The 72,089-nt window shown below is 44.0% G+C and overlaps 1 long non-coding RNA gene across 1 annotated transcript; it reads right to left on the minus strand.

Annotated features, from left to right (window-relative positions):
- Positions 1-23,029: 23,029 nt before the first annotated feature.
- Positions 23,030-46,287, minus strand: LOC143988243 (uncharacterized). Its single transcript, XR_013276804.1, has 3 exons — positions 46,154-46,287; positions 27,908-27,964; positions 23,030-24,895 (listed from the first exon to the last, which is right to left on the minus strand). It is a non-coding gene; the product is annotated as an uncharacterized LOC143988243 (long non-coding RNA).
- Positions 46,288-72,089: the final 25,802 nt, after the last annotated feature.

Raw genomic sequence — 72,089 nt, forward strand, 5'->3', positions numbered from 1 at the left:
CCTGACCAACAATGTAGCATAGATAGTTAAGACCTTGTAAATGTTCCATTGGATCTTGAAGGTTTAGAAGTCGGCGTTGGAGCCTACTCATCACTTGGAGTATCTCTGTCTGATTCTGGATGCAGCTCAGGTGGATTTTTTCTAATGCTCTTCAGTCTAAAAGTTAACCAACTCTTCACTTTTGTATGAGTCGTGGGGTTGAAAGTAGCCTCTTTTAAGACAGTCTTTTTTGCCCACTTTCACTCCAGACTCCTACCACTCAACATCATGTTATCGTGGAAAAAGTAGGTTCAGTGTCTGGACAAACAAAATCACCTGATTGTGGGTCTTCTGATCAGGATTCAGCCAGACAATGCCACTGCAGTAATGTGCATTAATCATCAGGGGGGAACCAGAAGTAGAAAGGATTCCATCCTTGGTAGAGCTTCCAGTTCTAGCTTTGTACACCTTTAACATCCCAAAAGTAGACAATTGGCAGGTAGACTACCTCAGCTGGCAGCCAGTACAAAAGGGAATGGTCCCCTCTTTCAGAAATGTTCCAGAGCCTGTGCCACATGTGAAGGACCCAAAACCTGGCCTTCAGCTATAACAGCAAATGTGCAGGTGATGTACAGAGATCTTAAGGGAAGCATTGAATGCACTGGTAGCTCCATGGGATCAATATAACCTGATCTATGCATTCCCCCCCTCCCCCCATAAAACACCTTCAACTTCTGCTTTGCACATGGAGATGGAGGGCTTTCTGGAGATCCTCATAACTTTGGAATGACCCAGGCGGATGTGAGACTCTGACTTGATCAGGCTCCTGGGAGACTATCTCTGGACTCTTCCAGATTGACTAAATGTTCTATCCCAAGAAAGTATTTTTCATCCTGCTTCACAGTCATTGGCTGTAATGGCGTGGCAGTTGAGAACCAGATTTTGAGTATCAGAGGCCTCTTCAACATTGTTACCCCCATAATGCTAAATGCTAGCATCAATTTCTGGCCCACATACAGTACTCTGCAATGTATTTCAGGGGTTCATCCCCTCCTTGCCAAGGTGTACTAAAATGAGAGTCACAGCCCTTATTTGTTAAAAATATAAAGCAAATATTGAGGGGAGGGGGGGTGTTAGTGTTGTAGGGTCTATTTTTAGGGAGGGGTAATTTTTTTGCTAGGGCTTTTTTTTTTTCAGGGTGCATAATGTACACCTGACACAAGCAAAGCTGCCCTTTGTGTGGTTTGCAGCAAATCACTGCATACACATAGTGTGTAAAACAAAGCCGTACATATTTATTTCCTCTATAGCCATTCAGCCATTAAAGCATTTCTAAAGGCATTTTTTTATTATACAAACATGTTATACTTACCTGCTCTGTGCAATAGTATTGTCCAGAGTGGTCACAAATGTCCCCATTTTCAGAGACTACCAAACACCCACTGCAGATGTTACAGATAAAATCAATACATGTATTTTTTTATAAGTTAGGGTAAGGAAAAATCAAAACTTTTTCTTGCCATTTTTTGCTGTTGCTGACATTCCTGGCTTCTGGCAGTTCTCCTCTATCTTCTTTTTTCCCTTCCTCTTCTTTGCCAAAAAAATTAACTGACCTCTCAAGCTAAAAAAAAAAAAAGCTCTTATTTTTAGAGAGAACTTGCTGTGACTTTTGTCTCAACATTTGGCCCTGTTCTCACTGTGTTGTGTCTGTACATTTAGGCCTGTACTTGAAAATATGGTACCAGTGGTTCATTTACCCAAGACCAAAGATGAAGAAAATAAGGAGCCATCAATAAGGAGCCTCCCCCAAAATGTGATGGACTGCTGCCGAAATGATCCCAGCTTGCGGTCCTCGGTTACTGTACATTGTGTCACTGTACAGTGAGGTGATGCAATTAAAGGTTCCTTTTGAAAGGACTGTCAGCAACAACTACCTGATGAGTTCTAATCATCCAAAGCTAAAGGTTTTAGTCTTATACTCTAACAAAAACAAAATGAAAAGATCATATGCAATGTAAAAAGTAGCCAATGTGTTGACAATTGAAGAACTAGCAATCAGTCAGTTGTTGCAGACAGATATTGGCCCTTAAAGAGGAAGTACATTTCCTTTATTGCCTTTTACCTATAGGTAAGCCTATAATAAGGCTTACCTATAGGTAGTGTAAATATCTCCTAAATGTACACTGTTTAGGAGATATTTACATTACATGCAACCATGACATCACTGATGCACTCTGAAGGAATGGCCACCAGTTCCGGTGTCCAGTCAAATACTGTCCCCCGTTGGATAGTGTACGCTGTGTACTGCGCATGTGCAGTACCCATGACAAGCAGATTCCGAAAATAGCCGAAGATGAACGGCGCCTGCGCCGAGAGTCCAGGTTCAAGCCCCACCATTCAGCGAGGGGCCCTCTATGTGCAGCCCTATATCCACTTGGATGGTGGGGCTTGCACCTGGACTAACGACGCAGGCGCCGTTCATCTTCGGAGATTTTCAGAATCTCCTTGTGCTCCATACTGCGCAAGCGCTGCTCAGTACACAGAGGACACTATTCGATAGGCGGACATTTTTTCACAGAACACCGTTCCTTCTGTGCCCTGTGCCGTTAATAGCGGCTCCCGCATGCATGGTAGGGAGAGACATCTTCGTGGCTCTGGCTAACCCAGAAGCAATATGGGGGAAGATGGGAGTGGCTGAAGCGCTGACATTGCGGCGCTGGAACAGCTATGTTTTAAAGAGGTTCTAAACCCTTGAGGTTTTTCACCTTAATGTGCAAAACCCTTGCACAGAGGAGGTAAGTATAACATGTTTGTTATTTTTTTATTTTTTTTAAAACAAAAAAAAAAAACAACAAACCTAGGTAAGTTTCACATAATGAATGCATACTGGCACATTATGACTTTACCTTGCAGGTAAAAAAAAAAAAAGTCAGTCGGTATAAAACCACATTAAAAGGATGTACAGCTCTGTGCTCACAGGCAGGGCACAAAATGTACCTCAGCACTGCAATTCAAAGACGTCAACATAGTTTGTAAAATAACTTCAACCAAAAATAACAAAATTAAAACAAATAGTAACAGATAAAGTATTAAAACCAGATTTTGTTGCAATATTTACATTCTATCCATTGATTTTCCCTGCAGTATTTTTCTGTTTTTTTTTTTTTTTTTGTTTGTTTGTTTGCACGTTAATGCATTCTATTGTCCAGAATATTCATTTATTCCAGCCATTGGAATGCATTAATGCTGTCCAGCTTCTCTCCTCTCCTGCTTTTTGTAGGTTATTTTTTTGACTGTAAATGCTCCTCTCCTAATATGCCTATAAACACCTATGTGGGTATGGACACATACTTACAAAGAGGTGCTTTTACAGGCTGAAAGAAAAAAAGCTCTGTGGCATTTGTTAAGCTCTGTGTGCATAAGCCCTTAATGATATTACTTGGAAAGCCTATTTTTCTTTGATCACTGTCATGAAAATAACAGATGGTTATACTGATATAAAGTTCCTTGTCTGTGCACTTTGGGGGTTATTTAATAAAGGCAAATCAATCAATTGTGCACTACAAGTGCAATTGGAAGTGCAGTTGCTGTAGATCCAAGGGAAAAATCTGAAATTAGGGGGATCTCTGCTGAATTTATCATCCAATCATGTGCAAGCAAAAATGTTGTTTTTTATTTTCCTTGCATGGCCCCCTCAGATTACACAGACTGCACTTGGAAGTGCACAGTGGATTTGTCTTTAGTAAATAACCCCCCCCCCCCCCATGTGTTATGGGGTGGCAGTGCTCTGCTCCTATTATAAATGATGGTGTGCTCAAATCAATTTCCTATTGATTCACTGCTGTAAAGAGGTATAGGTACTCCTCATGCATCTAAAGTACTTAAGTGCAATAAAACATTCTCCAAACATATGCCAGGTGGTGTTAATTACTGTGCAAAATAATTGTACCAAATAATTACTGTGCAAAAATTGCTCAATAAGTGCAAACATACATCAAAAGTGCTTCATAATGTGCAAAATATGCAAAAATGATGTGCAAAAAAGTGCTCTGCTCCTGTTTTCCACAATCTCTTGAATGTAAATCACCATGTCAAATGCTCTATCAAAGAAAAGTGTAAGATGCAGTGCTAATGCATTTTGCCCAGGAAAATTCCACTTTTGTCACCATTGCCACAAAAAAAAAAGCATGCATACCTTCCACATTTTGAAATTGAGAATGAAGGACACTTGTACCCAAACTAAATTTGCGTACTTTTCTTCCCACAAATAGAGCTTTCTTTTGATGGTATTTGATTGCCTCTGTGATATTTATTTTTTACGATATAAAAGGAAAAAGACTGAAAATTATAAAAAATATATATATTTTCTACTTTTTGTTATAAGAAAAATCGAATGAACTAAATTTTAGTCATACATTTAGGCCAAAATGTATTCAGCCACATGTCTTTAGTAAAAAAAAATGTCAATAAGCGTATATTTATTGGTTTGCGCAAAAGTTATAGCGTCTACAAACTAGAGTACATTTTCTGGAAATTACACAGCTTTTAATTTATGACTGCCTATCTAATTTCTTGAGGTGCTAAAATGGCAGGGCAGTACAACCCCCCCCCCCCCTCAAATGACCCCATTATGGAAAGTGGACACCCCAAGGAAATTGCTGAGGGGCATGTTGAGCCCATTGAATATATTTTTTTTTTTGTCCCAAGTGATTGAATAATGACACAAAAAAAAAAAAGTTTACAAAAAGTTGTCACTAAATGATATATTGCTCACACATGCCATAGTTATATGTGGAATTGCACCCCAAAATATATTCTGCTGCTTCTCCTGAGTACGGGGATACCACATATGTGGGACTTTTTGGGAGTCTAGCTGCGTACAGGACCCCGAAAACCAATCACTGCCTTCAGGATTTCTAAGGGTGCAAATTTTTGATTTCACTCCTCACTACCTATCACAGTTTCGAAGGCCATAAAATGCAAAAATAACACAAAACCCCCCCAAATGACCCCATTTTGGAAAGTAGACACCCCAAGCTATTTACTGAGAGGCATGTTGAGTCCATGAAATATTTTATATTTTGTCACAAGTTGCAGGAATATTACAATTTTATTTTTTATTTTTTGCACAAAGTTGTCACTAAATGATATATTGCTCACACATGCTATGGGCATAAGTGAAATTACACCCAAAAATAAATTCTGCTGCTTCTCTCGAGTACGGGGATACCACATGTGGGGGACTTTTTGGGAGCCTAGTCACGTACGGGACCCCGAAAACCAAGCACTGCCTTCAGGATTTAAATATAAAATGCTACCAAAAAAAACTGTTAGCGATCGCAGGGATCAGGCCTGACTCTGCGAACGCTGCAGTTATGTGTTTAGTGTTTTGTAAGTGACAGTGATCGATCGATACTGCACTTGGGTGGGCTGGGCGGAGGGGCAAAACGCAGGTGCTACCAGGTATCTGGGCTGATCCTACTAACAATGCGTTTTTTTGGAACCCTAAACTGCTGGGGACGCTAGTATAGATCTGATCAGATCAGATATTGATCTGTTCAGATACTATACCACTACAGGAGGTGTATGCTTTGAGCGTGGGTGTTAGCGGTACTGGCACTAACCTAGCGCTGCCTGGGGCGACACAGACCCTGACCCTAAAACCTAATCAGGGGGTTAAACCTTTATTGGGTAATAAATGGTGGGTGCCCTGATGCTATAAAAAGCAAACGAACTAACCACAGTCACCCGTAACATTTATACAGTGATCACTGGTGAAAGGGGCAATCAGGGGGTTAAAATCTTTATTAGGTAGTATATGGGGGTCCCTGACGCTATATAAAAACCTGACGGGAAACCTAAATAACTAACTGGCTAACCAGCGTCACCAGTGGCACTTATACGATGATGGCTGGTGAAAGGGTTAACTAGGGGCAATCAGGGGGTTAAAATCATTATTGGGTAGTATATGGGGGTACCTAGCGCTATAAAAACCTGTTGGTGATCCTAAAAAAATAACTAGCTACCTAGCGACACCAGTGACACTAATGCAGCGATCAGAAAAACGATTGCTTAGTGACACTGGCAAAAGGGGGTGAAAGGGTAAACTAGGGGCAATCAGGGGGTTAAAACCATTATTGGGTAGTATATGGGGGTACCTAGCGCTATAAAAACCTGGCGGTGAACCTAAAATAATAACTAGCTACATAGTGGCACCAGTGACACTAATGCAGCGATCAGAAAAACGATTGCTTAGTGACACTGGGAAAAGGGGGTGAAAGGGTTAACTCTAGGGGCAATCAGGGGGTTAAATCTTTATTGGGGGGGTAGGGGGCTACCCTGGACCTAACACTAACTGCCCTGACAGTTTTTACTGTCACAACTGACACTAAATGCAGTGATCAGTAAATAAATGATCACTGCAATCAGTGACACTGTGACTGGGAGGGGCGGGGTGATCGGGGGGGATTTGTGTGCCTATGTGTCACCTACATGTCAGTGTAGTGTTGGTGCACTTACTTTCTCTGTTCTCCTCGCAGTCCGGTCAAAAAGACCGCCCCGAGGAGAATGACATCACTTCCTCCCTGCTGTTTACACTACACAGGCAGGGGAAGCTTCTCATTCGCCAGGAGCGATCGAGAGAGGATGGCCAGAAACCAACGGCCATCCCCTCATCCTGGATCGCTCCTGAAGCGAAATGGACCGCCGCATCTAGCGGGAGGGGGTCCGATCGGACCCCCCACCCACTGGAAGGCAAGCACGTACATGTACGTGCTTATGCCTGTCGATGCCATTCTGCCAGCGTACATTGCCATGCGGCGGTCCTTAAGTGGTTAAAGAGACATAGACAAGCTGTGCCCTGTGCAAAAACTTGGGTGTGGTTCAATTGTGCTAAATATTAGGTGTGGCCTAACAGTTTGTCTACAATCAAGAAATAAATAATACCTGTGAATGATCCCAAATTAAATGTAACCACCATACACACTGTCCAGCCTCTGTGCTTGGAGATCAGTGCTGATGTGGATTGGCTTGCAGAGTGATGGTTTGATATTGGCATTGCTGGATATTGCTGGAACAAGCATTCTAGCGCCTGGTGCTGGGACATGCCAGTGTCTACAAACCCTACACCACTCTCTCCCTATGCATTTTTTCAGCAGTACTCCCTGTGTGTTTCACTATCTCAGCTAAAACACAGTGAGGTCACATTTAGTATGACTGCTGTGACCTCACCCCTTTACAGTGAGGAGACTGGCCTATCCAAAAGTTCCCTAATGGCCTCTGACCTAAGTTCAAAGGCCCATCAGTGCATTATGGTCACAAAAGAATTTGGTCTGGCAAATTTCTGCATTTATTTGCCTGGAATACCAACCCCGAAACCATGGTGGTGGTGAACTCAAACCTCATGCCTACTAGCAAAAATTCATAAATCCTTCAGCAAGTTTAAGTCAGCTACAAAACTGGCATATGGCTGGCATAACTAGAACCTTTAGAGCAGGAATGTCCAAACTTTTTTCAAAGAGGGCCAGATTTGATGAACTGAACATGCGTGAGGGCCGTCCATTTTGCCTGACATTCTTTGAACCATTAAAATTTGGTCTAAGTGTGTTAAATACACTAATACACTGCCCAACAAGAATTCTCTTGCCTTTGTGGCTGTGTGTGGTGAAGAGATGAATTCAAGCGTATATTATTTGGATACACCGTATTTATTGGCATATAACACGCACCTTCACTTTAAGAGGGAAGCTTCAGGAAAAAAAAAATTAAAATTTTAAATAAAGAACTGTGAAGCAAAAAAAGGGTCAGTGCCCATCTGCAGACCCACAATTGCCAGGAACGCAGCGCCCACCATTGCCAGGAATGCAGCGGCCACCATTTCTAGGAATGCAGCGCCCACCATTGCCAGGAATGCAGCCCCATCATTGCCGGGAATGCACTCACCATTGCTAGAAATTCACTCACCATTGGCAGGAATGCAACCACCATTGCCAGAAATGCAGCCCCACCATTGCCGGGAATGCACTCAGCATTGCCAGGAATGCACCCACCATTGCCAGGAATGCAGCCCCACCATTGCCAGGAATGCAACCACCGCTGCCAGGAATTCACCCACCATTGCTAGGAATGCACCCTCCATTGCTAGGAATGCAGGCCCACAATTGCAATTGCCAGGAATGCTCCACCATTGCCAGGAATGCACCCACCATTGCTAGGAATTCACTCACCGTTGCCAGGAATGCAGCCACCATTACCATCAGTGCAGCCATGGTGGGCAGGACGAGCGCCAAAGACATCCTACAGGAGAATTTCCTGTTTACACAACGGCCTCTTTAAGAGAAAGTCCCGCCTCCTCTGATGGACAGAACGGTCGTCCAATGGCAGAGATGGGACTTCCTATTACAGCTGCCGTGTAAGGAAATTCAGGAAATTCTCCTCCTGTGTGCATGGCACTCGTCCCGCCTCCTCCCTCCGAGGCAGCCGGACTATATATCTTTTGTGACCCCGGCGCTGGGATATCACCGGGGGCCACAAAAGATGTATATGTTTAAATAACCAGACGGACCGCTCAAAACCAGACCGCGGGCTGCGATTGGCCTGCGGGCCGGACTTTGGACATGCCTGCTTTAGAGCCCTGATGTAAGGAACCATGTAGGACCCCCTGACCTCTGGTCCCAGGCCCTTTCTAATAATCCTAGTGTCCTTTTCTCCCATTGCGGGGACCCTGATTATGGTCCTGCAGCAGGATCCCTTTCTGGCGTCTTTTACACATTTGAACCGATCGGACCACCCATAGTTTTGTATGGAAAGGCAGATGTAAACAGACGTGTCCATTTAAACCTACCTACGTCTGCTCCAATGATAACAGATGGATGGATATTCATTCCCCATCCGTCTAGCAGATTGGATGACAGTCGGACTGGTCCATAGAGAACAGCAGTCTGCACAAGTGGAGCAGACACGGACCTGTCATCCACCTGCTCAGCGGGGATCAGCAGAGAGATCCCCCACTGAGCAGGTGAATTTGCTTGGCAGAGCCCGCCTATGTGAAAGGGCCCTAAGGGGGAGCTCTGTGGACTGTTATGTAAAGGGAAATGGATGTAAGAGGTGCTCTGGGAATTCTGATGCAAGGAGGTCTCTGCTCACCAAGGCCCCCCACGTACATCAGAGTCCTCCTTTACATTACAGTCCACAGAGCTCTCACATAAATGTGCTCACTGGCTGGTGAGATAAGGGGGGGGGGGGGGCACTTCCCTTACCATAGATGGAGGCTTGGACCCTGGATTGGTCAGCAAACAAGGCCTACTAGCCTGTGATATACATACACATAGGTTGGCAGAGCATGCTGGGGCTTGTAGCGCACCACACTAGGGAACCCCAGTGGGCTGCTGTGTTGGTTGAGGGACTCTGAAGTTGAAAACACACTTTCTTCAGTCCATCAGTGACTGACCCACCTGTGTGCTGCTTAGGGATGAGCTTTGTGTTCGAGTCGAACATACGTTCGACTCGAACATACGTTCGACTCGAACATCGGCTGTTCGCCCGTTCGGCGAATTCCGAACGTTATGGGCCGTTCGCACCAAATTCGTGTGGCGCTCACGGCCCACAATGCACTGCGATGGCGCAGTGCATTGCTGGCTCATGATTGGCCAAGCATGCACTGTGACCCCGCATGCTTGGCCAATCACAGCGCCGGCAGCGAGGAGAGCCATGATTGGCCACAGGCAGGATGCCTGTGGCCAATCATAGCTCAGGCTGTGTAGTACACGCCCCACACTATATAAGGCTGCCAGCGCGGTGGCCTTGTGTAGTGTGTTGGCATCTGTAGCAGTTAATGGGTGTTCTGTGTACCTTCAACACAGTATACACCGATCGTTATCGGCCAATTTTTCGTTCTTGCTCTTCTGTAGTGGTTGTTGTCTGCGTGCCCTGACCGCAGTATACACCGCTATATTCACCTATATATCTAGCGATATATCTTTTATAATAGAGCTGTCAGTCAGTGTTAGGAGATTGTGCGTGCTGTCTGCATGCTCTGAACGCAGTATACACCGCTATATCCACCTATCTAGCTAAATATCTTGCTCGTTTTAAATAGAGCTCTCAGTCAGTGTTAGGAGATTGTGCATGCTGTCTGCGTGCTCTGAACGCAGTATACACCGATATATCCACCTATCTAGCTAAATATCTTGCTTGTTTTAAATAGAGCTCTCAGTCAGTGTTAGGAGATTGTGCATGCTGTCTGCGTGCTCTGAACGCAGTATACACCGCTATATCCACCTATATAGCTAAATATCTTGCTCGTTTTAAATAGAGCTCTCAGTCAGTGTTAGGAGATTGTGCGTGCTGTCTGCGTGCTCTGAAAAAGACGGACGGCAAAACAAATTATACAGTGGTGATAACCCTTCCCTATGTTTTCCAAAAAGCTTAAAAATAGTTTTTTTGACTGGAGCGACACTTTAAAAATGTACCAGTTGAAAATTACAAACCGATTCAACTTAACACAACAAACCTACACAGTCCCTGTCTTGTTTGCACCGCCTGTATACTGCTGTTCTGAGTATATAGGGCCTGGGGGCCACACGTATTTCCTTTTTTTAATATGGGTACGGGGTTCCCCTTAATATGCGTACAAGACCCAGAGGGGCTGGTAATGGGCAGGGAGGGCTGCCCATGCCATTTTTCTCAATGATTTTCAACCATATTGCAGGAACCAGATATAACATTAAAACCGCAAGCAGCTTTAAATTACGTTATTTCCGTTAAATGTAATTTTGTGCAGGGACTGTTCTAAACACCGGAAACACGTGGCACTTCACAGGCATACTACAGACACCCCCCAGGCACCATATTTAAAGGAATATTTCACTTTTTTTTTTTTTCATTTTAATCGTCATTCAAATCAGTGCTCCCGCCAAAACGGCCGTTTTTAAAAGTTTTTTTTGCAGTGACCCATGTCCCCTGGGGCAGGAGCCAGGTCCCCAAACCCTTTTTAGGACAGTATCTTGCATATTAGCCGTTAAAATTAACACTTTTAATTTCGAACGTTTGAGTCCCATAGACTTCAATGGGGTTCTAACGTTCGTACGAATTTGGGGTCCGTTCGAAAGTTCTGGTGCGGGGTGTTCGGCTCATCCCTAGTGCTGCTTTCTTTTCAATCACTGAGAAACTTCATTAGGAAGCAAGGCAATTGGCTGACTTGGAGAGCTGTGGATCCTCTGTGGAGGGTTGCAGCACCCATAGTACAAGCTGGCCTTTCCTCCACTATCTACCTGTTGGCAGCTGGAGTTTCTGTTTGCGAAGCACGGAGCTGCCAAAATCTTTGGAATGTGGGCGGGGCCATGGGGGACACACAGGAGCAGGATGGGAGGAGAAGGTCCTGCTCTCTGTATCTCTCTCCTATTTGAAGTCTGTGCGGGGGGGGGGTCGGGGGCTGTCAGTGCGGGGTTCGAGCAGTGTGACAGAGAGCGGGCTTTAGAGCCCCCCCACCACATGGGCAGATCTCCAGGGCCCAGTCACAAGCGCAACTGTTGCAACCCTGGTAATTCCGCCATTGGAAGGAGGTTTAAGTGACATTACATGTCAATGAATGTCAGCTCAAGTGACATTAACAACTTCGACCCTGGAAGGATTTGCCCCCTTAATGACCAGGCCATTTTTTGCGATACGGAACTGCGTCACTTTAACTGACAATTGCGTGGTCGTGCTATGCTGTGCCCGAACAAAATTGACATCCTTTTTTCCTACAAATAAAGCTTTCTTTTGGTGGAATTTGATCATCTTTGCATTTTTTTTTGCGCTATAAACAAAAAAAGCGTCAATTTTAAAAAAATATATGTTTTTTTGACATAATAAATATCCCATTTTTTTTTTATTAAAAACAAATTTATTCATCAGTTTAGACCAATGTGTATTCTTCTACATATTTTTGTATTTTTGGTAAATAAAAGCGCAATAAGTGTGTAGCGGCCATAACCCTCGATAGGGCGGCCTTGACTTTTGGGCTTACCGGTTACCTCCGCTTGGCTTGTTCTTCCACGTCTAGGGGTTCCCAGGGTTAGTACCCAACAACTTTGGACGCTGACACCATAAAATTCCTTTAGAAAGGTTTTTATTTGCAGGGGTAACATCCAACAAACACAGTCTCATATGGAAACAGAAGGCAAGGGTGAAGAAACTCAGGCACCTTGAACTGCTAATCACCAGAAAGTCTCTAATACAACCCAGAGAGTAGCCACTCGCAGCTGGGCGCTTCAAGGCTGAACAAATCTCTAGCCAGAGATTATGGCAGTCAGCACTTTGATCCAGAACTTACAAAGTCTTTGACCTTGAATAAAGCTTTCAAACGAAAATGAACAGGAACCTTTCCTCAGTACCTGGAATGTTCTCTGTCTCCTTGGCAGTACTGGAAAAGTGTGGATTCGTTAGTGTTCCTGACAACCCAGCAACCAGGCACTTCTTGGGATGCCAGCTTGTTGGCCCTCCTCCGAAGAGTCCTCCCCTGATCGCTTACACGGGCTGCGGTGCCCCTCCAATTTGAGAGCACACCTGGACGCCTTGAATCCTCCTTCAGTTACAGCGCCTCGGACCAGCTGGTTCCAAGACTTGGGAACAGATGGATCCTTACCCCAGACAATGTGGGTCTAATGGGACTAGTCAAACCGACCATGTTGTGGAGCGGCACACGCTCCCGTGACCGGGAACCCCTCGTGGGGCTACCCCGGTCCAGATCCAGGAACAGGCAGCTATGGCCTGACAAACGAACCCTGAACACGTGAGTTCAACATCTTAAGTACCCTTCCTCAGACTACTCAACGGGACCAGACGCACCCACTGATTGGCTCCGGGGAACGTGGATACCTAAAGCGTCCAACCAGGCCTGGTTCTGGGCCTGTCATGTGCACCTAACTGTACACATGACCAGGCAGAACTCTAACACAGCCCAGCCAAACTGATGCCAAAGTTAAACCTACACAATCAGCCCTCAGAACCCCTACTGTTCTGAGGAAAAAACGTAATTTGTACATAGCAGACACCTTGTCCAAAGTGTCGCCGCTACACATCCCCCCCCCAGTCATTTAGACAATGTCCCCATCATCTAGGCAACAACTAGGGCAAAAATCCTATCCTACTTTAGAAAAAAAAAAACCTGAAGCGGTGCCTGAGTTTTTTAAATGGGTATTGAGAAAAGGAAGAAAAAGGAAACATATTTAAAACATTTAACCTTTTCACAACAACACATTCAAATGCTGTACATGTACCACCCAGCTAAACTGACTAACCCACCCAATCGCCGATGAACTTGACAGTCGATATCGGGGCATCCTGAAAAAGAAAAACACAACATACAAGGCAATACTGTACACTATACATTTTGTTTTAAAGAGTGAAATTCCACTGCTGCTTCAATGGAATTTCCTTCTTCAAAGACACATAAAATTATTTTTCCTAGCATTTTCTAACGACTACAAAAGAAAGATTTTGCTATTTCTGGTCCTTTCCTGCTGACTCACGGCACCTAGTGGTCAGAGCCGCTGTAACTGCAAGTCTTTTAGAAACCAGAAGGCTGTGGGCTAAGAGCCTGTAAAACTTGACATGTAGTTTCTTGTAGCAACCACCTGCCTATCTACCCCACAGTCCTTGTAACTGGCAGAAAGATATTACAAAAACTGGAGACACAAAGAAGTTCTTTTTGTGAAAATTCAGACTTGACTCCAGGAACAGTTCACCAATAAAACCATGGGTCTGGCAAAATTTGGTATTTTCCTTGTGCATCTATGGTAGTGATAAAGTATATAGCACTTTCTTTATCCGGTCTGCATATCACAACTTTGTCACGATAGATATGCCGACCATAGCTCCAATGTAATAGACATCCCTGGAATCAGTCATAAAGCTCCTGTGAAAAGGCCTTTTTTCGGAGCGGCTTTGGAACTTTTAAGTAGCTCCAAACATCGTCCTCGTACCAAGGTTCACGGTTCTCTTCGATAATAGTCATAATGTCTCTTGGAACATAGGGAAACTCCAACCCATACTCGTTAGCCACTCTCTTATGAAGAAGCCTTTGCGATCTTGCAAGTCTCGGTAATGCATGGGCACTTCCTTCCCCAGGCGGTATGCAGGAGCTTGGGGACCGCTGCACCAACGTGGCAGAATCCCTTTTCAGTGTGGGCAAATTCACGGGTTTAGGAAGAGTCACATTTACCGTGGTGGGATTTTCTGCACCCGTTGTTCCATCCCCTGAGGTTAGATCCAGCCAATCCGAAACATCTGTACAAGTAGCGGCTTCAGCATCCCCTCCAGCCCACAACAACTCCTCTGACAATACCCCCAGAATATCCTCATCTTCCATATCCGACAGGATCTCTAGCTCTGAATCTCTGTATTCCTCTGCCGGTAAATAGTTAGTCAAGAGTGTACTCACGGTCAGACTCTTTTCCGAAGCAACCCTCTTCTGCCGATTGGATCTGGCCGGACTTGGTGGTGGAGCTTTGCGTTGCCTCCAAGAAGACTTTTTACTCCTCACTCTTTCTAGTGAAGACATAGTGACCTTCGTAATGGTGGTAGAAACAGTGTCCATCTGCTCCAGAGTGGTTTCCTCAGCAGTCTCAGTCTCAGACGTAGCAGCATCTCTCTCTGGGATGTCAACAATGACAGGTGTCACCGCGGTGGAAGGCTTTACCAAAGGGGGAGCGAAAATGGCTGGCTCCTCGGTTATCATGCACGTGGCCCAGTCCATGCGGTACGCCCTTGGCTGCGCGACTGACTGCTCCACTTTGAAAGTGTACTCTCCGCATTTCCTGCACCTGGAAAACGGCCGAGGGTTGGCGACCAGACCATCACACTTCTCGCACAACATACCCAGGCCTTCGATGTCTCCAGTAGTGTAGAGTATGAACCGCCTCTGCGGCAGCAAGCGAATGCCCGTGTCTGTGAACACGGAACCAAGTGGCTGTACTCCTGCGGGACCTCTTCCAAGAGGCATCCTGGGTCCTGGCACAGGCTGCACACCTGGAACACAGTACATCCTCAAAACTTTTTCTCCAAGCTTCCCCAAAGATCAGCATGGACTCCTCCCACTGGGTGCTGGCTCCTGTGTAGTTTTGCAGGCTTTTAGTACAGGCTCCTCCCACGCTTACGCACCTCAGTGAAAGTCTCTCCAAAATGGCGCTGATCTTTATGGCGCAGTTCAAAATACTTCACCCTCTGTTCCAAGGCCCTGCAAGGTAACTGTAAATCCTGGTCTGGGAGCCCCCACATGTAGCGGCCATAACCTTCTATAGGGCGGCCTTGACTTTTGGGCTTACCGGTTACCTCCGCTTGGCTTGTTCTTGGAAACAGAAGGCAAGGGTGAAGAAACTCAGGCACCTTGAACTGCTAATCACCAGAAAGTCTCTAATACAACCCAGAGAGTAGCCAATCGCAGCTGGGCACTTCAAGGCTGAACAAATCTCTAGCCAGAGATTATGGTAGTCAGCACTTTGATCCAGAACTTACAAAGTCTTTGACCTTGAATAAAGCTTGCAAATGAAAATGAACAGGAACCTTTCCTCAGTACCTGGAACATTCTCTGTCTCCTTGGCAGTACTGGAAAAGCATGGATTCGTTAGTGTCCTTGACAACCCAGCAACCAGGCACTTCTTGGGATGCCAGCTTGTTGGCCTTCCTCCGAAGAGTCCTCCCCCAATCGCTTACATGGGCTGCGGTGCCCCTCCAAGTTGAGAGCACACCTGGACACCTTGAATCCTCCTTCAGTTACTGCGCCTCAGACCAGCCGATTCCGAGACTCGGGAACAGATGGATCCTTACCCCAGACCATGCAGGTCTAATGGGGCTAGTCAAACTGACCATGTTGCGGGGCGGCACACGCTCCTGTGACCGGGACCCCTCCCTGGGCTACCCCGGTCCAGATCCAGGAACAGGCAGCTATGGCCTCACGAACGAACCCTGAACATGTGACTTCAACATCTTAAGTATCCTTCCCCAGACTCCTCAGCGGGACCAGACGCACCCACTGATTGGCTCCGGGGAACGCAGATACCTAAAGCGTCCAACCAGGACTGGTTCTGGGCCTGTCATGTGCACCTAACTGTACCCATGATCAGGCAGAACTCTAACACAGCCCAGCCAAACTGATGCCAAAGTTAAACCTACACAATCAGCCCTCAGAACCCCTTTACTGTTCTGAGGAAAAAATTAAATTTGTACATAGCAGACACCTTGTCCAAAGTGTCACCGCTACAAGTGTATATTAGTTTGCACAAAAGATATTGCATCTACAAAATTAGGGAAAGATTAATGGCATTTTTATTCTTTATAAAAATGAGCCCTCGCGCCACTAAGTGATAAAGTGACTAAAGTGAAAATATATCTAAATTAGTGTACAACGAAAAAATAGAAAATATGCAAAAAATAGTAAATAGCATATAAACAATAAAGTGATTAAATGTGCAGGTGCTACTTAATAATGCAAAAAAATGCAGCGGGACAAAATAGTAAACACAAACTATCAAGTGAAATGAATAAAACAAAGAGTCCTGCGCAAATCGTGCCACTCTATAAAATACAAAAAAAAAATATATATATATATATATATATATATATATATATATATATAAAAATGAAAACGTGAAAAGTCAATGTGTAAATAAAAAATATATTCCAAGAATCGCACCCAAATGAGTGAGGATAAAATATGGAAAAAATATGGAAAAAAGCGGGACCAGATATTCCAAAATCCACTAATCCAGGCTCTCAGAACTCTCACCTTAAAGCGGGAGTCCACCGGGACTCCGCGTTTTTTTTTTTTTTTTAAAAGCCAGCAGCTACAAATACTGCAGCTGCTGACTTTTAAAATAGTGACACTTACCTGTCCAGCGCGCCCGCGATGTCGGCACCCGAAGCCGATCTCTAGGTCGTCTGTCGGGTCCTGCCGCCGCCATCTTGGGTATGGGAATCAGGAAATGGAGCCTTTCGGCTTCATTTCCCGGTTCCCTACTGCGCATGCGCGAATCGCGCTGCGCAATAAGGACGCTCCCCGCTGCCTCTGGGATCTGTGTGTTTCCCAGCAGGCAGCGGGGCACTTGCGGGAAGGGGCGGGCACTTGCGGAAAGGGGCGTAAGTTACGCCCCTTTCCGCAGAGAGCTATCCCGGAAGTGGGTGTAGTTACCTGGATTATCCAGGTAACTGCACCCCCCTCCCCCCTGAAAGGTGCCGATTGTGGCACCGGAGGGGGGGAGGGTTCCGATGAGCGGAAGGTCCACTTTAGGGTGGACCTCCGCTTTAAGATGAAATATGCAAGCACATCCAATAAAGCCCCAGAAACTTCTCCTTTGATTCACTGTGTTAGGCCATTAAGGAAATGCAGGTGAAGGATGTAATAAAAAATTCCGCCACTAGAGGGCCAATCCCAGCTTATAAGTATTGCACTGTAGATATAGACATCTATTCCGTAGTATATGGCTTGAAAAAAACACAAGGGAGAGGGGAGGAGAGAGAGAGAGAGGGGACTCCAATCGTGTAGTAATTTAGATAAGCAGATCAATTTATTAAAAAACGCCAAGATTCTCACATTTTAAACTGTAAAAAATCACAGTAAAAATTCACAGAGAGAGGAAGATGGTGATTTGGCGTCTTCATGAAGAAGTCACGTGGTATGACGTAACGCGTAGGGAGTGGCCGTAGGACAAACCGGAAGTAGCGTAAGACTGGCGGAAGACGCCAGATCACCATCTTCCTCTCTCTGTGAATTTTTACTGTGATTTTTTACTGTTTAAAATGTGAGAATCTTGGCGTTTTTTAATAAATTTATCTGCTTATCTAAATTACTACACGATTGGAGTCCCCTCTCTCTCTCTCCTCCCTTCTCCCTTGTGTTTTTTTCGAGCCATATACTACGGAATAGATGTCTATATCTACAGTGCAATACTTATAAGCTGGGATTGGCCCTCTAGTGGCGGAATTTTTTATTACATCCTTCACCTGCATTTCCTTAATGGCCTAACACAGTGAATCAAAGGAGAAGTTTCTGGGGCTTTATTGGATGTGCTTGCATATTTCATCTTAAGGTGAGAGTTCTGAGAGCCTGGATTAGTGGACTTTGGAATATCTGGTCCCGCTTTTTTTAAATATTTTTTCTATATTTTATCCTCACTCATTTGGGTGCAATTCTTGGAATATATTTTTTATTTACACATTGACTTTTCACGTTTTCATTTTTATATATATATATATATATATATATATATATATATATATTTTTTTTTTTGTATTTTATAGAGTGGCACGATTTGCGCAGGACTCTTTGTTTTATTCATTTTTATTCTTTATTTCTTTTTTTACTAGTAATGGTGGCGATCTGCGATTTTTAATGGGACTGCGACATTGCGGCAGACAGATCGGAACCTTTAGACATGTTTTTGCAGCCACTGTCATTTATACAGTGCTAAAAAATGCACTGATTATTGTGCAAATGTCATTGGCAGGAAAGGGATTGACATTAGGGAGCAATCAATGGGGTTAAATGTGTTCCCTCGTGTGTGTTTCTAACTGTGGGGGCAGTGTACTGACTGGAGGAGACAGGTCGCTGTTCCTAATGACTAGGAACAGCAGATCTGTCTCTCTTCTCTGTCAGAATGGGGATTTTATGTGTTTACATACACAAACATTAGGGAGCAATCAATGGGGTTAAATGTGTTCCCTTGTGTGTGTTTCTAACTGTGGGGGCAGTGTACTGACTGGAGGAGACAGGTCGATGTTCCTAATGACTAGGAATAGCAGATCTGTCTCTCCTCTCCTGTCAGAATGAGGATTTTATGTGTTTACATCGCACCCACTGGCCACGCGCATCTGGCCCCCTGCCATGCAGCAGGAACACACGTGGCTGCTATGGCTTTTAATGGAGCTGATGTACAGTTACGGTGATTCGTGCAAGGAAGCCAACCTGCCTCCATAAATGTACGTGAGCCGATCGGGAAGTGGTTAAAGGAGTTGTAAACCCTCACGGTTTTTCACCTTAATGCATTATGCATTAAGGTGAAAAACCTTTTGTGAGCTTTTGAGCTTTTGTGAGTTTTTTTTTCTGCTGTGTCTGCGGCTACTGGTGTAGCACCTGCCACACAGCTCACATACTTCAAAGTCTTGCAGGATATAGCTGCTAACGGGAACTGAGTTCCTGTTGTGGAAAAAGTACAGGAAATCCATTCCCATGCGTTCCCGCAGGACTTGAGCTCTGGGTAGGCCTACATACTACATAGTTCTTAGTAAATTGTTTAGTTATTTTGTAACAATTGTGGGCAGTTTACAGGGTCATGTTACACTAGCAACTTTGTAACAGTGATTATCGTTATGTTTTCTGCCAATTTGTAACTAGGTGCAGAAATACTGATGCTGGTGCTTGTTTATGCAGCTAAAAATCAGTGGTGCACCATGGTCACTATCAGCTGCAATGGATAACATGAGCAGTTATTGAACCAAGAATTCTGTAGCTAACCTTCAAGCTAAATTTTAGACATTTGTTTTTTGGGGATACAGCACCAAACACATGTGTTAAAGTGTTACTAAACCCAGGACCCTGCATTCACTATATCTGATCTCCCACAGTACACAGAACATGGAAATTTAATTATTTAGCTAAATACCTTTTCTCATCAGCAGTATATAGCAGTCTAGTGAGTTCTATCAGTGTCCGGCCGAGCACTGGTTAAAGGTTGTAGCAGAAGTTTTCATTCCCCTATGACTGTCCTATGAGGCTGCATGACCCCGACCCTCTGTCTGGACAGTGCTGATTGGCTGATGAACATGCACCCTCCCAAAAAAAACTCTCTAGCAATACACACCAAACGGAGCATGCCTTTGCCCAATGCTATCAGGAGATGGATTGGGGACAGTAAAAGAGGAGAATCAGAGAAGATAGGATCTAACCGCCTATTTACACAATGTGGAGGATTACCCCTTAGGTCCCACAGTGAGTAGAACAAGCATGCTTTACTGCATAAAAAATGATTTTACTGTTGTGGGTTTAGTAACACGTTAAGTTTTGCTAACCAGGTCCTAACCTGTGACCCAGGGGTGAAAGCATATCACTTCTGAGCAGGGGCGGATCGGGGGGGGGGGGGGGCGGTTCTGCGGATGACTCCTCTGCCGGTTCTGTGGGTGCCTGTGCGGCCGGTTCAGTGGCCGGTTCCAGTGTTGGTGAATAGACGGGTGAGGGGGGGCAGGGGCAGCTGGGCGGCTTAGTGTCTGAGGGCTGCTAGCCAATCAGGAAGCCAGCGGGCAGGAGAGCAGGGAGATGACATCATCTCTCACTGCCCTGCATCCCTCCAGTTCCGCCCTCACTGTGCGGGAAGCTGTGTGCAGCAGAGAGATTACATCATCTGCTGTCTAACCTCACTCTGGGACACAGCAAAAGACCACCTTAGCTGAAAAGTGACACATTAGGTGACAATCTGAAATGTGTGGCAGGCGACGTGGCAAGTAACAACCTGCAATGTGTGACAGGTGACGTGGCAAGTAACAATCCGCAGTGTGTGGCAGGCGATGTGGCAAGTAACAATCCGCAATGTGTGGCAGGCAACGTGGTAAGTGCCAATCTTCAATGTGTGGCAGGTGACGTGGGAAGTGACAATTCACAATGTGTGGCAGGCAACATGGCAGGTAACAATCCGCAATGTGTGGCAGGTGATGTGGCAAGTGACATTCTGTAATGTTTGGCAAGTGGCAATCCGCAATGTGTGCCAAGTGACAATCCGTAATATGTGGCAGGCGTTGTGGCAAGTGACAATCCACAATGTGTGGCAGGGGATGTGGCAAGTGACAATCTGTAATGTGTGGCAGGCTACGTGGAAATCCACAATGTGTGGCAGGTGATGTGGCAAGTGACAATCCACAATGTGTGGCAAGTGACAATTTGCAATGTGTGGCAGGTGACGTGGCAAGTGACAATCCTTAATATGTGGCAGGTGACGTGGCAAGTGACAATCCGTAATATGTGGCAGGTGACGTGGCAAGTGACAATCCACAATGTGTGGCAGGTGACCTGGCAAGTGACAATCCACAATGTGTGGCAGGTGACGTGGCAAGTGACAATCCGTAATATGTGGCAGTGAACTTAGCAAGTGACAATCCACAATGTGTGGCAGATGACGTGGCAAGTGACAATCTGCAATGTGTGGCAGGTGACATGGCAAGTGACAATCCGTAATATGTGGCAGGCGACGTGGCAAGTGACAATCCACAATGTGTGGCAGGTGACCTGGCAAGTGACAATCCACAATGTGTGGCAAGTGACAATTTGCAATATGTGGCAGGTGACGTGGCAAGTGACAATCCATAATATGTGGCAGGTGACGTGGCAAGTGACAATCCGTAATATGTGGCAGTGAACGTGGCAAGTGAAAATCCACAATGTGTGGCAGGTGAGGTGGCAAGTGACAATCCACAATGTGTGGCAGGTGACTTGGCAAGTGACAATCTGTAATATGTGGCAGGTGACTTGGCAAGTGACAATCCACAATGTGTGGCAGGTGACGGGGCAAGTGACAATCTGTAATGTGTGGCAGGCTACGTGGCAAGTGGCAATCAGCAATGTGTGGCAGGTGACGTGGCAAGTGACAATCTGTAATATGTGGCAGGCGACATGGCAAGTGACACCCTCAGGGCTCCCACTGATTCTGCATTATGGTGAGTTGAACCATTTAATTTTATATTACAATGTAATAATAGAAATTATGCGCTTCAATCATCCTGACACCACAACAACCATGGTGCCGTAATGATTGAAGCGCCAATACCAGCCATTTCCCATATAAATTGCCCCAAAAAAAAACATTTTATAGAAGTGCCCCTCCCCAAGCTAGACTCTGGATCCACCCCTGCTTCTGAGTTGGGGTTTCCAGCGATGCCAGCGTAATGAGTGAATGAGATCTTATTGCATTGCCAGAAGAAGAGGATCATTACTGTATGTGGCTGTCATTAGACAATACAGACACTCTTAAGGCTGTGCTGGGAGGTGCAGCTATGGTGTACAGACAATTTCTGTCATAAAAAAGCCCTGATACTATAGATGGTTAATGAGAGGTAGTATGAAGTTGAGCTCTGACTGCCTAGTAATGAAAATTCCTGGTAAATCTGGGTATGGGTCAACTTGTAGCTAACTCCTCTTCTTCAGTGACATCTATGATTGTTGGTGAATGGCCCAGTGCAGTCAAATAGGCCACCTGTCCAGGTTAACTTGGATTCCTTGCTCCTGGTGGTGGAGAAGAACAGAGGTGGATTCAGGAAAAGGTATGTATGGTACTTTTGTTGGTGAAGAATGTTAATTAAACATGTTGCTTCTTCCTGCATGGACAAAGCACAGATTTTCTTTAAAAAAACACTTTACTATCATTCACGATTGTCTTATGCCTCGTACACATGGATTTTATGACAGAAATGTGTGATGACAGACTGTTGGCGGAAAATCTGACAGCGTGTATGCTCCATTGGACAATTGTCAGATTTTCCACGGACAAATGTTGGCTAGTAGGTTTTAAAATTTTCCACGGACAAATGTCTGTTATCAGATTTTCTGATCATGTGTGCACAAGTCAGTCAGACAAAATTCCAAAGTACAAACATGCATGCTCGGAAGCAAGAACAAGTCAGAAGCGGTCGGTCTTGTAAACTAGCGTTCAGAATGGAGAATTAACATTCGTGACGTGGCAAATTATGAAATCTCGAAATGCAGCGCATATTCTCTTCTTTAATGGGATAATAATGGAGCTTCTTTGCTGGTGACACTGATGGACTTATTGCAAATGAATTTTCAAAGGCTTTTTTTTTCTAGTGATATCAAGAATAATATTATTATGCTATTTTTAATTTTTTTTGGCAAGTTACCACAACACCATTATCCTATAGTTTTTAAGACCAAAGATACAACTATGTTGGTGTCCCTTGTCAATTTTACGTTGTATTTTTTTTTTGATGTAACTGTCTACTCCCAAACTGCCATTTGAAGTAAAACACATAGCCAAGTATTATTCTCCACAATTTTTTATTGTGTATTAAAAAAAGGAAACTAATAAAATTAGACATGCTATCTGCCAATAGACCTTAACCAAAAAGTGCATTCTATGCATCCAAAAATATAGAAAACCAAATAAAATCATTATTCAACCAAAACAATTATGTAAAAACAATAATAAATAACACGTTATCTCCTCTGATTCTGCAACATGTCTGGTTGATGAACGGCCGTTCAGAAATGAACTGAAAAGCATGAAATGAAAAGTGCAAAATGAAAAGTGCGAATCAACACTTGCCAAACTTCCACTAACACAAAATCAGCGTAGTACATCAGTACGTTTGTGTTTGTTGGCCGACAATTCCTTGCCATTTGTATGCAAGACAAGTTTGGACCAACGCCCTTTGAACAAAAGTCCACGATTTTGTTGTCCAACAATCCAATCGTGTGTATGAGGCTTTAAACCGTATGATAAACCCCCACATTTCATGGTTTGGCTGTATAAACATAAGCAAATGGTCCAAACTCTTATATATGTTTCAAGCTGTACCCCTTCCTCCACACCCAGCGTTTTTTTGCTCTATTCACAAAACCATTCGTTCATATATCTGGCAAAATAATAAACCAAGGATTAGCCAGTCCACCTTCTCTTTACCCAAGTGCTGAGGAGGAGTGGCTTTGCCTCACATCTCCTGGAATTCTCATGTGGCGTCCCTACTTCGCATTCTGGACTGGTACCATAGTAAATCATCTAAACTGTGAACATGTTGAGGATGCCTTACTTTCCCCTGAGATCACTTCTTTACTATGGACAGAACCCAGTCATGGGCCTCCAAGGGACCTTTTACTGACCCTTACTAGTGCCACCTTACATATCTGCGACAGGTATTTGCATAGGGGACTGCTCTCATCGAGATTGAGCCCCTTGACCCTCTTGTTTGGCAATGCTTCTTTTACCCCAGCCCTGTCTAGATCTGTATTTATTTCTTGGAGGAAAATGATAACCCTCTACTCTGCCGTGTCTTATCTGCTGGAAAACAGGTACCGCTTTCACAAATCTTTCCTGATTGCCATAATCCACAGAGTGCACACCTGGAATATACTCAGCTAAAACATTTCCTTAAACAGTACTCCTCCCTGGATACCCTGACTAGACCAACTACAGAATTTGAGTCATTGATCCTCCAGACATGACCACCCGCTTTTCCTGCTACATTAAATCTTAATACAGGAGTCCTATCCAAATTCACCTTTATATCAATCCAAATGGGAATAGGAATTAAATATACTGGCAGAGGAATTGAATTGGCCTAAAATATTTGCGCTTTCTTATAAGTTTTCAGCATCTTCTATTGCGCAATTACCATATACTTTCCAGGTGGTATTGCTGCCCTTCCAGTCTCCATAAAATTTACCCTACCATCCCTGACTTATGCTGGTGCTGTTTGCAAGCTCCTGGTACTAGGACTCATATTTGGGGCACTTGCCCAAGTCTTACCCATTTTTAGGAAAATATTTTGCAAATGTATGCTGACCTGGTTGGTGATACCCTCCCCAACCAACCCCAAATCACAGTATTATCCTTAATTCCGGGGTCCTATAAACAGATCAAAAAGAGTCTGATTAGATTAGCTCATTCTGTTATTGCCAGATATTGGCGCCAACACGACCCACCTTAGCCACTTGGGCTTGTGAAATGAACCAAATTGAATACTTGGAGAATATGGTAGCATGGAATGAAGACAAATACGACTCTCATAAAGTAAGTTGGTCTGTCTGGAATGATTTCCGTTATTCCTCTACCTTTGATGAGTTTACCTCTACCCTGCTGTAGAATGTTGGGTCATCCCGGGATCCTCTCATCAGCCTATGTTATCTTCTTGTCAGGAGAGCTAGTTGACCAGACTGTGTGGACTGCACAGAGACAACCAAAAACGCATATAAGGTGAACAGTAATGATATTTATTAGGACAGGTAATAAAATAAGAAAATACAAGCAGTGCACAACTAACCCAACAAACCTACCAACAACAACAATATATACAGTGAGGGACAGTACCAGAAACACTGATGTCAGCCAGGCCAGGGTCATACACAGCAGATCAGCAGAAGGACAAGGGATATTCCAGAAACATAAACGTTTAGCCAGGCCAAGGTCATACACAGGGAGATCAGTAGTAAGGGACAGGAAACCAACAGGACAGGGAGGGGATGAATAGAACTGAAGGGTCAGGGTACGGGTACAGGAACACAGTAAGGACCAGGCCAGGGTACGCTCTGGAACAAGTCTGATGCAGGCTCGGGTAACAGGCAGCGCTGTCAGAGCCCAAGGAGAGAGATACCAAGGCAAGCATATGAGGGCCTGCCGGGTATTTATAAGACTGCCAGTGATTAACCTCACGTAACAGCTGAGCACAGAAGGTGCTGTCTGCTGCACACTGCCGGAGTACACCCACTGGTAGACACCGGTACTATGGCCCAAGGATCCAACAGTGCCACCAACAGGTAAGTCCTCTTATTACAGGCCCTGGGTGTTAGAAGACACCCATTGGTGGACACTGGTACTGCGATCCAAGAGAACGACAGCGCCACCAACAGGCGAACCTTTTCATGACACTTCTGTTGCTTCTTTAGATATTCATGGCCTTTCTTCTCTTTCCCGTATTTTTAATTACTCATATATCAGTTTTGTTTTATTTTTTCTTCCCCTTCCCTCTCCCTATCCCCCCTCCCCTTTGTTTTTGTTCCTTGTTTTTTGCTGCTCCTGAATATACCCATTTTGCTGATCTGTCAAAATACTTACTTCCAGTGGTGCCACCACTATTAAAACCCTTGTCTCTGTATCTTGTTTGATCTTAAATATATTATGGAAATGTGGGATGCTTCCTAATCCATATGTAGTTGGCCTTCGTATTCTTGATATTTGTATTCTTGCTATTCACTACCTACAATTGCGAGCACTGCTATGATCAAGCTCCTCTGACCCATTTGTATTTACTGACATGCTATTGTTTTTGTAGATTTGTCTTGTTTTATTGTAATACCAATAAAAAAAAAGATATAAAAAAAAAAAGAAATCCTTTACTTTGCCCGTGTCCAAAGTTGCAAGTTTACTTTAGGGCACAGAGGATAATCCACAAAATCAATTAACTAGTTTGCGGCCTCATTTTTGGCATATTTTTTGTAATGATAAATAAAGTTACGATTTAAAGTGAAACTCCAGTTTTGTTGGAAGTAAGCATTCCCTTTACTGAGACAGGTAGACCACAATACTCTACTCGTCTGCCTCACAGAAGTAGCAGGAGTCAAAGGCTCAGATCTCCAATGGTTCACATCCTTCCTAGGAAATCATTCACAGACAGTGAAACTAGGAGAATTCTTCTCTGAATCCCAGGCAGTCACCTGCGGAGTTCCTCAAGGATCACCCTTGTCTCCAGTCCTCTTCAACATTTAGGGTCCTTTCACACGGGGCGGATCAGTTCTGATCCGCCCCGTGGATGTCCGTTTGCTCAGCGGGGATCACTCCGCCGATCCCCGCTGAGCAGGGAGATGACAGGTCTGTCTCTGCACACTGCGCAGGGACGGACCTGTCACAGCGCCGCTCTCCCCTATGGGAGATCGGATGACGACGGACCGCAGTGCCCGTCGTCATCCGATCCGATCCGCAGACGGATGGAAAAATAGCTTTTTCCTCCGTCACACTTTTTCGGATCGGAGCGGGTCGGATGTCAGCGGACATGTCACCGCTGACATCCGACGCTCCATAGAGCTCTATGGAGCACCCGTTCAGGTCCGCCTGAAAAACTGACAGGCGGGCCTGAACGGCACGTCGGTGTGAAAGAGGCCTTACATCCGCCCACTCCTCCAAATCAACAGATGTTCAGACCTCTGCTTCCACTCGTACGCTGACGACACGCAACTTTATTTCCATATCACTGGACAAAGAGATCACCACCAACAACTAGAAAATTGCCTCAATTTAATAGAAGACTGGATAACCACCAACTCCCTCAAACTCAACGAATCAAAGAAAGAGCTTCTTATCCTACACCCAATCATAATTCCGTAATCAAAACCTCCTGGACACCACCCGCCATCTTTGGGCAGACCATCTCCCCAAAGACCAAGGCCAAGAGTCTCTGGGTCATTTTGGACTCACAAATGTCAATGGATGCACAAATAGGAGCAGTAGTCAGTGGTTCTCACCATCTGCTACACTTGCTATGCAGACTCATCCCTTTTATCCCAAAGAATGACACAGCAGTGGTAGTTGGAACAATCATTAATTCACGACTGGACTACGCAAACTTGCTTTACATAGGATTACCACAATATCAACTTGCGCGATTACAACTTATCCAAAACATGGCGGCAAGGCTGATAACAGGAAAGATAACTCTGGCAATTAATCTCTCCTTCCCTGAGGAGCCTACATTGGCTAATCGTAAAGAATCGAATCACATTCAAGACCCTCTGCCTCACCCACAAATGCGTACATAGAGACGCTCCTCAATACCTAACTGAGAAAATAAATCATAACACACCAAACCGCAGTCTTCGACCAGCCAACAAAAACCTCCTCCCCGTGCCCAAATCGGGGTACAAATCTAAGGGGGGGTCGGAGATTCGCTGTTTAAGGACCTCGGCTATGGAATGCTCTACCAACCAACATCCGCCTGGAAGAAAACCACCTGGCCTTTAGGAAAAAACTCAAGACCTTCCTCTTCTAGCTGATGATCAACCAAGCTCTTCACAGGGCCTTGAGGCGATTCAGTTAGCGTTGTGCGCTATACAAATATCTCATTCATTCATTCAGGTCATCGAAGTACTTATGCTGAAATGTCATACTGAGAACAGTGGAACGTTCTGTCTTTTCAATAATCATATAATCATTTCCAGAGCTGTCATAGGAAACATTACGCATACCTGTAGATATGCAATTATCAGGCCAAAGATGAATCTCGGTCTGCAGTAGGCCTAAATCTGAAAAAAGGTAGATATAAAAAATATTAGTTAAAACAGTTAGTAATATTTTACACAAATCTGACAGATACGGTATACATCTTGATGGTCCTTGTTAGGCATATATTGTATATTGAGTATGCCCACCGTTAGAATACCTCCCTTCATCCACCCACTTCTATTGATGGGCATACATGCACCATTTTGTTTTTAACTGTGGTGGTGAAATCACCTCCGACAGCACTGGAGTCACGGCTTTATGTATCGTGGGAGCAAACGCTGTTGCTGTGAAGATAAATAAATCCATGCTGCAGCTGAATGGGGTACCTGAAAACAACTTTGCATTTGTTCAATAGATTTCAAGCTAAAGGCACCCTCGCTCTGATCATTCAGCCTATTACAAATCCAGACAAACAAGAGTGTGCAATGATTTCATGGTACTTTATTTTTTAAAGTAAAGATTTGTATTGCATGTAATTCAGGGTTTTCATTAATAAAAGCTTTACTTGGTGTTCTGACTTGTCATTCAGTGGCAAGAGAACTGGACAGTGGGGCAGTGAATGGAAGGTAAATAGAAGCACTGGATGGTGCCTGATATCCAGAAGATCTTTTACTTTGACAAAAATTTCACTCTGAACTTTTACATTACAACTACAGGACACAGTAGTGATGTAGCAGCTGGCTGGTAATACCACTGTGTACGGTGATCGACATTCTATCTCAAAACCCCTGGAAGTGCTGGATAGCAATGGTGCCTATAGCTCCGCAAGAGAATGAAGAATTGACCACTCATGGGACAAAAAAATGCTGGACATATTTTTTTACAGGGGGTTATGGTTCAAATCATTTATGCTAGTGACAGGGTCGCTTTAAATTTCTGTTTTTTCAAACTATGAAGACATGACAACTTCTATAAGTAAAAAAAAAAAAAAAATGCTAATGGTAGGACATAATTTGCACTTTTTCTAAAGTTTCTCCCATATCATTTGGTCCACCAAATGCTGTTTAGGTAAAGGTGGCTGATTGGCTTGCAGGAGCTTATGAGGTCAAACCTTAAGCCGCGTACACACGGGGCGGACTGTCTGGCCAACTTAGTCCGTCAGACAATCCGACGGACAGTCCGTCATACTTTCGAATGAACGGACTTGACCACACACACCACTTTTTGAGCGGACTAATACGGCGTACTAAGTCTGCCATACTATCCGCCCTACTTTTGAAATGAACGGACTCGCCCCCACACGCGGAGGAAAGTCCGTTCATTTCGAGCGCGTCTCCAGGTAGGCGGGGCCCGCGAAGGAGACGTCGCTGGCCCCGCCGCCTGGTATGGACTTAAAGGGGAACCCCAACGCCGGAAAAAAACGGCGTGGGGGTCCCCCCCAAGTCCACAACAGACCCTTGTCCGAGCACGCTACCCGGCCGGCCAGGAAAGGGGGGCGAGCGAGCGCCCCGCCTCCTGAGCCGTACCAGGCCGCGTGCCCTCAACATGGGGGGGTGCCTTGGGGAAGGGGGGGCCGCGCGGCCCCCCCACCCCAAAGCACCTTGTCCCCATGTTGATGAGGACAAGGGCCTCTTCCCGACAACCCTGGCCGTTGGTTGTCGGGGTCTGCGGGCGGGGGCTTATCGGAATCCGGGAGCCCCCTTTAATAAGGGGGCCCCCGGATACCGGCCCCCCACCCTATGTGAATGAGTATGGGGTACAATGTACCCCTACCCATTCACCTGTAAAATAAAAGTACCAAAAAAAACACAACACACGAGATAAAATACTTTATTGCACAGCTCCGGGGGTCTTCCGTCTTCGGGGGTCTTCTCGCCGTACTCCTCCGCTATCTTCTTGTAGCTCTTTTGCTAGCGGAGGAGTCCGGCTTTCTTCCTCGCCGCCGGCCTCTTCTCCCGACTTCGGGGGTCTTGTCCCCCTCTTCGGTTCTTCTGCCGGGCCACCGCGCCTTCTTATAGCTCTTTTACAGGCGGTGGCCCGGTCTTCTGTCGCCGCCGCCTTCCGTTCTTCTTCTTCTTCTCCAGGAGATGTTGCCTCGACGATCTCTCCGGCCGGAATGCCAGGGACGCACTGCGTGGCCACTTATATAGGGACAAGGGGCGGTGTCACATGGCTTTATGTCACATGGCTTTATGTCACATGGGTTGGTGTCACATGGTGATCCCGCCCCCTTACGATGTCATAGTCCCCATGTGACATCAACCAATGTGACCAACCCATGTGACATAAAGCCATGTGACACCGCCCCTTGTCCCTATATAAGTGGCCGCGCAGTGCGTCCCTGGCATTCCGGCCGGAGAGATCGTCGAGGCAACATCTCCTGGAGAAGAAGAAGAAGAAGAAGAAGAAGGGAAGGCGGCGGCGGCGACGGTGGCGACAGAAGACTGGGCCACCGCCTGTAAAAGAGCTATAAGAAGGCGCGGTGGCCCGGCAGAAGAACCGAAGAGGGGGACAAGACCCCCGAAGTCGGGAGAAGAGGCCGGCGGCGAGGAAGAAAGCCGGACTCCTCCGCTAGCAAAAGAGCTACAAGAAGATAGCGGAGGAGTCCGGCGAGAAGACCCCCGAAGCCGGAAGACCCCCGGAGCTGTGCAATAAAGTATTTTATCTCGTGTGTTGTGTTTTTTTTGGTACTTTTATTTTACAGGTGAATGGGTAGGGGTACATTGTACCCCATACTCATTCACATAGGGTGGGGGGCCGGTATCCGGGGGCCCCCTTATAAAAGGGGGCTCCCGGATTCTGATAAGCCCCCCGCCCGCAGACCCCGACAACCAACGGCCAGGGTTGTCGGGAAGAGGCCCTTGTCCTCATCAACATGGGGACAAGGTGCTTTGGGGTGGGGGGGCCGCGCGGCCCCCCCTTCCCCAAGGCACCCCCCCATGTTGAGGGCACGCGGCCTGGTACGGCTCAGGAGGGGGCGCACGCTCGCCCCCCTTTCCTGGCCGGCCGGGTAGCGTGCTCGGACAAGGGTCTGTTGTGGACTTGGGGGGGACCCCCACGCCGATTTTTTTCGGCGTTGGGGTTCCCCTTTAAGTCCATACCAGGCGGCGGGGTCAGCGACGTCTCCTTCGCGGGCCCCGCCTACCTGGATACCCGCTCGAAATGAGCAGACTTTTCTCCGGGCGGGAAAAGTCCGCTCATTTCAAAAGTACGGCGGACTGGCACACACACGGGCGGATTGTCCGCCGAAATGCGAGTCCGACGGACAGTATTACGGAAATTCCGAAATACTTAGTCCGCCAGACTGCACGCTGAAAAAGTCCGCTGAAGCCCACACACGAGCGGACTGTCCGCTGAAATGTGTTTCGGCGGACTAAGTAGGCCAGACAGTCCGCCCGTGTGTACGCGGCTTTAGGAGTTTTTTAAATTTGTATGCAATCAGGCAGGCCCTTGCACTACATGGTTTTGGTAAATCTGAAGGAAACAACATCAGCAGAAAATCTGATAGTGTGTATGGGGCTTAATAGAAAAGGCCAGGGTTTAGTAGTACTTTAACTAGAGGGAGTGTGCGTTTCCTGAGTTAGTGAGCTGTCATGTATTTACAAAAAGTAGTCTTCAGTAGTTTAGTAAAACACACAAACAATTCCAGCTAATTCCATAAATCCAACATGAGTGTAAAGAGAGAAACCTTGAGTTTTCAGTAGGAGCAGAGTATGAGCTTGGCTAGAATGAGCTCATTGATGGGATGGTGAGTGGTAATGGCCTCACCCCTCCCTGGCAGTGTGTGGGACTGGGAGGCAATGGGAGCAGCTCTCATCCAGGCCCTGCCCTCACATTCATTACACAGAGGCTATTTTGGGAAGCTTTATAAGTCACAAAGGATCCGAGCTGTTCCCTCCTTCTCCAGATATTCCCAAATCCTTTACAGGCACAGTCTCTCATGAATGTATTTGGCTTGGATGATTGCACAAAGAATGCTCACATCAGGAAGTATTTATTTTTATTTGTTTTCTTCTGTACAGTGCATATACAGCGTATATCACGGCCTTGTTTGTCAGCAGCCCTTTTTATACCATTGTCTGCCATCATATTCCTCATGCCTGTGTTTCCTGTGCCCCTCCTCCTCTTTGTTATCCTTTTCCACCCTTCCCCCTCCTCTGATTCTGTCTGTGTTCCCTCTCTTCTTGTCTCCCATTCCTCCTACTCATGCCTTATAATGTTTCTCCGCCTCAATGTAGCTTTCATCTTGCCCTCCCAGCCCCCCCATGCAGATACACTCATCCCACCATTTCTGATTCCCCAATCTGTCTCCCCGGTAACATTGACCCTGCAGCCCCTGAGGAGGCAGGCTGGGCAATGGGGACAAGGACAGTTGCTATAACAACCATCTGCCGTGACATCTCACCACTCCCCTGGCACCAGTTCCTGTGGAAATGCGCCCATCACGTCCCCTTCTCCTCCCTCCTTCCCATTAACCACTAATGCAGGCTTTAACCCATTCACCGACTCTGTGACCAGTGTTGGCGAAATCTGTCAACTGTGTGGAAACGTATCCTGTTTGTGGCATCCAGTATTTGTATTCTGATAATAGGGTACTTATTCTGTGTTAGAATATTTTAATTCACGGTATAGAAAAGAATAATAAGAATATTTTATTATCTAGAAATAATGCTTGTTCTAGTTCAGTCAATCTATTGCCTGTGTTAATCACTTGACCTCCGGAAGATTTACCCCCTTTCCTGACAAGGCCATTTTTTGCGATACATCACTGCGTTACTTTAACTGAAAATTGCTTGGTTGTGTGACACTGTACCCAAATAAAATGTATGTCCTTTTTCCCCCACAAATAGAGCATTCTTTTGGTTGTATTTGTTCACCTCTGCGATTTTTTATTTTTTTTGCGCTATAAACAAAAAAGGGGCACAATTTCGAAAAAAAACAAACAATATTTTTTCCTTTGCTATAAAACACATCCAATAAAAAAATAAATAAAAAAGTCGAATTTCCTTATCAATTTAGGCCAATATGTATTCTGCTACGTTTTTGGTTAAAAAAAAATTCCAATAAGCGTACATTGATTGGTTTGCGCAAAAGTTATAGCATCTACAAACTATGGGATATATTTATGGAATTTTTTTTTTTTTTTTTTACTAGTAATAGCAGCGATCCGCGACATAGTGGGACTGATATTGCGGCAGGCAAGTTGGACACTAACTGACATTTTTTAACACTTTTTGGGGACCAGTGACACTAATACAGTGATCAATGCTAAAAAATCTGCACTGGCAATGTACCAATGCCCCTGGCAGGGAAGGGGTTAACAGTGGCAATCAAAGGGTTAGCTGTGTGCCTAGCCGATGCTTGTGTACTGTATGGGAGGTGCTTTTACTAGGGGGAGACATTGATCCATGTTCCTGCTTTGTAGGAACATGGATCAATGCCCTTCCTACTGACAGAATGGAGAAACCGAAACAAAATATAATCAGCACAATATTCAAACTAAAATATTCAGTGCAACACAATGTTATACAAATCAAATGTCAATAGACTACAGCTAAGCTTAATGTGATTGCTGCCAACAGCTCTCAGAGTGTATCCACATGCGACTCTCAATTCAATACTAATATACAAAAACTGGTGTAGGGCAACCAATGTGAAGTGAAAAAAAAATTAAAATAAAGACCAAATATTGTAAAAATTCCACCATTGTGCTACTCTGAAGAAGCTCAACAGAGAGAGTAACGCGTACAGGTGTGAGGTGCCGCCATTCAGGACGCTTTTTCAGTTTTTATATCAATGTGAAGAGTTGATGATATGCATGGTTTTCACATACTTATGTGAGTATTTTAATCCCTGTGTACAGTTATAATAAATATTTGTAGCAGGGAGCAAGGTTTGCCTTTGTCATTTTATGGCCACACACAATTGATCGAGATCCCAGGAGGAGGTCAACGTGATCCAGGAGGAGGATTTATTTCCCGTGGCATTCTGAGACATAATACCAGGTCATTATCTGGAGGTGAGCAGGCATTTAAGCTAGAGGGGTTACTCACTGAAGTCATTGGATAATACAAATTAATAATTCTATCAACTATCACCTAGAGTTGCACAACAGTGGAGTTTTGACAATATTTGGACTTTATTGTTTTACTTCACTGGTTGCGCTACACCAGTTTTTGTTTATTAGAATCGCAAAATGGGTTGTTTAAATAGGCAGATTGCCATTCTGGCTCTCTGACTAATGATCAGCTCCCACTGTGTATATCCACAGTGGGAGCAGGTCGCCAATAGCGCCCATGCACACCCCAGACCCGGAAGTGCAAGATCACATACTAGGTATGTAATCCTGCGCAAGAGAGCTGCCTTGCCAATGTATATGTAAGTTATACAGTTGGCAAGCGGTTAAAGTGGCCTTAAGCCTTCTTAGCTCACGGATTCGTAAGCAGGATCCAACTGCTGCATACTTAAGTATAGGGATGGGCGAACGATTCGGCCCGAGCATAAGTTTGGGACAGTCTATGGAACATTAACAGGAAAAATCAAGTGTTCATTTTAAAGGCTTGTATGAAAGTTATTGTCATAAAAAGTGTTTGGAGACCCGGCAGTGCCGGGACAAGGCCATCCAGTGCCCAGGGCAAAGATGCCAAACTGTGCCCCCCTTTCCCTTAGGGTTAGGGTCAGGGTGCCCCCTACCCCTACAATAAACCATTGCGCCAGGGGCAGCCGCCCCTCCTGCCCACCCCTTGTCCCGGTCCTGAGACCCAGGTCCTGCCCCAGGGGACATGTATAAATTATTATTTTTATTTTTTTTAAATGCCCATTTTTTCGGGAGCAGTGATTTTTTTAACGCTTAAAGTGAAACAATAAAAATTATATTTTCCTTTAAATATCGTGCCTGGGGGTGTCTATAGTATGTCTGTAAAGTTGCTAATTTTTCCCGTGTTTAGAACAGTACCACAGCAAAATTTCTAAAGGAAAAATTGTCATTTAAAACTGATGAACTGTAATGAATTGTCGGGTCTTGGTAATATAGATAAAAATCATTGAAAAAAAGAGCATGGGATTCCCCCCAGTCCATTACCAGGCCCTTTGGATCTGGTATGAATATTAAGGGGAACCCACAAACAAAATGTATTAAAAAATTGTGTGGGGGTCCCCCTAAGATCAACACCAGTCCCTTCGGGTCTGATATGGAAATTAAGGGAAACCATGCGCCAAATTAAAAAAAATATGGCGTAGGGGTTCCCCTTAAAATCCATACCAGACCCTTATTCGAGCACGCAATCTGGCAGGCTGCAGGAAAAGAGGGGGGATGACAGAGCACCCCCACCTTCCTGAATTGTACCAGGCCACATGCCCTTAACATGGGGAAGGTGCTTTGCGGTAGCCCCCCAAAGCACCTTGCCCCCATGTTGATGGGAACAAGGGCCTCATCCCCACAACCCTTGCCCGATGGTTGTGGGGATATGGGGGCGGGGGGCTTATCGGAATCTGGAAGCCCCCTTTAACAAGGGGATCCCCAGATCCTGGCCCCCCCTGTGTGAATTGGTAATGGGGCACAATTACCCCTACCATGTCACAAAAAAAAGTGTCAAAATGGTAAAAAAAAGACAATAGCTAGTTTTTGACAATTCCTTTATTAATAATGTCTTCTTCTTCCTCCATCTTCTTCTGGTCTTCCTTCGGTTTTCTCCTTCTTCCTCCATCTTCCTCTGCTTCTTCCTCCCGTCTTCTGCTTCTTCCTACGGTCTTCTCCATCTTCCTCCAACATCTTCCTCCAGCTTCTTCTTCCCCGCTTCGTCCTCTGGACAAACTGCCCCAATGGGAGGCGCCCGCTGTGTGACACTTCTGTTCTTGTGACAGTTCTTATATAACTGAGGGTGGGGCCACCCAGTGACCCCGTCCCCCATTGACACACAGGGACTTCCCTATGGCTTTCCCATGGCGCCAGAGGGGATGGGGTCATCCGTTTACGTAAACGGGTGAATCCGCCCCCCCTGACACCATCGGAACAGAGGGGGAGCACTCTCTCATCCCCCTCTTTTCCTGCTGTCTTCCAGGTTGCGTGCTCATGTAAGGGCCTGGTATGGATTTTAGAGGGACCCCACACAATTTTTTATAAATTTTGGTTCGGGGTTCCCCTTAATATTCATACCAGACCCGAAGGACATACTAATGGACTGGGAGGGAATCCCATGCTCTTTTTTTCAATTATTTTTATCTATATTGCCGAGACCCGTCAATTCATTACAGCCACGATCAGTTTTAAATGACAATTTTTCCTTTAGAAAAGTCACTTTGCTGTGGGACTGTTCTAAACATGGGAAAAATGCACCACTTTACAGACACACTATAGACAACCCCCCGGGCACGATATTGAAAGGAAAATTTCATTTTTATTGTTTCACTTTACGTATTAAAAAAAAAAAAAAAAATCACTGCTCTCGAAAAAATGGGCATTTAAAAAAAAAAAAAATTGCATTGATACATGTCCCCTGGGACAGGACCCGGGTCCCCAAACACGTTTTATGACAATAACTTGCATATAAGCCTTTAAAATTAGCACTTTTGATTATTCATGTTCGTGTCCCATAGACTTTAACGGTGTTCGTGTGTTCTGCCGAATTTTTTACCTGTTTGGTATGTTCTGGTGTGAACCAAACCGGGGGGGTGTTCGACTCATCCCAACTTAGGTATAGTCTCTAAAGAGGAATTTCAACCTACCCAGTTAAAAGTAAATGTCAACTCTCTAAAAATTGTCCCTGTGTGATATCAACCACTTCCCGACTGGCTTGCGCCAATATACAGTGGCAGAATGGCATGGGTGTGCAAAACCACATAACCGTATGTCACTCTGTCATCGGCAGCTAGTGGCGCATGCGGGCTTGATGTATACTGGTGGCCCGCGATCATGGCACGAAGAGGCAGAACAGGGAGATGCCTATGTAAAAAAGGTATTTCCCTGTTCTGCTTAGCAACATGACAAGGATCTACTGCTCCCAGTGATCGGAAGCAGTGATCCCTGTCATGTTCTAGTGAGCCCACCCCCCCTACAGTTAGAACACACTGAGGAAACACACTTAACCCCTTGATCCCCTGCCAGTGACATTTACACATTAATCAGTACATTTGCATAGCATTTTTATATTGGCATTTATTATTTTATAGCATTTTTAATGGTCCCAAAATAGTGTCAAAAGTGTCCGATCTGTCTGCAGCAATGTCGCAATCATGATAAAAATCTCAGATCGCCGCCATTACTAATAAAAATGCAATAAATCTATTCTCTATTTTCTAGACGTGATGACCTTTGCGCAAACCAATCAATATGCGCTTATTGCAATTTTTTAACCAAAAATATGTAGAAGAATACATATTGGCTTAAACTGATGAAGAAATTTGTTTTTTATATATTTTTGGGGGATTTTTATTATAGCAAAAAGTAAAAAATATTGCTTTTTTTCAAAATTTACGCTTTTTTTTTTGTTTATAGCGCAAAAAATAAAAACCGCATTAGTGATCAAAAACCACCAAAAGAAAGCTCTATTTGTGGGAAAAAAAGGACTTCAATTTTGTTTGGGTACAACATCACACGACTGCGCAATTGTCATTTAAAGCGATGCAGGGCTGTATTGTAAAAAAAGTCTTGGTCAGGAAGGGGGTAAATCCTTCTGGGGCTGAAGTGGTTAAAAAAAAAAACCTAGTCCATGCAGTCAAGCGTTTTCTTCATTGCAACCAAGGTTCTCCTTGCACTGCTCTGCTTCTGTGCCACCATCTTGAACTCCTGTACCAGAAAATCTCACACATGCTCCGACGTGGCCACAGGTCTCTGCCAGATCCTATATACCTGACAGAGACCTGCCACATGTCTGCGCATATGCCAGATCCCATGCTGGAACACTTTTGTCTGGGAAGTATGATGTGGGCATCCCAGGAGGCAGCAGGCCTCTGCTGATTTTATCATCCAATCATGTAGAAGCAAAAATGCTGTTCTTTATTTTCCTTGCATGTCCCCCTCAGATCTACAGCGACTGCACTTCCAAGTGCACTTGTAGTGCAAAGTGGATTTGCTTTTAGTAAATAAACCCCACTATCACACCTTGAACACGCAGGCAGGGCTATGGGATAGTTTCTCTGCAAAGGTCTGCCCTGACCCACTATACTCACAGTAGTGGAGAAAGTAACAGTGAGGGATCACAGGCAAGGGAAGTATAGGGGACTGGTGGGAGGAGCTTTTACAGAGACACTGTGACAGTATCTCTTTAACCCTTTCAAGCTGGGGTAAGAGGCATAACAGTGGCTTATTGGTCATTTAATCAAGGTGATCAAGGCAATCAGCTTTTACAGTGATCACGTGATCGGGAGCCCACCTCACCAGCTGTCGATCATAAACCTTGACTGTGAGCTGTTGTGACAGTGCAGTCCCTGTGCTGAGGGCAATGAGTTTTCTACATCCACCTGCCAATAAACTTACATGGGGCTTCCGATCAGGTCTGCCTAAAAAGATGGGTTTTTGGAAAAGGGAAGCCTATTTGAAAAGACCCTTAAGCCAGCCATCGACTGTTTCAATAGCAGTCCGTTCAGCAGGGACCGGCCAAAATTCAAACCATGTATGGGCAGGCTGATTGTATCCAAGTTAATCGATCAATCAACTTGGGCACAACCAGCATATCTGATTTCTCATGTGATTATTAACAGCAGCTATAACCACTAGCAATAATCACTGTGTGTTCCCCAGGCAGGGATGGCTCCTCTTGACTCCTGCCGGGAGAACACAATAGCTCCAAGGGAGGGATTCCCCCATCAACACTGATGGTGTTGATAGGGTAACTGAGTGATTTTCTTCCCTGAAACCAGGAAAGAAAATCTGTCTATGGCCAGCTTTAGAGCCTTTAGGATAACAGTTGGTGGAGCATAGACAATGAAGTTGACAAAAGTCAGGTACAAGGAACAAAGTGAAATATAATTAAAAGGAAGCACAAAACAGATCTTACTGACTAATTAGGGTTATAGCAATTTTTGTGGTGTCTGCTCTTGGACAAAACTTTTACTTTCAAAAGTTTAAAATTAACTCCATGGGATACAGGTTTACTTTAAGAAGCCAAATATAAAATTCACACTAAAACACAGAATGTGTCCATATATAGAACCATAATGCTATATACATCTTCCCCAACTTATAGCACATGCAAATGCAAGGATAATAGATGTACATATACAGTGTGCTTGATGTCAGCATATATACAACTCTTCTCTTGTCCCTGTCAGTTATATGGGATCATTCACGTTTTCTAGCATGTTTTTTACACTTTTGCTATGTTAGTTCACTTTTTTTTTTTTTGACCACCCAGTACTCTATATAAGTGTAGCTTTTTTGTGATAAATATTAATACATTGTTTAAAGCAAGGCTCTTTTTGCCTCCTTGCTGAAATCTTACTCCCCTAGATCTACGCCTGTGTATCCTTTTTTTTACAAATTCTGATGTTCATGGTCTGGTCACAGGAGATGTTTGAGTTGATCCTTTCACAAATCCTGACCTAACTATTCTCTTTGCTGGAGTAGAAAGGAAACAATCCAATTATCACATAATTAGGCAAACACATTTGAAATCCTCTGCGTGTGACAAAGAGCAGTTCTGATGCTTGTGGCTTGGTCAAAAGACATGAGTGATTTTTTTTTTCACTGCTTGCTTTCAGATATCGGTCTGTATATAACAAACCTTAGGTTGGTCACAGATGGACAAGGATGATTTAAGAGGCAAAAAGTCACTCTGTTCTGCATATTTTACATCAGCAAGAGCCCACTATATTGTGTTACACAACAACAAATCCAAGCCCAATGAACAGAAGAGGAATATGCTTATTAAAAAGAACGATTGTTATCATTGTGATAAATCTTTGTGTAACCATGAAGAGGGCTTTTAAGAGCTCACTCAGGTCAATGGAGAGAAAGGGGTGAGGAGATAAGCAATACAAAAGAATCTGGGGTAGGTAGGCAACTGGCCAGCAGATCCACCTCATAGATACAAGACTATGGCCTGATCTGGTCAATAAAGAGAAAAGAGTGGGGATATGAGCACAACAGTAACTATTGCAGGAGATAGGCCAGCAGGTTCACCCAATAGATATGAGATTGCTGCTTGATATGGTAAACAGACATAGAACAGTGAATAGATAAGCAGTCCAATAACAAGTGGGGCAGATAGGGAACTGGCCAACAGGTTCACCTCACCGATGTGTGTAGGCAGGTGACCTACTGTAAATTTAGTTAGCACCCGGCTGCCCAGCCGTTTTCTGATGTGTTTGCTGGCTTTCCCTTGGGTCCAGCCTCCCTCCTGGGTTCTATAAAAGGGAATTGGTCCAGATCCTGAGGGAGACACATGCATATATGGATACATGCCAAGACTTGCTCAGACCTGTGGTCCACTCTGGAATGCTGATTTTCAGGAAGACCCCAAGGACATGGACTTCTCTGTTTGAGTATTTCCAAGTATGGACTTTTCCCAAAGAGGCTTTACATGTGCAGGTAACCTGGGGCAGCCACAGTTACGGTAGGTTAAGTTAGAAGAAAGATGTTATTGCTTGTTATACATGTTGTGCCAAGTTTAAAATAAAAGTTCATGCAACTGAGAGCCTGGTCTGAAGTTTTTGAAGGGGTGCATGTGAGGTCTTGGCATATTACTAAAGGACCTGGGTCCATAACAACCATATGGGGTATGTGTAATATTAATACGACAGAGGTTCACTCAGCAAGACGAGAAGGAAGAGGTAGTTGCCATAAGTAATTGTAAGAAAGAACAGCAACCAGTCATTGGCATGGTACCTGGTTAGGTAACCTGTTCTCTGGTAGCGGGGGGGGGTTGGTGCTTCGAATTGCTCTCTAGCTGTCTGTCTTTGTTGGTCACCAGGAGTGTGGACTAGTGTTATAGAGATCTATGGCCTGGTCACTAGTTATCCAGATGACGTCGCTCTGACGAAACGCGTAGGGCGTGGCCTAGGACGTGCACCTTACACTGCTATTCAAGCAGTAACGCCGGCGGAGTATATTTCACAGCGATCTATCTTTTTTGGAATTTGTGAGTAAAACTGTTTTTAATAAACATAGTACGTTTTTACAACAATATTGCACCATGGTTGTACTTCTGTTTCCCTTCATGTACAAACGCTAAACGGACCATTCACGGAAGGAAGAGTGTAAAATATCCCCACAGCACAGCGGTGGCAGAGCTTCGAGAGAGCTGCACAGTGGCTCATACTGTGACTGCTTGGTTAACCCATTGAGGGTTTAATGTCTGGTGAGCGCATATATACATTTTTTCTCTAACACAGAGTGGCGCACCGGAGAGGAATTTAACCCTTGTTTTCACCAGTCACCTTGCTTCACCTTCCTATCTAATAAAAGTCTTATGCGTTTTTTCAGCAACTAGATGATGCGACTTTGAACAAATATTGTTATTTTTTTGGACATTATAACACATTTTGGATTGGACATTATATGATTTTTTTGATTTTTTTGATGTTTTCACTTGGTATTTTCACAATGTCCTTTTGATTGTCACTTTTTAGAATATAAGTATTGGCTCATTTACGTGAGCTAAAGCACTTTTTGTCAAAGCACCTACATCTTTAGTTGTGATAGATTAGTTGTAATTTTTATCATATCATTTACCACACTTGTGCATAGTCATTATTTTTTACCACACTTGTGCATAGTTACTATGTAGGATAACGGATACACATTTCCATTTACATATAGCTTTAATATCACGTATACAGTGTATTGGTGAAATTCCCACATTGGGCTTCATTTTATGTAATTTGCAGAGTATTAGCATTTTTAGTACACCATTTAGGTTTTAGCGCCAAAGCTTATTTTACTTTTCACATTTCTAATCTATTCCCATCTAGAGGGATAGGTTTCAAGCACAGGCAGCTTTAACCCTTCACAGTTCACTTTATTATAATCATTTTAACATTTACTTATTTAAACTTGTCTAGCAAACGGGTAAATTTGTCCATAGCGCAATCTTATCTTTTCTTTTTACTAGTTATAGGAAGAGAAGAGTGAGAGCACACAAGGTCCACGCTGTTTGTTCAGCAGAACCCCATTCTGTACCTTGAAGTGAGGTACCCTGAGTGGGCAGTGGCTCAGCCTGTCATTTCAAATGCAACACAAACATGAGTACAAGTGTGTAGGACACAGAACAAAGCTGCTGATGGAGAAACTCCATACTTTGGGTACTGCACACATATGGCTCATCCCTGAATTTGGAGGCCTTAATGCTTGATGCTTCACATGACCGTGGCTTCCGCCTAGTCCCTAGCATTGATGAGCACACCTTCGGATGAAGTGTTACCCCATGTGCAAGGGTTAGTGACCTTGTTCAATGCCTGATGTAACCTAAAGAACCCCTGGGGGTGTGTAACTCGGAATAGCCACCATGGGTACACCGCCGGACTGCTCCGTGTCCGTCATGAAACTCTCTGCATGTGAGATTGTTGCCTGATATGGTCAATAGAGAGAAAAGGGTGAGGAGATGAGCAGTAGCATAGCATTTTTTTGTAGGTAGGTAACTGGCTAGCAGGTCACAGATATGAGCTTGTAGAAAACAAGATGAGGTCTGGTGTCACCAGTAACACACCTCCATCCCTGTAATATGCAACAAAAAAAGAGAAAATTTCGCCCTGGGACTTTAGATGAGGTGAGCACCACTAAGCCAATAAAAGTAACAAGAGTAAGTACAATATATGTTTTTATTCAGTAAAAGTATTATAAGCATTATTGTCATCAAAAAAAGCCACATAGTACAAGGTACATAAAACTGGGTTGAATAAAATTGGTAGTAGTAGTACAATTGTGTATAAACAATCACATAACATAACATACAAACATCAGGTGTACCCGACATGTTTTGCAAGTCCCAGCTCGCTCTTTAGGGGTAGATGTGTATGAATTGTACCTAAGGTGAAAGGATACAGTTTGGTATATGGCATGATACTTGGTATTTTAAGGCAGAGGGTTAGAGGGGCCTAATAAGTAGAGGCCCCATACTCACCACTACACATAGCCGAGCCAACGTATGTGAAGCCTCCAGACAGTGGCAGCAAGTGTATCGCCAGGGAGCTGAGGAGGCAGAGCCAGAAGAAACCCCCATTCTATGCGATGCTTTCCCTCCAATCTGCCCTGTGTGTGGTTTCTTCTGGCTCTGCCTCCTCAGCTCCCTGGCGATACACTTGCTGCCACTGTCTGGAGGATTCACATATACGTTGGCTCGGCTATGTGTAGTGGTGAGTATGGGGCCTCTACTTATTAGGCCCCCTCTAACCCTCTGCCTTAAAATACCAAGTATCATGCCATATACCAAACTGTATCCTTTCGTCTTAGGTACAATTCATACACATCTACCCCTGAAGAGCGAGCTGGGACTCGCGAAACATGTCGGGTACACCCGATGTTTGTATGTTATGTTATGTGATTGTTCATACTACTACTACCAATTTTATTCAACCCAGTTTTATGTACCTTGTACTATGTGGCTTTCTTTGATGACAATAATACTTGTAATACTTTTACTGAATAAAAACATATACTGTACTTACTCTTGTTACTTTTATTGGCTTAGTGGTGCTCACCTCATCTAAAGTCCCAGGGCGAAATTTTCTCTTTTTTTGTTGCAGATATGAGATTGTTGCCCGACCTAGCCAAAAACAGTTGGGCATGTCTTTGTAGGTGTGTGCATAGCTGTGTATAATTTAAATGTTTAGCAGTTGAGCAGCCAGCATTTATAGTGTAAGCACACTGTCTCTAAAGAGAACTCAGAAAGAACAACTGGATCAACTCTGAAGCTGTCATTTCTTTTATTAGTCCACCACGAAAATTAGATGTTGAGCTCAGTTTTCAGGGACATTGTCTGGAACAGCTTCCTGTAAGATAGATAACAGGCTGGACCTTGTATATCCAGACAGCACCACTGGAAATAGGACAATGTGAACAGGCTACTTTTGGAGCCAGACAGCAAGGAGACACATGGGTGGAGCGATGGAATGATATGACCACAGACTAGAAAAACTCCTCTGTGAAACTGAATGCAGTTATTGCAAAATACATTTCAGCACAACGTTGTGCGTGTGCTTGATTTGCAATTTATGCCTAAACATTTTGCCCTTCACAACAACAAAGGCAAGCTAAAAGTAAAAATCTTTCAAGTGTGCATATGCTATTTTTAAAAGCTAGATTGCTTATGCTAAGCAGAAATGGAGGTTGTGAGACTCAGAGAAGTTTCTTTTGCATGTGGAAACATCTTGAAGGAAGAAGGAAAAATGTATTTTTCTTGCTGCCACAGCTTGCCTGGACTTGACAGTGTTTACATTGTGCTGCATTCCAGTGGCTCTGTGGTAATTGGCATACTCTGGCCTGGCCATAGAGTGAGTGACAGCTGCCTGAAATAAGATTTAGTCACCCTGCTGTCCTAGGCACACCTAAAAGATGATGCCTTTTGTAAATCTCTGCCTCTTTTGTCATGATTATTTTAGTAAAAACGAATCATACAATTTTCTGTTTGAAAAAGCAGGTTGTTTATGTTCTCATGAGCAGGGCACTTCTAAACCTCCTATATTGTCAGGCAATCTTATGCTATAAAAATCCTGTACAGTATATTAACAAATTAATATTAATAATTCTTTAGCAGTATAGACTGTCAAAGAAGAGGGAACAAGAGAGAATTTCACATGAACGAAAAAAAGATTCTTCTGATTTCTCTCGTCATACCATTTCGCCCACTTCCCCTTGCAGTTCTCGTTTTATTTAGTAAAAAAAAAAATATATATATATCAGAAGAGGCAAACAAAATATGGAAAGTACAGTCTGTAAATGTTGAGGCTTGGGGCTGCCCTATCTATCCCAAGCATTGGCTTATGTGCGATTATTCTAAATACAGATAGACCTGTAGGGCATAATGCCGACAGCCATGTGCATGGCAAGTAGAGATATTCTCTGAGCTCACCTCTATCTGAACTTCACAGTTGTGCTATTTTTTAGTGCAGTCATCTGCAGGCTGGGTCATTCACGCCCTGCATGAAAACATGCTGGTGCTATCAGTGCCCTTATATGGACGCATAGCCATATAAAGACAATGACATTCACCAAATGTCACTAAATTCACACAGACGATTGGATTAACCGCTTCAGCCCCCAAAGATTTTACCCCCTTCCTGACCAGAGCATTTTATTTCGATTCGGCACTGCGTGGCTTTAACTGACAATTGCGCGGTCGTGCGACGTGGCTCCCAAATAAAATTGACGTCCTTTTTTTCCCACTAATAGAGCTTTCTTTTGGTGGTATTTGATCACCTCTGCGGTTTTTATTTTTTGCGCTATAAACAAAAAAAGCGAAAATTTTGAAAAAAAGCAATATTTTTTACTTTTTGCTATAATAAATATCCCCCAAAAATATATATAAAACAACATTTTCCTCAGTTTAGGCTGATATACATTCTTCCACATATGTTTGGTAAAAAAAAAAAAAAGAATCGCAATAAGCATATACTGATTGGTTTGTGCAAAAGTTATAGCGTCTACAAAATAGGCGATAGTTTTATGGCATTTTTGTTGTTATTTTTTCATTATTAGTAATGGCGGCAATCTGCAATTTTTATTGTGACTGGGAAATTATGGTGGACATTTTTTACACTATTTTGGGACCATTGTCAGTTATACAGCGATCAGTGCTATAAAAATGCACTGATTACTGTGTAAATGACACTGACAGGGAAGGAGTTAAACGCTAGGGGGCGATCAAGGGGTTAAGTGTGTCCTAGGGAGTGATTCTAACTGTGGGGGGGCTTCCACTCACATGACAGCGATCACTGCTCCCGATAACAGGGAGCAGTGATCTCTGTCATGTCACTAGGCAGAACGGGGAAAAGCCTTGTTTACATAGGCATCTCCTCGTTCTGCGGCTCCGTGATACGATCGCCGGGACACATCAAGTCCGCGTGTCCCACAGGCACGGTCACGTTGTACATGGCAGGCGTGTGTGTGATTGCTAGCCCTGCCAATTACAGGGGACATACAGGTATGCCCATTTGCCCACCGCTGCCATTGTGCCCATGTATATCGGTGTGCAGCGGTCAGCAAGTGGTTAAAAAAGAGCACGACTTTAAAGTTAAGATAGAGTTGCGTTTGTAGGATGCCCAAGCTTATCTCTAATGGCATATATTTTAAAGCAGAATTAAACCCCATAGCAAAAATGTATTGTATTGCAGCTTACCAATCCTTAGATGTGGTGGCTGAATCAGTTTTCTTTTCTTTGTCTTTTTTCCCTCAGTTTTCCCCTGGTGGTGTCTGGCCAGTAACACACCTTGGAGGAATGAGCACAGGAGGCACAGCAGACAGCAGCATTGAAGCCAAACTCCAGCTCACACTTTATCAGCATTGTCAGTCTGGGGGGGAAGGGGAGTTTTTAAATGTATTATCAGATTTAGATACACTAACAAAATGATGCAAATCTCCAGATTTTGACTTTTGGGATAAAGGTTTTACATGAATAAATAAAAACGGATCATTTTAAGCACCCCTGTGATTGTTAAATGGTTTGTCTCATCCCTGTAAACTGATACAATCTGATGGAGAGCTTGGGTTTTTGAAAAACATCATGACTTGCTAGCTGGATCACCAATACATAGAAAATAAAGGAAAGAAGGCCTAAAAAATAAAATGAATACAAACATCACATCGAGAAATTGGTAAGCTGTAATATCATACATTTTTGACTTTTTGACTTTTGGGCTTTTTTGGGCATTTTTACTTTTTAAAATGTTAAAAATATGAAAAGATGATCTAACACCCCCATATTCCCTATACCCATGGCCCCTGCTGCACTTACCGTCATGGGTGATTAGCTGTCACTACCTATGCAGCCGTTATATAGCAGTGTGCAAATTTCTTTCTGTAGGGATGAGGACGGATCAAAGATATTCCGAGCTGGCGGAATATCTTTGATGGTTAGAGCTGACGTGTGACCACTTTGGGACCGATCAGAACGATTCCAGTTAGTCAGATTCCCTAAAGAATGAAGAGAAAGGGCAGGGATTTCAAACCCCTGGACCACTTCACCAGCTGCATGGGCACTGACAGCTAATCACCCATGAAGCTAAGCACAGGGGAGACCCAGGTGTGGGGAGGATGTAGGGCGTTAGTACTAGGGTTGCCACCTTTTCTTTAAGTCAAACCCGAACACTTTAGCTTAATTTCTTTCCTATAGTATAAACTATACATATACTTTGCTATTAAATAACATTTTTAATCATATGAAGTTTATAACAAGAGTCCCCCTTTACATCAGAATCCACAAAGTTTCCCTTTTACATCTGAACTCGCTGAGTTCCCTTTTACTGTAAGGGGGGACTCTGCAGACTCTGATGTAAGGGAGAAATCTGGGGACTCTGACATAAGGGATGGTCTGGGAACTCTGATTTAAAGGAGAACACTGAGAACTCTGATGTATGGAGAAGGACTCTGATGTAAGGGGAAACACTGTGGCCTCTGGTGTAAAAGCGAACACTGATGTAAGGGGTGCTCTGAGAACCCTGATTTGCCTTAGTGTACTCAGAGGTAGGAGAGAGAAGGGGGGGAGAATTCAGTCACACACAGGGATGGATGGTGAGCTCACTCACCCCTTGGCAGTCAGCAGCTGTCATCCAGATGTATCTGAGGCTGCTGGACTTAAAATTTCCAGCCCTAACTTTCCTTTTCTGAGACACAGCGCCAGGGATTGGAGTGTGGGCAGACACAGAGGGGTAGGGGTGGGGGGGGGGGGGAAGAGGTGCAGATTGAGCCCTCTCTACTCTCCCGTCTGTATGTGTTTGGGGCAGGGGGGTGTTAGTGCTGGCTTTAGGCAGTGTGAAAAAGAGTGTAACAGACACTCTCAGCTTAGACAACTGCAGCCAGAAACCCTGCCGCAAGCCATAGTCCAGTCTAAATAATGTGTCCGGGTTTCAGGCAGTCTGAAACCCGGACGCATGATTCCAAACCCGAACTGTCCGGGTGAATCCTGGACAGGTGGCAACCCTAGTTAGTACACATTTTCTTTTTTGTGAAAGGGTAAACTTAGGCCCCTTTTCGATCAGGTCCGCCTGTCAGTTTCTCAGTTGGACCTGATTGGACCCTTCATTCATTCCTATGGAGAGACGATGTCAGTGGTGGTGACCCCTTCTGCTATCTGATCTGACAGGCGTTATGTTTTCAATCTGATTTCCCCATAGAGAAGAGCGGGGCTCTGACAGGTCCGTTGCTGCACAGTGAGCGTAGATGGACCCAGGATCGGCAACCCATTGAGCGCGATCCACCAGTCAATTGCGGGAAGCCAACAGGTTAAGCACAATCTGTTGATGCTTGCCCCAGCCTCCTCCACTCTCCTTTTAGGTCTCATACTGGTCGCACACTGGTTTCTTGTAAACGCTGATTATCCTGACAGGATAAAATCAGCGTTACAAACTCACCTAAGCTGCATTTTTTTCAAAAAACAGTTTAGGGGAGTTTAGCAGTGTTTGGAGTTTGAGAGTTTATTTATTTCAACAGCTAGAATTTTAATTTATTCTGGCCACTGAAATTAATAAACGCTGAAGCGCTAAACGTGCCTAGTGTTTACATGCTCTTAACAGCGTTCAACGGTTTTTGTGTTAAAACTCCCTCTTTTGAACGCAACTTTAGGGCGCTCAGGAAACATCCCCTAAACTCCCCTGCTACTAAAATGCTAAAAGCGTCCATCTGTGCATGGACACATAGGATAACATTATGGGAGTTCAAAGGCAGAAAAAAAAGGCCTAAACTCACAAAAACGTGCGTTTAACAGCAGCACTGTGCATGAGACTTTAAAGTGCTTGTAAAGCTTTAAGGTTTTTTAAGAACAAGGGCGACAGCTTGCTTTGGCTTTCTTACATCTACACTGCCAATGAAAGACTTAAAGGGAGTGGCACAGGTGCAGAATGACATCGGCCTTCAGTCACGAATGACCGAATGCTGAGGCTAGTCTGCTCCATTGCTGACTAGTGAATAACTCATTCCAATCATTCAAGGCAAGGAGGAGAGCTAAACATCAAAAACGAGTACAGGAGCACAATGACCTCAGCTTGCAGTTTACAAGGTCATTCTGCACCGGCTACTGCCTACTCATTACTTGTACATCTCCCCCTCACTAGGCCATGTCCATTTACGTGTTATCTGTGTAAGGGCTCATTCACGCCACCAGCTTTTTTTGAAATTTGCAGTTTGCCAGGAGTAGTGCTAATGACTGAGAACAGAGCATGGCACTGCAACCCTTTCCGTTTGTTTGAACGGGCAGCACAGTGGTGTAGTGGTTAACACTTTCACCTAGCAGCAAAAAAGGGTCGCTGGTTTGAATCCTGACTACACCATCTGCCTGGAGTTTGCATGTTCGCCCTATGCCTGCATGGGTTTCCTCTATGTACTCCAGTTTCCTCCCACGCTCTAAAGACATGCTGGTAGGTTAAAGCGGAGGGCCGGTTATAAAAAAAAAAAAAAAAAAAAGTCAGCAGCTGCAAACACTGCAGCTGCTGACTTAATAAACACACTCACCTGTCCAGGGCGCCCGCGATGTCGGCCGCCCCGTCCCTCGGGTCCCGGCGCTGCCATCCCTTGTAAGGGAAACAGGCAGCGGAGCCTTATGGCTTCACTGCCCGTTTCCTACTGCGCATGCGCGAGTCCCGCAGCGCTTTCTGAATGGGACGCGCTGTGTTCTGGAACACACAGTTCCCAGAACACAGCGCGACTCATTACCCAGAAGACGCCGCGACGAAGACAGAAGACAGAAGATCTCCGCGGAGGAGGAAGAGGAAGATTAGGAGAAAGTGCCTAGCAACAGGCATTTCTGGTAAGTAAAAAAAAAAAATTTTTTTTCATTTTTTTTTTTTTAGATTTTTTGTAATTTTTAAAAAAAAATTTTTTTTCAGGGTGGCCCTCCCCTTTAATCAGATCCTGTCTAAATTGGCCCTAGTATATGTATGAATGTGTGTTAGGAACCTTAGGTTGTAAGCTCCTTGAGGGTAGGGACTGATGTGAATGTACAATGTATATGTAAAGCACTGCATAAATTGACGGTGCTATATAAGTACCTGAAATAAAAAACTTTAAAGCAGAGCTCCACTAGGGTTGCCACCTGTCCAGGATTCACCCGGACAGTTCGGGTTTGGAATCATGTGTCCGGGTTTCAGACTGTCTGCAACCCGGACACATTATTTGGACTGGCCTATGGCTTCCCAGCAGGGTTGCTGGCTGCAGTTGTCTAAGCTGAGAGTGTCTGTTACTCTCTTTCACACTCCCCAAAGCCAACACTAACACCCCCCCCCCCCCAAACACATACAGACGGGAGAGGAGAGAGGGCTCGATCTGCACCTCTTCCCCGCCACCCCTACCCCTCTTTGTCTGCCCACACTCCAATCCCTGGCACTGTGCCTCAGAAAAGGGAAATTTGGGCCAGAAATTTGAAGTCCAGCAGCCTCAGATCCAACTGGATGAGAGGTGCTGACTTTCAAGAGGTGAGTGAGCTCACCATCTATCCATTTGTGACTGAAGTCTCCCCTCTTCACTGTCTTGCCTCTGAGTAAGTACACTAAGGCAAATCAAGGTTCTTAGAGCACCCCTATGAGAGTTCCCCTTTACACCAGAGGCCACAGTCTTTCCCCTTACATCAGAGTCCTCTCTTTACATCAGAGTTCTCAGTGTTCCCCCTTACATCAGGGTTTCCACAGCATCCCTTATGTTAGAGTCACCAGAGTTCTCCCTTACATCAGAGTCTGGAGAGTCCCCCTTACAGTGAAAGGGAACTCTGCAAGTTCAGATGTAAAGGGGGAACTCTGTGGATTCTTATGTAAAGGGGAACTCTTGTTATTAACTTCATATGATTAGAAATGTTATTTAGTAGCAAAATAGATGTATAGTTTATACTATAAAAAAAAGATTGCTGTGCGCCGCTAAAGTGTTCGGGTTTGAAGTGAAGAAAAGGTGGCAACCCTAAGCTCCACCCAAAGTCATGCTTTAAGGACTTGTTCCATGCTCCTCTTAAACAATTGGCACTTTTGAGGAGTGGGGGGGAGCAGGGAAGCATGAATGAATGAAATATTTGTATAGCGCACAATCCAAACTGAATCGCCTCTAGGCGATGTTCCCACTTCCGCAGTAGTCGGAAACAGAAGTTCTCCTTCCTCCCTGCAGGCTTCTGGGACACGGACAGGTCCCAGAAGATTGCATCCACCATTCACGATGCGTAACGCTACTTGCGTATGCACTGTGGGCACACGGCTGTGCAGCTGCAAGCTGTCACAGCCAGGTTGCCATAGTGTGGATGCTTGTGCCCGGGGACCGAAGACAGAGGGTGAGACCAACTGGGGTGAGCACACCGCTGGACCGTAGGACAGGTGAGTGGATATTTTTAAAAAGTCAACAGTTACAGTATTTGTAGCTGCTGACTTTTATTTTTCCCACAGGTGACTGGAACGCCACATTAAGCTTTGACCAAAAAGAAAATAATTTGGAAGCTGATTGGTTTCTATGTAGAGCTACGCCATATTTTGCACTTAGTATATCAACCCCAAAGTGACATTTCTTTTGGTTTTATTCGCTACTTCTGCACTGCAAAAAAAAGTGCTGCATGCCGTACTTAATTCAGCTTTCGCCAATGCAGCGTGATGATATGAACTGACCTAATTGCAAACAAAGCGAACTGCCTTGTCTTTTGTGAGGACTGCGCCGGGAAAGGCTTCCCGCTGTGAGCAGGCCATATAAACCCACATAAACGTTTCCATGTGCAGAGTTTGCACAATATCGCAGACTTTTCTCGTTTCGTTTTAATCGGCCAAATACTGCGAACCAAAATGCCCCTAAACACAATATGGCTGCATGTTTTCTGTCATGTGCACCTTCCTTTGAGTACACAGTGTGAAATTTAGGCGGGACATTCGTTTGTTACAACATAAGCATGTCCCTTTGTTTAAAATGTGCACATGGTGTGAAATATGAACACCAGGGCGGAGATGACAATCGGCGTGTATTAATAATGTGTACACAGGAGCCTTTCCATCTTCATTATTATACTGAGCAGCCGCCGCCTGTGTGTCTCTGCCCATCCCCCTCTTCCCTCCCTATCAGCAGGTACTCTGCAGATGGCGGGCAGAGAAAGGAGGGAGGACGGGGGAGTGTACTTCGATCCCTCCCGCTCTCTCTGTCCTACTTCTTCCCGATAAAAATGGTGCATTTAACAAAGCAGGTTTTACAGCACAAGAGGATTTCTTGGTAGGCTTAGCGAACGTTAACCCCTTTCTGAGAAACGGCTGCATTTTAGATGATATTGGCTCCCATTAGGATTATAAAGCGTATGGCGCTCAGTAAAGACGACAGTACGCCTCATACGAAGTATTTCTGTTGTATTATAATAATAATACATAAAAAAATAATTATAATAAAAACACGCTGAGCTTCCCTCACAGCAAGCACAGCCGCCTCCATTTCCCGCCCGTGTCCTTCTTCCCCTCACAGCTTCCTGTTCTCCCGCCATTTTGAGCAATTAATGACTGTATACGCTGAGTCTGTGCCTGTAGCCCCATCCTTCTCTGTGTGAACACCGTGCTATGTCTGCTGCATCTTCTCCCTGTTTTATATACCACTATTTTTTTTTTCTCCAGACCTTTTCACTACACCCTCCCCCCCCCCAAAAAAATAGGGGGGAGCAGTGTCTACATAACCAACAGGAGAGGGAACTGGCTGCAGAGACAGGGAAGGTGCTAAAATGGCGTGTGGTAGTTGTAGAAGAGAGGGAGGGATGGAGAAGACAGAATGGAGAGGTAAAGTAAATATAAAATGTGCTGAGGAAGAAATAGAAGAAGGAGGAGGGGTGGAGAGCTGCCAGACAGAAGACCTCTGCAAAGGAGCCTGACTTCTGTACTACATAGCTGGAAGGACACAATATATACAATGTGACAAACATATGCTGTGCACTGAGGAGACAGCCATTGCCAGGTAATCTTTTCACTTCTTTCTTATGAGTTCACGTTTATCCAGAGCTGCCCTAGTGTGCATTATCCTGTCCTAGGCTTCTATTAGGTAGTGCTCTATGTGTGATGGAGTTAGTGTTCTTTGTAAATATGTGTGTTTGCATGTTTTTAGTATTTTTATCATTTCAGACTATGAGGAAGGAGATTGATGTGACTGAGAGGAGGACCTGACACCACAAAGCTTGCAAGAGTTCTGTCCTCATTGGTGACACATGCACACATACAGTATATTTATATCTTGTCACTAAAGTAACATACCCAGAGACAGATAAGTATGCATCCCAAGTGTACAATAAAGGTCTGATTCTACCAGTTTTATCAAGGACAGAAACCTTTCTGACATTGCCAACAGCAGGACTTGTTTTTTGGGTTCTTCTGTGAGGAGACTTCTAAGCAGCTACACTACGCTCTTCTAATAATTGTACGGTTGTGGCTGAGACCCATGTCATGGAGGAGCGCCTCTGCATACATACAGCAAATGTCAATTTGGACTGGAACCCTGCCCTTCGCATACCTCCATGCAGATGTGGATGAAAGGGAGGGTAGCTGGAACTGCACCCTTTGTATACCACCATGTAGAGGTGTAGTAATGGGTGGTCTGCTGGAACACTGCCCTATGTATATCTTCATGCAGATATATATTAAAGGGTGGTCCGCTGCCCTATTTATACCTTCATGCAGATATATATTAAAGGGTGGTCCGCTGCCCTATGTATACCTTCATGCAGATATATTTATTAAATGGTGCTCTGCTGGAACGCTGCCCTATGTATACCTTTTTATATATATATATATATATATATATATTAAAAGGTGGTCCGCTGGAACACTGCCCTACATATACCTTCATGCAGATGTGGACGAAGGGTTGGGCAGCTGGAACTTCACCCTTTGTATACCTCCATGCAGATATATATTAAAGGTGGGCAGCTGGAGCACTGCCCTTCGTAAACCTCGATGTGGATGAAGGGGAGGGCAGCTGGAACTGAACCCTTCATATACCTCCATGCAGATGTATATTAAAGGTGGACAGCTGGAGCACTGCCCTTTCCTATACCTCCATCCAGATGTCTATTAAAGGTGGATAGCTAGAGCACTGCCCTTCGTATACCTCCATGCAGATGTGGATGAGGGGGGGCGGCAGCTGGAACTGAACCCTTTTGTATACCTCCATGCTGATGTATGTTACATTTAGACAGCTGAAGTACTGCACTTCGTATGCCTCCATGCAGATATATATTAAAAAGTGGACATCTGGAGCCCTGCCCTTCGTAAACCTTCATGCAGATGTGGATTGCAGGAAAGTATACCTCCCCATGTATGTAGATGTGTGTACAGATGTTTATTAAGGGAGAACAATTGGGACAGAGCTCTTCATAGACCTCCGTTCAGGTATGTATTAAGGGAAGGACAACTGGGACCAAGATTTTCGTAAACCTCAATGCGCAGGTGTGCATTAATGCTGAAGTTATCTGGGGTAGCATCTTCATATACAGCCCTGGCTAAAACGTTTGAGAATGCCACAAATAATAATTTTCACAAAGTCTGCTGCTTCAGCGTTTTTAGATCTTGTTGTCAGCTGTTACTGTGGTATACTGAAGTATAATTACAAGCTTTTCATAAGTGTCAAAGGCTTTTATTACAATTACATTAAAGTTGGATACACACTATACAATTTTCTGTAGATTTTTATTTTTATTTTTTTTCCTTCAGATTTACCAAAACCATATAATATGAGGTCAAACCTTAAAAGTTTCAATTTGTATGCAATCGGGCAGACCCTTGCATTACTTAGGCTTAATGTACACGCCCCCTGAACGATTTAACGACAGATAGTAACCCAAGTTTAAAACGTCAGTTTTGCCCCCTTTACATGTCGCATTTACGCTTAGAAGCATTTGGGGGAAAAAAAATGTTGTTTTTTTTTTTTTTAAATAGCCAAAAATGAAAAACGCCTGTAAACAAAACGCGGCTAAGCGTGAGATACCGCCTTTCGCCACCTTTAGCGCTTGAAATGCCTCTAAACTCACCATCTGAACTTTTTTTTTTTTTTTTTGCTTTCCAATAAAGGCCTCTAAACTCAACTGCCTAAAAATGACATTAAACAAACCTGGTGTACACATAAGATAACATTGGATGAGTTCAGGGGCAGCTGAAAAAAGCAGCCAACTGCCTCTGAATGTCTGTTTACCAGCAGCAGTGTACATGAGGCCTAATGCCGTGTACACACAGTCAGACTTTCCGGTAGAAAAAGTCAGACAGAATCAGTGGGCTTCAGCAGACTTATTTTTTTTTTTTTTTTTTATTCTGACAGACCTAGAAATAGAACATGTTTTAAATCTTTCCGACGCAATCAAGTCCTATCGGGAAAAATGTTTGTCTGTATGCTGTTCCGACGGACCAAAAACGACGCAAGGGCAGTTATTGGCTACTGGCCTTTCTTTTTCTCGTCCCGTCATACGCATTGTACATCACCGCGTTCTAAACGATCGGACTTTGGTGTGATCGTGTTTTAGCGGAACTCCGTTGGGGAAAAAAAGGTCAGTTTATTCTGACGGAAAAAAACGGTTGTGTGTACGCGGCATTAGAGTGTGTGTATGTATGTATGTGTATATATATATATATATATATATATATATATATAACACACACACACACACACACCTGCGCTTGAGTATATAGAAACACTATAGTTGCTGTGCAGTGACATTACAAACTTGAATACGTGCAGCGCTAAACCTCATATACAATAAGTGAAAGAACTAAACAAAAAATCTGTTATAATAGTGACTTATGCTCAAAAGGAAATGAATATATGCAAATAACGTCAAAATAGAAGACTGACAGTCCTTCAAGCTGTGTTCAAGTGGTGTAGAGCAATAGGAGGAATGCCAGAGTGTCACCAAAGAGAGATCCTATTGCACTTACCATAAATTGTGTGACTCCTTGATTAAAAGTGGTCAGATCACACTTACCATACATGTACACCTGAGACATAGTGGGTTAAATGATAGCGAGCAGATACCAAGTCCCCCATAGCATTCGATTGTCTGGAGGAGGAGGATAGGCGCTATTTGCAACCTGGAAGGTGCATTTGGGTCCCTTGACTTTCAGCGTGATCTGACCACTTTTAATTAAGGGGTCACACAAGTTCTGGTAAGCGCAATAGGATTGCTTTTTGGTGGCTTTCCTCCTATTGATCTCTACATCTTGAACATGGCTTGTGAGACTGTCAGTCTTCTATTTATTCGTTCAGACCGTGCATTACTTAGTTAAAGGTAAATATAAAGGAAATTGTATAATGTATGGCCAGCCTAAATTTTTTTGCAGAGAGTCAATATTTGCAGTGTTGGCCTTTCTTTTTCACGAACCTTTGCAATTTGCCCTGGCATGCTGTCAATCAACTTCTGGGCACATCCTGACTGATGGCAGCCCGTTCTTGCATAATTAATGCTTGGAGTTTGTCAAAATTAGTTGGTTCTTTTTTTTAAATTTTGTTCACCCACCTCTTCAGAATTGACCAAGTTCTCAATGGGATTAAAGAAGTATAGCCAAAGCTCATTTTGCTGTATTTCTGCTGTAAATCACAGGAGTGCAATTCATTTTGCACCCCTGTGACCTGTTTTCAGCAGACAGGGGGCTGAAGTCTGCTCTCTGCTGATGTCACAGAAGTCATGACATCAGCAATGCAAGTCGGGATCCGCCAGGTCTCTGGACCAACTCCGCCCCTGAGAGCCTGACCTGCTGCTCCTCCCCCTCTGCAGCTCAGCTCTCCAATGAGTGAGGAGGGAGCAGAGCAAGAGAATCAGTGGCGTTTGAACACTCAGCTCTTAGTGTAGAGGTGCCGGGGGACAGATGCAGCATCGAACCGATGCTGCATCCACCTAGGTAAGTATGATACTGGAAAAAAAAAACAACACTATACTTCTCTTTTTAGGCTGGGTTCACACTATTGTGAATTGGATGTGGTTTCCCCACATCCAATTTGCATGTCAGGAGATTGTGACTGGTTTACACATATCCAGACTGGCTCCGGTGCAAACTGCACAGGAGTGCTGTGCATCTTCTGGTCCATGTCAGGTCTGAATTCAGCCCAAAATTTGGACTGAAATCAGACCTGAAACATTGAACAGGGGCATGCCGGACCCTTGCTGTGAGCTGCTCCGTGCAGCAGTGTGAACCCAGCCTTAAAGTGGTTGTAAGGCTTACCTGTAGGTCCAAGAAATATCTCCTAAACCTACACGGTTTAGAAGATATTGACAAAAAAAATAATACAAATAGTGTAGCGCTTCACTAATGAATGTGGTCAGCATAAATTGTATGAATAAAGGCAAAAATAATATAAATATGAATGCCTAAAGAAAAGTCCAATATTGGCCGCACATTCCACTATGTAGCAGGCCCAAGGGTGGCCGAACCGTCAGAGGGGGGAAATTGGACTGGGCGGATGTATTCATGCGAGTCTGCTTGACTGTAACATCAGAGAAGAATGGATAAAATACTTCTTACCGACTTAGTTGGACCCATACAGTCATATGACAGTTGAGTCTAGAAGGCTTTAGGTCACAGTTTGGGACCGAGGAGTACGAAGAGGGAGGTCTGTTGAGCTGATGGATGAGCTCAAAACGATTGTAGGCCCTGTGATGGATCCTTTCCAATGGAACGTCAAGGGTGTATGTAGTCAATCTCAGACGTAGCCCGTTGTACTGATGCTCCAATCTCGCCCAAATAGGGAGGGAGACGTTGTGGAGGTTCAAGCCAAAGAAACAGAAAAAAGGAAAAAAGAAAAAAGGCTCCACATGGTGCAGGTCAGACGGTATAAAAAAGGTTGATTTATTGAAGTCAAAAAATAATTAATGACTTAGTGATCACATAGACAGTCTAAAATAGAAATTAAAAGCAATGTAGGGTGCCAACAGCTGGCACCATCACAGGGCCTACAATCGTTTTGAGCTCATCCATCAGCTCAACAGACCTCCCTCTTCGTACTCCTCGGTCCCAAACTGTGACCTAAAGCCTTCTAGACTCAACTGTCATATGACTGTATGGGTCCAACTAAGTCGGTAAGAAGTATTTTATCCATTCTTCTCTGATGTTACAGTCAAGCAGACTCGCATGAATACATCCGCCCAGTCCAATTTCCCCCCTCTGTGACGGTTCGGCCACCCTTGGGCCTGCTACATAGTGGAATGTGCGGCCAATATTGGACTTTTCTTTAGGCATTCATATTTATATTATTTTTGCCTTTATTCATACAATTTATGCTGACCACATTCATTAGTGAAGCGCTACACTATTTGTATTATTTTGTTTGTTGAACTTTGTTTGTTTTTTGGTGTTGGCTGCTGTTTTTGGCTGTTGAGGCCTTTTTCCATATATACTAAATTGTAGCGCAGTGTTTTCCCCTTAAACTGTATATTGACAAAAAGACAAGCACCGCTGTCTACGGCGCATGTGCCGTAGACAGCGGGGCACAGGCACACTGAGCACACCGCAGATCATGGTGATATGCCGCTCTTGTCGGCTCCCGTGCGCATGTGTGGGAGTGACGTCATCGCGGCTCCGGTGAATCACAGCGCCGGAGCAGCGAGACCCAGAAGTCACTCCGGGATACATGGCAGCGGTGAAGATAAAGGAGGACTGCTTCGGGGGCTTTGTTCTCAGGTAAGTTGTTCATAATGAGCTAGTATGCTACATATAAAGTGCCTTTACTTCCTCTTTAAGGTCTGGTGATTTTCCTGTCCATGGAGTCAAAATGTCCATGTTTTGTTCCCCAAGCCACTTGGTTATCACTTTTGTCTTATGTCAAGGTGCTCCATCATGCTGTAAAAGGATTGTTCATCACCAAACTTTTCTTGGACGGTTGGGAGAAGTTGCTCGTAGGATGTTTTTGAACCATCCTTCATTCATGGCTGTGTTCTTAGGCAAAATTGTGAGTGAGCCCACTCCCTTGGCTGTGAAGCAACCCTACACATGAATGGTCTCAGGATGCGTTACTGTTGGCATGACACAGAACTGATGGTAGCGCTCACCTTTTCTTCTCTAGAGAAGGTTTTTTCCGGATTGCCCCAACAATCGGAAAGGTGTATTCATCAGAGAAAATGACTTGACCCCAGTCCTCAGCAGTCTAATCCCTGTACCTTTTGCAGAATATCAGTCTGTCCCTGATGTTTTTCCTGTGAAGTGGCTTCTTTGCTGTCCTTAACACCAGGTCATCCTCCAAAAGTCTTCTCACTGTACGTACAGATGCACTCACACCTGCCTGCTGCCATTCCTGAGCAAGCTCTGTACTGGTGGTGCCCCGAACCCACAGCTGAATCAAATGTAGGAGATGGCCCTGGAGCTTGCTGGACTTTCTTGGGCACCCTGAAGCCTTCTTCACAACAATTTAACCTCTCCCGTTTGCAGTTCCTGATGATCCGATAAATGGTTGATTCGGGTGCAATCTTAGTAGCAGCAATATCCTTGCCTGTGAATCCCTTTTTTTTGCAAAGCAATGATCTCTGCACGTGCTTCCTTGCAAGTAACCATGGTTAACAGAGGACGAACAATGATTTCAAGCACCACCCTCTTTTTAAAGCTTCCAGTCTGGTACTCTAACTCAATAGGCATTATACAGCGATTTTCAGCATTTTCCTTGTCAACACTGATGCCTGTGTTAACGAGAGAATCACTGACATGATGCCAGCTGGTCCTTTTGTGGCAGGGCTGAAATGCAGTGAAAAGATATTTTTTTGGGGGGGTTTAAGGTAGTTCACTTTCATTGCAACAAGTTACTTTGCAATAAATTGCAATTCATCTGATCATGCTTCATAACATTCTGGAGTATATGCAAATTACCATCATAAAAACTGAGGCAGCAGACTTTGTGAAAATTAATATTTGTGTCATTCTCAACTTTTGGCCAGTGCTGTACCTCCATTTAGATGTGTAGTAAGCGGAGGACAGTTGGGACAAAGTTTATTTTAATATACTTCTGCACATGTGTATTAAGGAAGGACAGCTGGGACAGAGCTCTTTGTAGACCTCAATGCAGATGTGTAATAAGGGAAGGACAGCTGGGGCACAGATTCTCATATATACATTAATGCAGATGTGTATTAATGCGGAAAGTATCTGGGTAGCACTGTTTATATACCTCCATTTTATGTGTATTAAGGGGGGGCAGCTGGAAAAGCTCCCTTTGTATACCTCTATGCAGTTGCGTATAAGGGTAGGGTAGCTGGAACACTTTCCTTTGTATATCTTCATGCAGATATGTATTAAGGGGAAGGCAGATGAGCCAGCACCCTTAGTATACCTCTATGCGGATGTGTATAAGGGTAGGATAGTTGGAACGCTTTTTCCTTTGTATTACCCTATGCAGATGTGCATTATGGGAAGGGCAGCTGGAACTGTGGCCTTCTTATACTTCAGTGCAAACATGTATACTTGCATGCAGGTGTGTATTAAGGGGAGAGCGCTGGTACAGCACCCTTCATTCGCCTTCATGTAGATGTATTAAGAAGAGGACAGCTGGGATTGCTCCTTTGTATACCTGGATGCAGATGTGTATTAAGGGGAGGACAGCACCCTTTGTTTACATACATGTGTTTTAGGGCCGGTTCACACTGGGGGCGATGCGAGGCGACACGACTTGCCTCGCCGCGACCTGCCGCGACCTCAGCGGCGACTTGCAAATGACTTCTGTATAGAAGTCAATGCAAGTCGCCCCGAGGTCGCCCAAAAGTAGTACAGGAACCTTTTTTGTAAGACGGAGCAACTCGAGTCGCTCCTCTTAGAACGGTTCCATTGTACAGAACGGGGGCGACTTGTCAGATCGCGGCACGGCAAGTCGTGTCGCCTCCTGTGTGAACCGGCCCTTAAGGTAGGGTTTTCAAACTGGAGGCCCTCCAGCTGTTGCGGAACTACACTTCCCATCATGCTTCTGCCTGTGGGAGTCATGCTTGTAACTGTCAGCCTTGCAATGCCTCATGGGACTTGTAGTTCCACAACAGCTGGAGGCCTCCCAGTTTGAGACCCCTGGTTTAAGAAAATGACAGCAACCCTGATCAACGGCTACAATATTACAGGATGAAAAGCACAAGTTCTATTTTTTTTTTTTTTTTTTTTTTTTTTTTACTGCAACTGTCCTTGTTTTAATAAACCTACCATTCACAAAGATGTGGCTTAATAAACATGGCTTCAGCTTGGCTAAAACGGGGGCATAGCATGTTCATTTCTGGTAGAAATTCCCTAGTTGTATCAGTGTTCCATAAAACATTTTTTATAATGGTGTAAATGGGGTTGATTTACTAGAACTGGAAAGTGCAAATTCTGGTGCAGCTGTGCATGGAAGCCAATCAGCTTCTCACTTCAGTTTGTTCAATTAGGTTTTGACAATAAAACCTGAAAGCGGATTGGTTTCTATGCAGAGCTGAACCAGATTTTGCACTCTCCAGTTTTAGTAAATCAACACCATTGTTTTTAGAAATCTATCATGATGTAGTCAAATGATAATTCTGCAGAGATAACCATCAAAGTAGAAAACATCTAGTGTACCTACTGTCCCTGTTATATGAATTAACAGCAACATTATCTCAAGTTTAGTCTTGTTAATGGTCTTCAAATATTAATTTCAGTAATGCTTTCTGTACTTAATAGACAGAGGTAATTGTATTATACTTGTTTACAAAAGCAATAAAGAATCGCCTTTATAAAAACAAAACCGTGTTTGTTATGGTACTTTGATGTGAGGAGAAATGTTGCCAGCCTTTTTCAGCAGGAAAATATGTCAAGAAGAATATAATTCTGCGTGGATGAAAAATAACATATGTGAATTTGTGAGAGGAGACTGATTCAGTGGCCATTGTAAGGTTAGCAGATGACCTTTCGCACACACATGGGTCATTACTCCCATTAAACAGCACACCACTAGAAGAGAATGTATGTGTTGTAGAGATGAGTCAATATGACAATGAGGCAGATTTGGGCAAAACTGACCTGAGGTTCGTCCACTATGCAAAGAATCAAACCATTTCTGCAGGTAATTTTATATTGTATTTGCCCTACTGAAATCTGCATTTATGTACAGGAGTTTCAAAGACTAGTCTCAAATCCTCTGGAAGAGATTTAATTAGTCTATTCTACCTCCGTTGTAGATCAGTGCATGCCTTTTCCAAAACAAAATTATATCTGTGCTCCCATGTGAGGATATGCATATCAGGACACACAAGACTACGGTTTGGCTCTAAATAAGTTGATCCAAAATGCGTTGTGTTGCGCGATCTCAAATCTTATATATGATTTATTTACTTAAAGTGGCCCTGCATACAGCAAGGTTATCAGTAAAATACACTTGTTACAAAAATATATACATTTCCTATTTTTGGTGTTCCTGTTAATGGTGCCTGACAAAAGGTCAAGTTCAGCCCTGGCTATTCTGTACTCTGTAGAGGCTCTCGGAGTAAACCTGTACAGAGTGTCCTTGTTTGGTAGCAGGCACCATAAGGTACAGCTTCTGTTCTTACATTTAGCACACTGCCTTACCAATCCAATGCCAGATCCCCAGTAAAACAAAGCTTTAATTTGGGTATGGGTAATATATCATACACCTTCTGTCTGTCACAGTTTAGGGATCAGCGTAATTAGCAAGGCCAAGCACTGTTAGGTGGGTGATATAATGTGTGTGTGGGGGGAGGTGATTCCAGCAAGGCAGTAGTAGCACAGAGATTATGGAAGCATCCAGCCATGTTAGGGGTAAAGGTAAGAGCAGGTAACCTTGTACTGCTTTTTTACCAAGACATGAAAAACGTCACCCTCCATATAAATCCCCCTCGCCCCCGCTTTGATGGGTAATCCTCTATAAACATATTCACGTGCCCTGTAAATACAGTATTGTTCCACTATAATCCACCACTCTTCTGCCGCACATCCAGTCCTGCACCACCATCTTCTCTTACATGAATCAAAGCCAGCTGTCTCTTTTGGGTTTTTGCTGTCGCACACCGATGGCACATGTGAAATGTGTTCTAGATTTCCCCAAAGCCTCCTGGTATGCATGGCGTGATTATCCCAGGAAGCTACAGGCAGCTGAGTTCATTCTTGCCTAGGTGAGAAACCCAGTAGCGCGGTGCCTTACACAGTGAAAAAAGAATATATAGAGATTAGACTTTAGTCTGTGCCCCTGGAAGAGCTATGGTCATATTGAATTATTTTTATAGGACATTTGGATTTTGGTTAAACCCAATGAAACAAAGAACATTGTGATTGATTTACTAAAACTGGAGAGTACAAAATCTGGGGCAGTTCTGCAAAGAATCCAATCAGCTTCAAATCTTAACTGAACAAGCTGAAGTTAGAACTTGATTGGCTACCATGCAGAGATGCACCAGATTATGTGCTATCCAGTTTTAGTAAATCAACCCCGCAAACGCAAGACCTACATTTTTCTAGGTAGGGGGGCTTAAACCCTTAGCCACTCTGCTGCTTAGTGTTTGATGGGAAATTTTATCTTTTGCTGCAGTAGTGAGATGCCTTGCCTGAATATATGTCGGGTAGTGGTAACTCATGTCACCCTGTGCCTCGCTAGATCTAGCATAGGATTATACTCAGATACCAGCATGGCATATGTAATGTCAAGCAGTGCTGGCTCCTGTCACCTCCTTCCTTGCTGGATCTCACAAAGAAATGATGCAGAATCCATGTGTTCCAGAGGTGTGAAACGCTCTACATTGAGGGAATATGAATTGAAAGCACCGTATATGGATTTGTCACAAAAAAAATTTGGAAGGCTACTTGTGGGTTATTATATTTGGACGTTGTGGGGCTTGGGAGTGAGCATGCATGAGTGCCGCCACAGCAAGCGGCTTGCTATGGGGGCACTTGGCAGAGGGAGGAGCCCAGAGATCTGTATTTTTTTGTTATATAATATGATTAAGCCTTTAGAATAACTTAAAGAACCCCCAACTAAAAGTTTTCTATTAACTGAGAATGAGAGGTGATCCCAATGCACATGAACTGCTGTGCAGCATGTTGTGGGTGGAGTGCATTAGTGAACAAAAAAGTCTTAACGTGATATTCAGGCGGTAACCGTTCACTGCACAGGTGTGAAGGGATCTTGAAACGTTTCCTGAAGTAATGAGCTGCAAATTTGCATAACAAATTGTAGCTTATGGGACCTTGTTCAGTTTAAATTCTTCAACCAGAGTAATGCAAAGAGATAGGAAGTGCCCAAAAAATGACAGTTTGACATTTCATGTAGTTATATTCTGCTTGCCAACATTTCTAAATTAAATTCTTGGCCCCGCCTACCAATTTTATATGTATGTTTTCTCAGGGTGAAGCTCTAATATGTTCTTTTCCAAGCCCAGCTTTTAAACAGTAATGTATTATCAATGTAGACATTTTAAGCATTCTTTTACCTGCTAAACTGTACAACTGAAAGTAAATCTTTGTACTTCTAAAGATTTCTTGAAATAAGACAACCGGCACATAACTCCTGTTCCATCAGTCCAGATTTCTAAAAACAACTTTTTTTTCGTTTTTTTTTATTTTTTTTATTTTTTATTTTTCTTCTGGAATAGATCCGAATCTCATGTTTGTGCTATAACATTTCACAGCCCCCTTTTTTTTAGATCTGCGTCTTCAGCCTACCCTTCACATCATAGCTCCCTCTTTACATCCACTGTCCATAACATCACAGCCCCCCTTTTAAATCACAGACCCACACCCCTTTACACCCTAGTCTCCCCTATAGGCCCTTTTCACACCAAGGCGGTTTTCAGGCGCTACATCGCTAAAAGTAGCGCCTGAAAAAACCGGCCCCTTTCACTCCAGTTTGAAAGCCGGAGGGCTTTCATACTGGAGCGGTATGCTAGCAGGACGGTGAAAAAAGTCCTGCTAGCCGCATCTTTGGATCGGTGTATTCACCGATCCTAAACCGCTCCTCCATTAAAATCAATGGGGCAGCGTGGCTATACTGCCGGCAAAGCGCCAGCTTTAACCCTTTTTCAGCCGCTAGTGTGAAAGGGGCCTTAAAGTAACCCAACTGTGTCCTCAGTTCCACTTCACATCACGGTGCCCCCTTTACCTATCACTGTGCCCCTTGCAGTCATAGCCCCTCTCTCCTCCTTTACATCAGTCCCCCTTTCATTTGCTGCTTCCCCTCCACAGTCCTGTGCAGACGGCAGTCATGCCACTTATTAGCCTAGCTGTTTTCTCTTGGGTTTCCTACCTGGCTACCACTGTCATACTCGCAGGGGCAGGAGGTGCTGCAGATCTGGACAGAGGGCGGGAGCTGCCCAAATTATTATGCTAATGAGCGTGTGATCACCGGCTTGTTCATATGAAAAGACTCCCATTCTCTGTCCTGAGCTGCAGCACTTCCCACCCTGCCTGCTGTGAATGTGACAGGCAGCCAGATGGGAAACCCAAGAGAACACCTAGGTTGATAAGTGGCACGGTCGCGATCTACATAAAACACTCGCTCGGTCCGGGTCACTCGGTCCGTTGGTCATTTAGTGAACCCTGGTGTAAAACACAAAGCAGGCCATCTAAATCCCAGTAATAAATTCCTGTTAAAACCTCCTGGTCAGGATATGCACAGTCTGTTAGAGGGCTTTCACACCGTGCCGCCTAGGGCATCGGCCGTAAAGCGGCGCTATTTTTATCGCTGCTTTACCATTGTTTTAGCTGCGCTATTCGGCCGCTTGCGGGGCAGTTTTAACCCCCCCCCGCTAGTGGCTGCAGGTAGTTAAATCCGCCTGCAAAATGACACTGGAGCGGTGTTTTGCCGGCAGTATCACAGCGCTGCCCCATTGATTTCAGTGGAGAGCAGCGGTGAGTTCGCTACTCCAAAGAAGCTGCTGGCAGGACCTTTTCTGTTGCCCTGCCAGCGCACCGCTCCAGTGTGAAAGCCCTCAGGCTTTCACAGTGGAGTGAATGGAGCTGCTTTTTTCAGGTACTATTTTTAGCCCTGTAGCGCTTGAAAAATGCCGGCAGTGTGAAAGGGGTCTTGATGAGTGTGCGGAAACGTCCCACACTCCGCTTGAGTGCTTCCGTCAAATACCGCTTCCTCCCAGTCTGAATATAGATATCAGATATTCCAACAGCTCCCAACAACAAACAATACTCATTTGGTTGCTGAACATGTACTGATTTATTTGAGATGACACACAAATATATACAGCAGGCTGGCAATACAAACTGTAACCAGAAACCTAATTAACATGAGCTAGTTATCTAATCATTTACCCAGACTAGGTGACTCGGCGATCGATATGCTTTTTCAGGGTAGACTTGCCGTCTCCTCACTCACAACTTACAATACTCATAAATATAAACACATCCCCTGATAGTTTGCTAGGAGACAAAGGTGTGTTAATGAGCACAATAAACTATTGGATGAAATACCCAGGCTTTCCAGATCTCATTAATCAGGATTCCTTTAACGTACATCTGTCCACTGAGTCCCAAGCTGGCAGAGACCATCATGGCCTCCTTAATAATGTCCTTTTGCATTACATAACAGAATATCTTCCTAAATGCTTGTAGCTCCCTCAAATGCCAGGGCCCATAGTCGGTAGGCAAAAGGCTAGCACTCGGTCCCCTCCAAAACCCTCTGTCCCGGGTGAGTCTATCACAATGAGCATTGTTGTAAACATTACTTAGAGTCTGGAAAGCCAGAGACTCTTATTACAGCTCTGTTTGTAAATAATCTGGAGAAACATCACATCTAACACACTGGGGTAAGTGACCTATACTAACAAGCAGATAAGCTGCGCAGAGTTACGTTTCATACCGTTTCCATTATCCTGTCTGGGCTAAATTCATAAAAAAAGTTAGGACACTGATGTTTGTGAAGATGACATGTTACTGTGTCCAGGTGAATGAGACACATTATATATCCCAGGGATGTTTGGTGTCTGACAAACTATTTCATTATGTGCAATATAATATGTTGGCTGTTAGATTGTAAAACATGGCCATCTGGAAATATAGACACAGTTTGAGTAATTCACATTAAGGGAGTGTCTGCTGAAGTATTATAAAACACTTCAGCACTCCTACTTCACACTTCTCATCTCTTTTGATTTTGATTTGGAGTTAGTGCAACAAAAATCAGCTGGAATTGGATGCTGGCTGCTTGCGTTTTACATTGGAACCATGTCAGAATGCTAAGTCATTTGTGAGGGCCACTGATTCGGTCAGAATTATACTTTTCATTTTAGGCCCATTTTATTTTACAAGTTCTTGCCTTTTTTAATAAAACAAATATACAAAGAGTATTATGAAAAACGAAATTATATTTAAAAATTGTTAAAAGGGATCTCTAAATGCTCTAACCCGATATTGAAAAATCCTTGTCTCGTGAGGGCTCCCATATTTTAAATGTACATGCTTGCCTGGAAGTGGCTGTGCGCATGAGAAATTTTGTAACATTCAGAATTCCTACAGTTGTGTACATGTGCAGTGAACAGCTAATGTTTGTTTGTGTGTGTGTGTGTTAATGGCAAAGTGCGGAGTTAACTGTCTCCACTGGTGATGACTGTCAGCTGGCAATTAGAGTGTTGTCCCGCAAGCTGGAAAAACCCTGTGCATTGTAAGAATAAGAGTGCAATCATCACATTCTGGTGGCAGCACTGGGATTGTCGCATTCAAAATGTGCCTGTTCTCAAAATCTTTATATGATGCCTTTTGAAAGGTAAAAGGGATGAAAGTTTTATTTTTTTTGTTTAACAGAACAAGTAATCAGCTGAATGATAGGCATGAAGTAACTTGTCACTTGCAGTTTACTAAACAGGTGCAAAGTTGAAAGCAATAATGCAAAGCAGGTTGAGGATGGCAAAGAACTTGTATGTTTTATACTACAGACTAACCTAAAACAGATTATGAACGTTGCACAGACATGAACTCTTCTGTCTCTGTGATTCGATTGTTTGCATAATATAGTGTCTACAAGACTCTCTATAACCGCAGAGTCTAGCTGAGAATCACTACTTCAATAAAACAGTTCTCAGTACATACGGTTACTTTTGATTTATCCTCATGAACAGCATACCTCATGAACACAACAGGTGAACATCTGGAAGGATCTAAGGCCTGAGGATATAGCGCCACTCCACTGGAACACTCTGGTAAGCAATCGGGAGTAGCTACTTGGAGTAGCTGGCTCTTCCGTAGAAGTCTTGTGCTAATAGGCTCAGGTCTGGCTGCTGGCACACCTGTTCTGACAGTTGGGGGGGGGGGGGCTTCCCATCTGGCTGCACATCTCTTGGTCAGCTACCTATGCCTCATTAGGTGTGCCCTCCCTGAGCCATTGAAGGAGAAAATCACAGAAACATCTTCCCTCAGAAGGTCCAGGAAACCAGGGTGTTGTGGTCAATGAAGTTAAAGGGATCTGCATGTGAGCGTGCTGAGTAAATAGGGCCTCTGCTACAGCTGTGTTTAAATTAGTGTCGAAATACAAGAAAACAAGAACTACTGTGTGTAAATTTAGGTTTGTACTTGTTCATTCCTAGATGATTTCCTTCATCAGGCAGGAACTGTCTGACAATAAACACAACACTGCCTGGCACTCATCATAGCCAGGCTTTTGCATCTACCATGTGCTGCTAATGTTCTGTGATCCCTTACAGCTGAAGGGAGAAAATGCGTATCAAAAGCCCCATTTTGTTTTTATGGTGTTAAAGGTACTGTGAAAAGATCGATGGATCATCTTGAAAGCAATGTTTTTGTTTTCTTTAATTCATATGCTGTTATGACAGTAGGGACAGAATTGTTCTCATGATTTTACAACAGACTGCTCTGCCCTCACTCGTGTAGTGCTGGTTCTGTATGTGCAGATGATCAGCATTTGATGGAACAACGTAGACATTGTATAAGCAGAAAATGTTAATGCATATACACACAGCTCCATTATATATGGAATTATTGCTGCCTAAACAATACAGCGCTCATTCCGCTCTATCGCCATCATCGTAGTGTTTTTTTACATGTTGTATTGTGCAGTCTGTCATGCATGAGTAGAGACTATTGTTTCTCTAAGAATAATTTTTATTTTTTTTGTTTTTACAGGAGGATTAATCAATCCAAGAGAATAAGAGAAGACAAATTTCTGGGAAAAATACATTTGTAGACAGTGGTAGATTCTTCTTTGCAGGTGACATGCTTCATCTTGATCCAATACAAAAAAAGCTAAATTTTTCTTAACATATCCATCTAGAATGTCACTGAATCTTTCAAGTTGCTTCCTAATACAGTGTTAATTGTTGACCATGTATACTTGGAAAAACTCTACCGTGCAGGAATAGGATCTGAACTGGAAGGCAAAACCGGTAATGGTACTAAATGAAGATGTTCTTTTGTTATAAAGAGCGACTTAATTTGGTAAGTCTGGAGTTCTTGTAGCACTGCTAGCTTCAGCAATAGCAAAAACCCAAATAAACAAGATGTGATGCTATTAAAGGAGACCTGTAATAATGCAGGGTACGCATGGACCAAAAAATGAAAATTGGCTTTTTACCGCAAACACAAGACACTATTTGTAGGACGAGGGAAGGTTAGAATTCCTGTGTGTGTGTGTTTGGTGTGTTTATTTTATTTTTTATTTTTTCCTGGTTGCATCCCCACTGTAGATTTCACCAGAACAGGAAGTGAACCAAATCCTCCCATTGGGACACAAAAACAAAAGGATGGAAAATATATTCTTTAAAAAATGAAATGATGTCCTGAGGCACATGGATAAATTAGACAATTCCCTACAGCATTAATGGAACACAATACTTAGTCTTGTCCCATCCAAAATTCTCATGGGACATTTCTTCCATTAAAGAGGATTTTTTTTCTCTGTCTTGGTGGGGGTGTTCTCATGCCAAAAAAACATACACCAACTTCCTTTTTGAAATGGTTCCTTTACCCATCTCTGCGCTTCTGCAGCCTGCAATTGCATGAGCACGGCAGCCCATTCATTTGAAGGGGCTGTCATACCCTTCTTTCCCGCAGAAAAAGGTTCATGTGCCTTTTTCAAAAACGGCCCACAGGGACATCGCATGGTAATTTTGACCATGCAATTTCCCTGCAGTTCCAGGAAATGCAATGTGTTTTTATATGCGTGGCAGCCCTGCGCATTTTCTCACAGCAACGCGTTTTCACTGCAGGTGGGTGCAGGAATCGCAATTACCGCAGCCACACGCATAGGTGTGAACCAAGCTTTTCTGAAAATTTGTTCATTTTCTAATTGTGGAGTTTTTGTAGTTATAAGAAAATTTGAAGGAGCAGGGGAAGAAACATTTTCTCAAACAAAAATCTAACTGTATGATCTTCATTTTGTATATAATTGTACATATTATAAAACCTGTTTAATACATCTGGGATTCTATTCAAATAGCAGGTCTGGTCGAAATTGTAAGGGCTTTTGAATTAAATTAGTTGACTTGATGACAAGAATTGTTGATAAAACTCTTGTGCATGCACAGAGAAGGTACACTATTCCTGTCACCCAGCTCCATTTATGGCATCTTACAGAGACTGGGAGGCTACTTTCACACTGAGGCGCTTTACAGGCTCCACGGCGCCAAAAAAAAATAGCACCTGTAAAGAGCCTCACCTCTCTCTCCAGTGTAAAAGCCCGAGGGTTTTCACACTGGAGCGGTGCGCTTGCAGGACGGTCAGTCCTGCAAGCTGCATCTTTGCAACGCCATAGGAGCGCTCCTGTCCATTGAGAACAATGGGGCAGCGCCACCAAACCGCTGCTTTACGGGCAGTTTTGACCCTTTTTCAGCCATTAGCAGGGGTTAAAACCGTCCCGCTAGTGGCCGAATATTGCAGGTAAAGCGGTGCTAAAAATGGCGCCACTTTACCGCCGGCGCCAGCCCCAGTGTGAAAGTATCCTGAGTATACACTGCACAGCTGTAATGTGTGTGAAAAACAAAATCGCCAGCAACACAGGGACTATGGTGTGTGTGTGTTTGTGTTTTTTTTTTTTTTTTTTTTTTCCCCTAATGTAGGTTAGAAAAAAAAATCAATATCTGTTTTGAGTTGATGGGCATTTTTAACTTCAACTTCTATCAAACTTTCAAGATAAATACACTACATGCACTCCAGGTGCGTCAAACCAAAAGTGTGCCAAGTCTTTAGGTTTGTAGGCCTAAGTAGAAAAGCCTGTTCTCTGCCAGCATGCTGCTAAGGACACTTGCTCTGTAGGGAAGCAGTGGTCTCTCTGCAGAGTTATGAGCCATCCCCTGCTGAGTCAGACCTAAAGCTTGTGCTCCCTGCTGACTGGAGAGCTGAAGCTCTGACTTAGCAGGGGGTGTTAGTCCTCTGTAGAGAAACTACGGTTTTCACACATAGACCAAGGGCCGTCTCTGCAGAAACAAACTGTAAATGTATTTAGGTAATTTAAACAGAAAGTTATGTTGGGCTTTAACGCTTTACCACCTAACATTTTCCAGCCCCTTCTTGTATTTTGCCTAGTTCTTGGTGGTAGAGCAAGGAGTTTTTTTTTTTTTGTTTTTTTTGTTTTTTATTCTCTTTAGCGATTCTGAGACCATCTATTCAATTTAACCAATGTATCCACTCATGGACTATGAGCTCTGTTAGCTATTAATGTGCTAACCTATCTCTAAACTTGTACCATACCGATATGGTTTAGTAGGATGTTCTGTATTCCACACTTCTGCTTACAGGTCATGTACGGACAAGGTTACTGATTAACTACTTAATAATATTTGTGCCAGACTACATTTCCAGAATTCTGTTTTAATAGTTGAACAAAGGTCAAATGAATTTTTAAACCTTAAAAAAAAAAAAAAAAAAAAAAAAAGTCAAAATTGACACACAACTGGTAAGAGGTACTCGATGGCTGAAGCACTGATCTCAGTCTACACCAAGAACTAAGTGGTTAAAGATTGCTGATCGCTCAGTTCTTGGTCTTTACTGAGCAGAGAGCTGGTGACTGTCAGTCAGTGGCTCTCTGCTCTGCCCCTCCAGTGCTCACTGGAGCGCTGGGCTAGGGGAGGGGATGGGAGCACCTGACGGCCGGTTCAGGCATCTGGGTGAATCCCAACATTAAAATAGGGATCAATCCAGAGCCTGTCCAGGCTGTGTGTCATAGCCAACAATGGACTTTAGCTGAAAATGGGTCATAGCAGTGCAGAACTA

This window comes from Lithobates pipiens, unplaced genomic scaffold (genome assembly GCF_037356315.1).
Source record: "Lithobates pipiens isolate NorthernLeopardFrog02 unplaced genomic scaffold, aLitPip1_a1.2 Scaffold_18, whole genome shotgun sequence".
NCBI lineage: Eukaryota > Metazoa > Chordata > Amphibia > Anura > Ranidae > Lithobates > Lithobates pipiens.